The 71,708-nt window shown below is 42.9% G+C and overlaps 3 protein-coding genes across 6 annotated transcripts in view; 1 reads left to right on the top strand and 2 right to left on the bottom strand.

The window, feature by feature from the left end:
• Positions 1-704: 704 nt before the first annotated feature.
• Positions 705-38,193, top strand: NAPB (NSF attachment protein beta). 4 transcript variants are annotated; one of them, XM_084624884.1, is made up of 12 exons: positions 705-915; positions 14,282-14,361; positions 17,803-17,919; positions 21,422-21,468; positions 21,671-21,748; positions 25,644-25,699; positions 26,309-26,393; positions 32,091-32,195; positions 33,619-33,687; positions 34,192-34,242; positions 35,180-35,294; positions 36,193-38,193. In XM_084624884.1, the coding sequence occupies exons 1-11, from the start codon at positions 818-820 to the stop codon at positions 35,282-35,284; spliced, it is 891 nt and encodes a 296-aa protein (XP_084481010.1). In that variant the 5' UTR covers positions 705-817; the 3' UTR covers positions 35,285-35,294; positions 36,193-38,193. The 4 variants fall into 4 exon arrangements, with proteins under 4 accessions (XP_084481010.1, XP_084481009.1, XP_084481011.1 ...); XM_084624883.1 differs by having other exon boundaries at positions 707-915; positions 35,180-38,193; XM_084624885.1 differs by lacking the exon at positions 705-915 and adding an exon at positions 1,833-1,863 and having other exon boundaries at positions 35,180-38,193.
• Positions 38,194-38,767: 574 nt separating this feature from the next.
• GZF1 (GDNF inducible zinc finger protein 1) lies at positions 38,768-54,298 on the bottom strand. Its single transcript, XM_084624882.1, has 6 exons — positions 54,142-54,298; positions 48,513-49,879; positions 45,963-46,057; positions 44,234-44,401; positions 42,372-42,529; positions 38,768-41,653 (listed from the first exon to the last, which is right to left on the bottom strand). The coding sequence occupies exons 2-6, from the start codon at positions 49,856-49,858 to the stop codon at positions 41,297-41,299; spliced, it is 2,124 nt and encodes a 707-aa protein (XP_084481008.1). The 5' UTR covers positions 49,859-49,879; positions 54,142-54,298; the 3' UTR covers positions 38,768-41,296.
• A 3,910-nt stretch (positions 54,299-58,208) lies between these two features.
• Positions 58,209-71,708, bottom strand: part of LOC311518427 (uncharacterized protein) — a 26,224-nt gene continuing 12,724 nt past the window's right edge. Inside the window, exons 4-8 of the mRNA XM_084624247.1 lie at positions 66,887-67,816; positions 64,014-64,108; positions 62,087-62,254; positions 61,101-61,258; positions 58,209-59,081 (exon numbers count right to left, since the gene is read on the bottom strand). Coding sequence (XP_084480373.1) covers positions 58,839-59,081; positions 61,101-61,258; positions 62,087-62,254; positions 64,014-64,108; positions 66,887-67,816 — 1,594 coding nt within the window. The 3' untranslated portion in view covers positions 58,209-58,838. The remainder of the gene's footprint in view (positions 59,082-61,100; positions 61,259-62,086; positions 62,255-64,013; positions 64,109-66,886; positions 67,817-71,708) is intronic.

Raw genomic sequence — 71,708 nt, forward strand, 5'->3', positions numbered from 1 at the left:
AAACACTGAAAAGCTTTGTTTCAGTACTGTCAAATTGTTTCACTTCGATAAGATAAAAACATTTCATTCTGATAGTGTCAAAACATTACATTAAATTATAATATTAAATATCAGACACACAGTGACAGTGTCACACTGACAAAAATCACACACTGACACCATGGTGCGTGCACACACACACTGACATCACCACACACACTCACTCTGACACCATCACATACAGACACAATTACACACACACACGCACACTGACAGTATCATACAGGGACATAATCAGACACATTGACACAATCACACACTGAGACCATCACACACACACACACACACTATCCCTGTGTGATACTGTCAGTGTGTGTGTGTGTGTGTGTGAGATTATATCCCTGTGTGATACTGTCAATCACACACACACTGACAGTATCACACAGGGATATAATCACACACACGCACACACGGAGACAGTCACACACTGACACCATTATACACCCCTCCCCCTAACACCACCGCCACACATAGACCGTCACGTTTGCACGCAGTCATACACACACGCTGGTTGTTACACGCGCACGCACACTCACACTGTCCTCACACACTGACACCCCCACAGCCACAGGCTCAGTGACGGCGTCTCTCTCTCTCTCTCTCACACACACACGCAGCCCAGCCCCCGCCGCAGCCTGCGCCCCCCCCCACCCCGCCTACATCTCCCGACACCGCTCGGCTCGGCTCGGCTCGGCTCTCCCCCGGCGTGAGGCGCGGGGCGGGCGAGCGGCGGCGGCAGGGCCGGGCCGGGCCCGCGCATCCCCTCAGAGCCGGCGCCATGGACAGCAGCGGCAAGGAGCGCGAGGCCGTGCAGCTCATGGCCGAGGCCGAGAAGCGGGTCAAGTCCTCGCACTCCTTCCTCAGGGGGCTCTTCGGGTGAGCGCGGGGCGGGGCGGGGCGGGGGTCGCTCTCTGTCTGTCTGTCTGTGTCCCCGGGGGGGGGGGGCGCTGGGACGTGCGCGGCGGGGACGTGTGGGGACAGGTGTGAGCACTAGGCTCGTGCGCAGACAGCGAGGCATATGACTCGCGCGTGTGTGTGTGTGTGTGAGAGAGAGAGATGTACAATATTTACGTGTTTCCGAGTAGCAGCCGTGTTAGTCTGTATTGGCAAAAAGAAAAAGGAGGACTTGTGGCACCTCAGAGACGAACCCATTTATTTGAGCCTGAGCTTTCCTGAGCTACAGCTCACTTCATCCGATGCATTCAGCTGTAGCTCACGAAAGCTCAGGCTCAAATAAATGGGTTCGTCTCTGAGGTGCCACAAGTCCTCCTTGTCTTTTTGCGACTATTTACGTGCACACCCACACGCCTCCTTCACGATCGGCTGCCTTGGTGCCCTCCTGGAGCTGCCTCTCCAGTAAGTGTGCACCCTGGTGAGTCACACGCGGCGGTATTGGTGCCGCCCTAGAGGTGCCTCTCTTAATTGTGCCCGGTTCCTGCGTGCACCCTGGTAATTCACAGGCGGCTTTATTCCTGCCACCCTACAGGTATTGATCGATAACATAAGGATTGCCCATGGTGTCCTTACACAGACGGTACGCAGGAAAATCCCTCTACTTCCCTCCCAGGCCTGCCATGGGGGAAAAAGCTTCCTTCTCTCTGCTGTGTTGCTACTAGGAGGGAAGGGGACGAGAACAAAACGTTGCCTTTAGCTCGTTGTTCCCTGGCTGTATCTGTATAATTTCCACCCCCCCGTCGCCTATATGTCGTCATGCCTTGTACGGATGCAAAAGTTCCAGTGCTTTGTACATGATGACGGTACGTGTCAAAGCCGGGTGTGGAGTGGGATCACTGAGCCCTCTGCAGTGATGAAAGCTTTTGATGGGTGAGATGGGGTTGTGGGGAAACATCCTGCATTTACCCCTCTTTCTCTTTCTTTCAAAGTTGTTGCTTAGCAGACATCATTTATGTTAAGAAATCACCATAGTGATTAGTTGCTTCGGAAGGAAGTAGCATTTTTAGCCCATAATCCAGGTTTCTGTACAGTGAGGAGGCTTGCTTTTGATAATTCTCTAGTGGCAGTGGAGGTGGCTGCTCTGCGTTATTGGAGCTTTACAATGGAGAATGATGATTTCTCCTCTTCTGCCCCTCTAATATCATCATCTGATATGCCACAGAGCAGCTAATGCATCATTACAGTCATAATAATAACTCCTGACTTTTAACCAGTACTTTAAAAGTATTTTATGTGTGTCTGTCAATTTTCGAATCTCTCTCCTTTCTGGAGAGACATAATCTGATGCTGAAATTGTCATATTTCTAGAATAAAGGTTGGTAAGGTTTGTAAACAGTATTGATCAGAAGATCAGTTAATTACCTAGCGTGTATCTAATCCCATTAGGCTGTTAGTTCAAATATGAATGATTCTGGTATCCTTCCTACAGAAGGCTAAGGGGATTGGAACCACATTGCTGCTACTGCTATGACGGAGGTTTCTTTAATGTTATGAAGTGAGTCTGTTATTTAGGAAACAAGGAATTGAAAGTTAATTTCCCTCTTTCACAGAGGAAAAATGTTCTCTGCTGTGAGCAGTGGGGAAGGCCTGCTAGTCTGTTGGAACAAAAATAATGTTTCACTTGATTATATCCATACGAAAATGTTAATCCCCTAAATTAAATATAATTTCTTCTGCGCTGAGCAAGATTTAACTCTTAATGTGTTTACTCTGAGATCATGGTACAAGGCAAGGCCTTTAGTGAGTTTTTTGCCTGTTTGCTTTAATGAATTATTTTATGGGTAGCATTAGTCAAAGGCAGTAACCTACTTTTAAATTAACATGTACATTGATTCCAACAGCTTGAATCTTGCCTTTGTAAGGGCTAGTTTATATGCAGAGTTAAACTTAAGGTGTGATTTCTATACTGATTTTTATTAACCTGGTGCAAAAAGAGCTTATTTTGATTTAGCTTAATTCCGTTATTAACAGGTTGAAGCTAAACTGAAATAAGTAGCTCTTAAACCAAAATAAGAATGTCCAAACAGGGGTTTGCACCATTTTTACTAAATCAGCTTAACTAAACTGCTGAAAGTTTGTATGTAGACAAGGCCTAAGTATTTGTTCGTTTGGCCTCTCAATAAAACAAATTTCATGTGAGGAATTTTATTCAAGATTTGAAGTTTAAATATTGCATATGTCTATATTTCATCAGACTAACAGAGTATAGTCCAGACCAGTAACATATATACTTGGTGCTTTAAAAGGGCCAGTCTCACAAAGCTTACAATAGTTATGAGCCAAATCAGCTGGGAGGAAGAATTTAATCAGAAAAATGTGAATGATAATTGGGAATTATTCCCAACTAGATGCCCCAAAAGCCACAATTGAGGAAGAAAGTTGTATTGGTTAAAAAAACTGACCTGGTTTAGAGGGTAAGTGAATGCCACAGTATATAGCAAGTGGAAGGAAGGGGAAGTTGATAATAATGAATATAAATCTGAACCTAGGAATTGTAGAATATTGGTAAAGGAAGCAAAGGGATTCGGGAAGAAATCTGTGGCATCAGACTTAAGGACAATAAGGAGGAGGTTTTTCTAAGTCTGTTAGGAACAAAACAAATTCTAACAGTGGTATTGGTCCATTGCTAGTTGGAAATGGTAGAAATATAAGTAATTAAAGCAGAAATGGTAGAAGTTTTCAATAAATATTTCTGTTCTGTATTTGGGGAGTAAAACAAATAATGAAGTCCTATTATATGATGTTGATAACACTTTTTCCATTCCTCTAGTATCTCAGGCGGGTGTTAAACAGCAACTTCTAAACTCCGACATTTTAAAATCAGCAGGTCCAGATAACTTGCATCCAAGAGTTTTAAAAGATCTTGCTGGACCATTAATGTTGATTTTTCAATATGTTTTGAAACACTAAGGAAGTTCTACAAGACCGAAATAAAACTAATACTGCGCTGATATTTTAAAAGGGTGAGTGGGGTGACAGGTAATTATAGTCCTATTAGTCGGACACCGATGCTGGGGAAGATAATAGAGTGGCTGATATGGGATTCAACTAGTAAAAAATTAAATGAAGTGATATAATTAATGCCAATAGACACTGATGTATGGAAAATAGATCCTGTCATGCTAACTTGATATATTTTTTGATGAGATTAAAAATTTGGTTAATAAATGTAATAGCGTTGATGTAATGTACTTAGGCTTCTGTAAGATGTTTGACTTGATATCAAATGACATTTTGATTAAAAAATAAACTAGAATGATATAAAATTAACATGACACACATTAAAGGGATTAAAAGCTGGCTAACTGATAAATCTCAAAATTTAATTATAAGTGGGGAATCATTGAGAGGGTCAGTTTCTAGGAGGGTCCTGCCGGGATCGGTACTTGGCCTTATGCTATTTAACTTTTTTATCAGTGACCTAGAAGAAAACATAAAATCATCATTGATAACGTTTGCAGATGATACACAAATTGGGGGAGTGGTAAATAGTGAAGGGGCCAGGTCACTGATACAGAGCAATCTGGGTTACTTGCTAAACTGGGTGCAAGCAAACAATATGCATTTTAATACAACTACATGTAAATGTATACATCTAGGAACAAAGACTATAGGCCATACATAGAGGATGGGGATTCTATCCTTTATTCCTGGGGGAATTCCGCACCACTGTGTATGCATAATTAATGTGCCATGCATAATTATTTTCCCTGCTGAAAATAACTTCTGTGGGAAAGTTGCTACAGTTATGCTTTTTGGCCACCAGGGGCTGCTGTGGCGCTAGAGCAGAGCGGTGGCTCCAGGGCGAGCCCCAGCTGCGGTTACCTTCTTCACAGCGCTGGTGGGGCCAGGTCAGGAGACAGAAGATATGGGGAGACGGACAGCGTGGGGCATATGGGGCTGCTAGGGGGTCACAGGCTGGGGTTCATAAGGGCTAGTGGGGAGGACAGATGGGCAGGGGCTGAATGGGAGTGGAGGCGCAGGGCGACATTGGGATGGGAGAGGGGGTGCTGGGACATATGATGGAAGGGGGTTGCTGAGTCGGGGCACAGAGACATATGGGGGCAGGGGGAGGAGGTGCAGAGGTGGATGGGGGAGGGGGCTTCCTGAAAGGGTGCAGGGACTCATGGGGACAGGAGGAGGGGGTGCAGGGCCACATGGGGGTGGCTGAGTGGGGGTGTAGGGCCACATGGGGATGAGGGGAGTGGTTGTATGAGTGGGGAAGGAGGGACACATGGGGTGAGGGAGGTGCAAGGACACATGGGGGTACAGGGACACATGGGGACTGGGGTAGATATGCCTGACTGAATGGGAGAGGCTAGGGGTCAGTCAGGGTCTGGATGGGGGAGGCTCCCTAACAATCCCTCCCCACCCACCCACCCAAAAAACCTGTTCCATACTTTTCCTACCCACACCCAAAACCCTCCAAGTTCATACCCAGGCTCCTTCCTAGTAATTACTTCCCTCTCCCTTAGCTCCTCCTTTACTCCTGACTCCCCCAAGCCTTTGTACTTCTTCTGAGGGGGTGCGGAAAGTACTTTTTCTGTATCATAGTTTAAATGAATTATTACTCAGAGTTCTATATTAATATGCCTAGTAAGGAATCTGTCAAAAAACATTTCCTGAATCTTTTTTGTTGTCTGTATTGTTACAGACATACTTGCTGACAGATATTTTTAAATAAATTACCAGAATAATTGAAACTGGTGTGACTATATTGTGTTATTTTGAGAAATAAAATAGCAGATTTTTGCAGAATATTTTTAATTTTTTGGTGCAGAAATCGGCCCAGAGTAATCCGTGGAAGCAGTGATTCTGAAAAAAATTTTGGGGTCATGGTGGATAAACCGCTGACCATGAGCTCCCAGTGCAATGCTGTGGCCAAAAGGGCTAATGTGATTGTTCGGTGCACAAACAGCAAATCTTGAGTGTCGTAAAGAAGCTATTTTGCCTCTGCATTTGGCACTGATGTGACTGCTGCTGGAATACTGTGTCCAGTTCTGGTGCCACAGTTCAAGTAGAAAGTTAATAAATTGGAGAGGATTCAGAGAAGAGCCATGAGAAATGATTAAAAGATTAGAAAACATGCCTTATAGTGATAGACTTAAGGAGCTCAATCTGTTTAGCTTAAGAAAGAGAAGGTTAAGGGATGACTTGATCCCAGTCTATAAATACCTATATGCGGAACGGATATTTGACATTGGCTCTTCAGTCTAGCCGAGAAAGGTACAACATGATCCAATGGTGGGAAGTTGAAACTAGACAAATGCAGAATAGAAATAAGGCATACATTTTTAACAGTGAGAGGAATTAACCATTGGGACAACTGAGCAAGGGTCATGGTGGATTCTCTATCATGAACAATTTTTAAATCGAGACTGGATTTTTTTTTTTCCTAAAAGATCTTCTCTAGGAATTATTCTGGGGAAGTTCGATGGCCTGTGTTATACAGGAGACCAGACTAGATGATCACATTGGTCCCTTCTGGCCTTGTTGAATCTGTGTTTGTTGATCTTACCAGATACTTTGGCTTAAAACTTCGTCTATATTTTAATTTTTTTTAAATGACTCTGTATACTGCGTGCATCCGCAAGTAAGTTTTTTTTTTTTTTTAACTTTTGGGCTCCTTGAGAAGAAAGCATTTTTACCTGTGCCTTATACTGTCTGCAGCAATATCCCTGTTTTTCTACCCTTTCTTCCTCCTTTCCTCTCACTCTTCTTCCCGCTGCCCCAATTGTTTTAATTACATTTCAGTTGTTTATAAACTGCAAGAAAGGGTTTCTAAAAAAATAAAAGTTATTTAAGGGGTAGCCCGGAAAATTTAAAGGAAAATTGGAAGTCTTTGTGGAGTACTATTCTTTCTCCAGTGCAATTGCCTTTTTAGGGCCTGATCCTGCCTTCCCTTACGCACACAAGTACGCCTGCTTAATGGGAACTACATGTATAAGTAAGGGAATCATGGAAATTTAGAGCTGGAAAGGACATTGAGAACTCATCAAGTCCAGCCCTTTGTGCTGAGGTAGGATCAAGTAAGCATAGTCCTGAACCATGCCTGACAGATGTCTGTTCAGCCCGATCTTAAAAATTTCCAGTGATGGGAATTCCACAACCTGCCTTGGAAACCTATTCCAAAACGTAACAGCCTGCATAGTTTGAAAGTTCTTGCTCATATCTGATCTAAATCTCCCTTGCTTTAGATTAAGCACATTACTTCTCGTCCTACCTTCAGTGGACTTGGAGAACAATTGATCCACCATCCTCTTTATTACAGCCCTTAACATATTTGAAGATTTATCAGCTCCCCCTTCAGTTGTCTTTTCTCAAAACTAAACTGTAGGGCCTGATCCAAAGCCCATTGAAGTCAGTGGGGTGGGGTGTGGGGTTGAGTTCAGTAGGGTTTGGGTCAGGCCCAGAGTCCGGAAAACATTTTAATGTACCAAGAACAAACGGTCAAAATAGCAACATTTTTGTATGAAGCCTTGTTCTGTGAAAGGATCAGTTTTTTTCAGCAAGAGATAATATAAGAGGGTCTTATTCATTCAAGATACAAATTGTGCTGAAAAATCTTCTTTTCCAGTTGAGGGGCCCCGGCCCTGTAATTGGATCCTTGAGGGGTTAAAGGTCTCTCTGTGTGGATTCAGTTTCAGGGTCTGAACCCATTTCTTTGGTGGTATGTCACTGGTGACAGTTAAACAAAGGCCTTTCTGAAGAGCATTACTAGTCATAAGAAAAATCTGAATGACTGGATCTTGCTTCATTACATGTCTCTAGTGAACCACAACCGCTTTCCGTGTTGTTTAATTTTCACTTTTAATCCTTCTACAGTAGGTGTTTAAGAAGCAAAAGACTTGATGGTGAAATCCTGGCCCCACTGAAGTCAATGACAGTTTTAAGCCCAGTGTGTTTAAGGTTTATAAAGAGGAAAATACTCCACAGTAGCTTATGGGGCCATAAAAGCACTAATTTATATTTGTATTATTCAAGTCGAGAATCTAGCCAGAGTCAACAAAGAGTAGAAACAGGAATTCGTATTAACTAGTGGCATGACATTTTCATTCAAGATGGTTGCCTTTCATCAACTTTTTTCTTATCGAGCTAGCATGCTAAAAACAACAGTGTAACTGTAACACGGGCAACGGCAAGTGGTGGCCTGGCCTAGCTGCCCCGATTAAAAGCCCATGGAGCCTGGGCGGGTTTGTAATCATGTCAGCTAGTCTGGGCTACCGCTTGCTGCTGCCTGTCCTACTGCAGCTACAATACTGTTTAGTGTGAGCTAGTGTGAGCATGTCAGCTCGAGCTGGGAACCACACCTCCGGTTCCAAGTGCAGATGTAGCCATAGTTACAGTCCTATACGAGTGAAGATGACACAGCTCGCTACACATACAGAGGTGTCGACTCCACGGGGGCTCCGGCCCTGGAGCACCCACGGGGAAAAAAATAGTGGGTGCTCGGTACCCACTGGCAGCCCTGCGGGTCAGCATCGCCCCCCTCCCCCAGCGCCTCCCGCCCGCCGCGGCCCTGCTGATCGGCTCTTCCCCCCAGCCCAGAGCCTCTTGCCTGCCACAATCAGCTGTTCCACAGCATGCAGGAGGCACTGGGAGGAGGGGGCGGAGCAGGGGCAGGAAGAGGCAAGGGGAGGAGGCGGAAAGAGGTGGGGTGGGGCTGGAAAGAGGCAGGGTGGTGGCTTGGGGGAGGGGGAAGGGAAAGTGGAAGGGGTGTGGGCAGGGCCTGGGGCAGAGTGGGGGCGGGGAGAGGCAGGGCGGGGGTGGGGATTGGGGGGAAGGTGTGGGGGTGGAGTGGGGCGGGGCCTGGGGCAGAGCGGGGCTCGAGCACCCCCCGGGATCAGAGTAAATTGGCGCTATGTACACATTTATACATAAAGTTAGCATAAATCAATATAAAACTTTTTTTCTATTAAATAGGTTTCAGAGTAGCAGCCGTGTTAGTCTGTATTCGCAAAAAGAAAAGGAGGACTTGTGGCACCTTAGAGACTAACCAATTTATTAGAGCATAAGCTTTCGTGAGCTACAGCTCAGCTGTAGCTCACGAAAGCTTATGCTCTAATAAATTGGTTAGTCTCTAAGGTGCCACAAGTCCTCCTTTTCTTTTTTCTATTAAATAGTTATTCTTTAAAAAGTGCAGTTATATGTATTTTACATGAAACTTGTACTGCCAATTAAAAACATGGATTTTCTGATATCCCTGAAAGAAAATATTGAGATTCAGAAAATTAAGATTAAAAAAGTCCATGAGTCAGAGTGAATATTGTTGTGATGAAATATGCATTATTTATACTTGATGAGAATAATATGCATGTGTATATTATGTGGGCAGTGTAAGAATTATGATATCTTTATTCATTTCTTTGTTTTTAAGTGCTTAAGTTTCATAAATAATTTAGTAGGTAATTACGGTGTTGTCACTTAGGAACTTAAATGGTGTTTGTTTATTTATTTATTTATTTTTAAGTTTTGGTAATTATTTTCCTGCATCATTTCTACCCCTTCTTGTCAACTGTTGAGAATAGCCCACTTCCACCTTAATTGAATTGGCTTGTTAGCACAGACCCCCCACTTGGTAAGGCAACTCCCATCTTTTCATATGCTGTGTATTTATACCTTTCTACTGTATTTTCCACTCTGTGCATCTGGGTTTTAGCCCATGAAAGCTTATGCCCAAATAAATGTGTTAGTCTCCAAGGTGCCACAAGGGCTCCTCGTTGTTTTTGCTGGTACAGACTAACACAGCTACCACTCTGAAACCTTTCTGCTCATGTTGCTCAATGCCTACAGGTATTTGTCCAAGCAAGGCTAATTTTTTTCCATCACTCTTCTCCTGCAACCCCATTTAGTTAAGGAAGAACTTGGCTCATATTAAATAGGAAAAGTTCTTCTGCAATAGATGTTTTGGTCCAAATTATTTTCTTTATTCCGGATTTACATGTGTTGTATTCACACAATTGCCATTGACTTCACAGGACTTATTATAGAGGGAATGGGTAGCCACCTCTATATTTAGGTTTTCAGGATTTGCACTGGTGCAGTTGAGAAAAGAATATGAGCCTTTGTGTTAAGCCTTTTCAACATATCAGTGTTATCTACACAGAGATGACAATTTATGTTTAGATGCTGCCATTGTAATAAAAATGCCGCAAATTAATCATGGAGTAGAAAAGAGAATGCCAAAGATATGGCTTATCAGAAATTGAGTGTTTGTTAACTAGTTGGACAGGTCTGTTTAATAATAGTATGCACTTACAAAGAGCTTTTATTCTTTGAGATAGTAAGGTTCATATATCTGCTAATGAGGCTTCAGCCTTCCTGTAGCTTTGGGGGAAGAATTCAGACACAAATTTTTCCTTTTCTCCAGCATAGTAAAGTCCTGTAGATAGGTAGGGAGTGAAAACGATTTAGTTTAACATATAACTGAGATTGAAATGGTTATACATATAGACTACTTCCTGATTTAGTAAGTCACTGTAGCTTGCAAAGTTATCCTCCTGAAACAGTGCCCAAAGAGGCTTGCACGTAATTTCAGAAGTATCCTGTGAGGGAATGCATGGAGAACCAGAGGGCCACCTTGAAGATATTTTTCTTCAGTGTATGGTTTAAGGGTAAGCATATGTACGTTTTCCTCTACTTAAGTAACATACGCATTTTACAAATGGGTAAACTGAGACAAAGTCACTTGCGTGACTTCATCCAGGAGGTGACACTGGGTCAATGACATAGCTGGAGATAGAGGTCACGATTCCACAAGGTACATAAGACCATACCTAACTTAAAGCATGTGAGTTGCCCTGTTGAAACTTAATTTGGGACCTGAAGTCTTGGCTCACAGTCCTCTAAACCAATGTCCCTTAAATTGTCCTTAGAGTTTAGAGAACCATAATCTACTTCCAGTCTTTACACAAAGCTCACATTGGTGTTTGACGGGTCTGGCCGTTAGTGTTAGCAAAGTAAAAGATAATATTGAAAACAATTGGTGTAATGATACTGGAAAAACTAACACGTTATTTAATTATAGCTTGTGCTACAATAGCTACACCAGTGAAGTGTACTTCAGACCTCTGTTTATTTTCTGTTTGCTTATTCAGAATTTTTGAGTTCACAGGAGACCAGGTTAAAGGGGCATCTTAAGCATTCAATGTCAGGTAGCTGCATGTAGGTTTCAGAACCAGATCTACATTAATAATTAGCAAGCTTCACAGCATAAAACACTTACCGTGATAAACACTATTAGAACATTGATTCCACGGTTTGGAACGTCAATTTGTACTTTGGCTTGCTTGGATTCTTTCCTTGGGGAGTATCTTGTGTGTTTCACAGTTGCCAATTTGAGTGGGAGTTAGACTGAGTTTCACTTTTGGGGTTTATATTTCAGTGCTTGGTCTTTTGTGCGGGTGCAGAACTTCTTCTTCAGTTTGGGATTTTTTTCTTTCCCTCTTATTCCACACCTAAAGTTAGAACAGGCGAATGTCCTCAACACACTGAGAAAAAGACTAGAATTCTCCTCCATACAATATGTCTGACAAGATTCTCTATAAAATGTAGTGCACCATGACCAGTCAGTTATAAAACATGATTCTAAATGAGGTTGTAGCAGTTCTTGGATGCTTTGGGAAGCTCTTTGTAACTTTAGTGCTTATAAGTAATTACGGGCTCAGTCTTGTAGGGGTATAGAAGAGGGTTGTGAGAGAGTGGTGCTGAGCTGTAGGTAGTGCTGCTGATCAGAGTGCTTTGTTAATCGCTCTCCAGTGAGAGAAAGTAGCTGAGGGGGATCTGCAGTCTGGTGAGCCTACAAGAACATTTGCAGTCACTGGATTGTGCTTTAAACACCGAATCCTGGCTTTACCTCTGACCTTTCTTCCCACCCTCCCAATCCCCTCCAATCACGCCTACTTCCTCTCTTCTCCTATTCAGCAGGGCTGTGTGCAGTGCAAGGCATACTGAAAGCAGCCTTTCTGCACAGGTCCTGTGCAGATGGTGAGTGCTGGGCATTAACACTTCTGGTTTTCTGCGCTTCCTGCAGTGCTCATCAGCCTGCAGGATCAACCTCAGAAAAGCCACTAAAGTTGTGTCTGTCCAGCCCAGGTAGACAGACTTGCATTTGCAGGGCTCGAGTTAGCATGCTTAAAGTAGGAGTGTGGATGTTGTGGCACAGAGCTGGAGCTTGGGCTCTCAAGCTGACAGGGTTGGCTGGGCTTGAGACCCTGAGCTGTGAAGAGAGTAGTCACTTTGGATGGGCTATTACCAGCAGGAGAGTGAGTGTGTGTGTGTGTGTGTTTTTGGGGGGGGGGTAGGCGGAGGGTGAGAAAACCTGGATTTGTGCTGGAAATGGCCCAACTTGATGATCACTTTAGATAAGCTATTACCAGCAGGACAGTGGGGTGGGAGGAGGTATTGTTTCATGGTCTCTGTGTATATATAATGTCTACTGCAGTTTCCACGGTATGCATCCGATGAAGTGAGCTGTAGCTCACTACAGGGTTTATAGTTTGGTTCAATGGCTCTCAGCACCCCCACTATAAAAATTGTTCCAGCGCCCCTGACCAGATGAGATTTATTTCCCCTCTTCTAGGAAAACCTGGGTTAGTTTGCCTCATGCCAGTTTCAGCCTGTGAATCTACCTAACGGGCAAGGTTGGGAAGTCACTTTCATCTGTGCAAAGTAGGTATTAAATACTTTCAGTTTGATCTGATGCCGTCCCTCCTCTCTCCCACACACGCCACGCCTCTTGCGCTGTCCCTGCTGTCCTGAATTACAGAGCATAGGCAAATCTTTATATTTTGGGGGTTCACTCCAAAATTCTTTTATCTTTTCCTTTCTCCCTTGTTTTAAGGCCTTTATCTTAGAAACATCAGGCCTTTCAAGGGTTCCTGGCTTCACCACGTGCAGCAGCTCCCTTCCTAGCCAATGCCCCAAGATGGCAGAGAGCCCTAAAGGAAGGTTAAAACCAGAAGATGCTTCCTCTGTTCAATTTCTCCCCAGTCCTGCTTAGAGAGGAAACTTTGCAGCTTCTGTTCTAAGGATAGTCTCTCTTCCCCTGGACAAAGGCATCCATCCACTTGGCTACTTCAACTCCTCTGACAGTAACATTCAGTACAGCTACAAACAGCACAGCTTCCCCTGTGTTCCTAACAGAGCAGCTCCAGAGGGGAGTAGGCAGAATTCAGTTCCAGTGTGAGACTCCAGCAGGGCCCAGAGGCTGGTTCCAGCCTCCAGCCAGGCCTTTACCACTGGTTCCAGCAATCCCAGCAGCCTTGGTCACACACTCTGGGCCCAGGGTCACCTCTTCAACCAGTCCCTGCGGCTTTTAATTGTTGTCCTTATTCCTTGTACAGTAGAACCTCAGAGTTACGAACTGATCGGTCAACCACATACCGCATTTGGAACCGGAAGTATGTAATCAGGCAGCAGCAGACACCTCAAAAGCAAATACAGTACAGTGTTAAATGTAAACTACTAAAAAAAAAAAGAGAAAGCAGAATTTTTCTTCTGCATCGTAAAGATTCAAAGTTGTATTAAGTCAATGTTCAGGTGTAAACTTTTGAAAGAACCACCAGAACGTTTTGTTCCGAGTTACGAACATTTCAGAGTTACAACCAACCTCCTTTCCTGAGGTGTTTATAAGTCTGAGGTTCTACTGTATATTGTTGATAAACAAGATTGACAAACAGTAGTGAGTTTGACCTCATGCTGTTTTCTCTTTGGAGTGAAAACTTTCAGTATGTTGTTGTCGTTGATTACAACTAGGCCAATGCTGGTGAGGAAAAAAATCTGCAAGCATTTGCTTGAATTTAAACAGACTAAGGCCCAGGAATGGGAGTTAGGTGCCTAAATACTTTCTGAGAACCTGGGCCTGTTTTGGACCTTTCTGGTACTGCTTCATGTTCCCTTGCCAGGAACATCCTAGTAATCCAGATTTTATTCACACCAGTCCTTGAGGAAGGAAAATCGGAAGCTCTTACACTTGAGTGTTTGTGTTGGAAATGGTACTTTTTATAGGGGTTGGAACTTTGCATGACACAACAGGGGAACACGCTTCCCAAAACCCTAACACAGTGGCAATTAATTGAACAAAACAAGGATCTGACTAGACTGTGCGTATAATCAATGGGATGAGCTGCCCATTTAGGTAACAAAGTTTGGAAGGACCAGGTCATCGGAACAAATCAGAACATAAAATTCAAAACTCTGTTCTTGGGTTTTAGCCCACCCCCAAATGACTATATTTCATTGCAGTGCGAATAGTAATTGAGTGACTTGCACTTTTTTTTTCCTCTAGAGGAAATTCAAAGGTAGAAGAAGCCTGTGAAATGTACACCAGGGCTGCAAACTTGTTCAAGATCGCCAAAAACTGGAATGGTAAGTAGTTTGTTTCATCTGTAAGGTTAATTGTAGGAAAGCTTGAGCTTCGTCTTGGAGATAAAGACCATGCACCAGCTATACAGATACATTCCTAACTGTAAGAACAGTAGGACAATGGAACAGGCTGCCTTGGGAGGTTGTGAAAGGCCCTTCACTGGAGGTTTTCAAAAGGAGGCCGGATGGCCATCTGTCTTGGATGATTTAGATGATACAAATCCTGCATCTTGACTGAGGGTTAGATTAGATAACCCTTGTGGTCCCTTTTAACCCAGTGGTTCTATGATTCTACATGCAAGCAAACAAATTAAAGCCTTGGTAGGGGGAAAAAATCTGTGTATCATGGCAAGCGAGGGGCAACCTTTGTTTTTTACACCTCCACTTGTGCTTTTTATCTTGCATATTTTGGGTGGGGAGAGAGAAATGTCATAAGTTACCCAGAGCCAGGAAAATTTAAGAAAGGAAACCTTTATACCCAGCTGCATGCTTGCATAATTGGTTAAGAACATTTCCAACAGCTTAGTGACCTGTGAATGCCCAAGCGTCCTGTTGCAAATTATCAATGTACAGTTCCACTTGGTAGGGTGTTTCCATGGGAATAGTGACTATGGCAATATAATTTCTGTACACCATCAAACCCCCATAGTTTTCTCTGGAATGAATTAAATGTTGGGAGTGGGGAAAGGGAGGTGACCGAAATACTTACAATGTTTTGTTAACTAGCCTGTGTCCACGTTCACATTATGATTTTAAAATAATTAAAGCTAGTTGCCTACAAAGAAGTTGCTCAAGAGGCGCTTCCCTGGGCTATTTGATTTGCTTTTAAGGCTTGTAAAACACACTCTTCCTGAGGCCAGAAACTTGAAAGTTATCTAATATTCTGGATGAGCTATAAATCAGAGGTACACAAGGAGAATAGCTGTTCCCTGCTATGCTGTGGGGAAGTGGTAGCACTGTAAAAGTGGAATAGTTATTGCTAGCTCTGTGTTTGAAATGCTGTGCCATATTTGGTGGCTGTGGGAAACATTGATGCAAATATAAATTTCCCAAGATAAACGTGAACATCCTATGCACGGAATAATCTTGAGATTTGAGACACTGGTATCTCTTCAGCCTTTCACAAAAAAGGAATGAAAACTCTGTTCACAAGGGACAAAATATCACCAGTTTTTCTTTAACAAATGGGAGATGAGGAACTGAAAAAAATGTTTACTTCTTCCCGAACTTTTTATCTGCGTCTCTCTAAATCATGCTTGGATGTGCCATCAACATACAGGTTAAGGGGGAGACTTTCAAAACAAAAACGAGGTGCCCAATTCCCAGTGAAAGTCACTGGGAGTAGTGCGCCTAGCTGTCACTTGTGTTTTTGTCAATCTCCTGCTAAATGCACATACACTACTGAGTAGCACACTCTGAATGTGTGAATTGGTCAGTATTAGGATAGGGTAGAAATAGTAACAGAAACATAGTCCTGGGAGAATTTTGTGCCACTGTACACGTGAAGAATTTATGTTCCCCACAGATTTCTTTACTTCCCCACAGAAAAATGACTTTCTGATGGGGAGGCAAAGGGAAGCCACAAGAGCGGTCATGCGACCCTCCCCAGCTGCATGTTTCGGATGCCCAGGGCAGCTGGCAGAGAGGAAAATCACTGTGAGGCAGGAGGTGGGACTGGGGAAGACCCAGCTGGTGACTCCTACCCTGTGCTGGGCTCAGCTGCTAGTCCCGGCTGGGTTGGGAAGGACAGGACTTCCTCTTCCTTTGGATGGCATCCAGGGCCCACTCAGACCCACCCCCAGATTTCTCCACCAGCTGCAGGAAGCTCTGCGAACTCCAACCCCAGCCCACTGCCGCTTCCTGCACCCATTGATCCTCAGCTTCAGGGGGAGGGATCCCTGTACAGGGAGCTGCTCCCTCCACCTGCCCAACCCCCGTGCATCCAGAGCCCCACTCCAAGCCTTACCCCCTCACACTCAGAACCCCCCCAATGAGTCACACTCCCCCTGCACCTGGACCACCCTGACAAGCCACCCGCACCTGGATCCCCACCCCACTGAGCCCCACTCCCCCAGCATCTGGACCCCCCACTGAGCCCCCCACACCTAGACCCCCCGCCCAGCTTTATTCCCCCACCACGACCCCCCTGCTAAGCTCCAACCACCTTCACCTGGACCCCCCTCTAGAGTCCCATTACCATTGCATCCAGAAACCCCCAACAAGCTCCTGGGCATCCAGATCCCCCCTGCACCCGGATCCCCCACTGAGCCACCCGCACCCAGATTGCCCCACACAGAACCCTCTCAAACCACACCTCGATCCCCCCACACTGAGCCCCTCCACACTTGGATCCTGCCTTGCTGAGCCTGCCTGCTCACACCTGGTGCACCTGGCACGGAGGGACAGGGCCCTGGGGTGTTTCTGGGGCAGACCCAGTCCTTGCACTATGTCAGCATTGGGTGCAGCCTCACCGCTGAGGCCGTGTCCTAAGGGAGGAGCTGCATAGTGATTGCCCACATCTGTGCAGCCAGTGACCTGTGTTCCCCAATGCCATGCTGGAGCCTCCACATTTATTTGACAAAGAAAATTTGCAGAATTTTAAAATATTGCGTGCAGAATTTTTATATTTTTGGTGCAGAATTTTTAACTTTTTTGGCACAGAATGCCTTCAGGAGTAAGAAAGTGATATTATTGCTTCATTTGCCATCAAGTTGCAGGCACTAAAAATTTCAAAAAGAGAGAGGTCTCAGCCTCCCTTTTCTCAGGTGCAGTTTCCAGCTGCAGTTTGACACCCAGAGAATTAATTGCATAACAAGTCAAAGTACATCTATATGATCCACCTCTGACTACCTGATTGCACCTACAAATCTGGTAGAGGTGCAGTATTCAGAGTTGAACCCACCATCCAATTTCAGACATAAAAGTGAGGATGCAGATTTTGCATATGCAAATTGAACCTGCAAAAGGAAAGCTGTCTCTTTGAAAATGTGACCTTAAATTTTCAGTGGGCCTCTTACGCTGCATGTTCCTCTTTCTGTGCATGGAAGAAAACATTTGTTGAGCAAATGGGGTAGTTTTATTGATGATGACCTGATTTTTGCATACAAATACAGAGTTTTGTTTGTGCATCAGGGTGCACAGTCAAAAAATTATAATTTTGTAGGTCCATTGAAATTTGGCCATATGTGTTCTTAACACCATGATTTTGCACACTTAAGGATAGCAGTTCTCCACAAATCACAAGCACATGTATCTAAGAGCATGATTTGGTCACTGGAATTCATGTGCCTTTTCTTCCACTTGCATAGTTGCCATATCTATTAAAGTTCTTCAGGTAGTGGAAAGCAGTACGTGCTCATCTTTTTACTGGAGGCATGTCCATAAATTCATGCTTATTAAATGAGACTGGAAATATTAATCTTTTTTGTTGTATTTCTTTCCTAGCTGCAGGAAATGCATTTTGTCAGGCAGCCAAGCTCCATATGCAACTACAGAGTAAACATGATGCAGCCATCGGTTTTGTGGATGCTGGGAATGCTTACAAAAAGGCAGATCCACAAGGTAAGGCAAATGAAATACTGTACAAGAATATACAAATCCTGTTAGTTGTGTAGTAACTGGCAGACTGGCTTCCTTTTGTAAGACAGGTATTTGATTTAAGATCTTCAGTTAGTGTTCTATAAAGCACTTTAAGTATGGTCTTGGAGTGTGAGCATTTCATAGAGAGGCAAGAAATAGTTTGCTTAAGGCCTGTTTCCTCATTCATGTTCTGCAGCTAATGCTAAATTTATCATGTCTGTTCTGGGTTGAAGCAATCTGATTACATTTTTTCATGAGCCTTTTGAAATAAGATTGGTCATAATAGGTCTGGTTTTACCCATTTGTGTGTTTTGAGATTTACAGGTCTAAAGAAGTAGTTCTTTGTTTCTGTCGATGTCAGTTGTGAACCAGATTGTGTTCTGTTTGTACCTGTATACATCTGGAGTGAATCCAGTAGCTTCAACAGAATTACTCTGGATTTACCCTAGTGTAACTGAGAGCAGAATTTGGACCCTTGTCTGTTTCTCAGCCAGTAGGATTTAGAATTCTGGTAGACAACATGAAGGATGCTTTATATTAAGTAACAGTGACCCCTCTGACTTCCTATGGAAACATCATTGACAGATTCAAGTAAGGAGACTTGTTCAGCTTTCCCACTGAGATGTCTGGACTTTTCAGGGGAGGGAGGGTGAATGAAAAGGGAAAGATAGCAAAACTCTCTTAGGGATAGAAAAGACACCTGCTCATTGGCGAAGCTGTGTTCAAACAACCTGTATGTTGTGTCCTTTGTCTCTCACAGCCTTAAGACTATGGGGAAACCACATGGACACAATTGGATTCCAAATAACTGTATTTATTAACTATGTACAAATATATAAGACCTAGCTACCTACATACACTGCTGCTCTACTGAAATAGAAGATATGGAGCTCCCCTAAAGGGCTCCGGACTTCTTTTTAAAGGGATATTACTCAGGTACTACACACAACATTGGATATTTTAAGAGCAACTACTGATATAATAGATGTCTGTGCCCCCAGTCTGACAGCTTCTATGCTGTTGAGGAGGAAGAAAGTCTTGGGGAAGGAGAACATGAAGCTGGAGCAGAGGGAAACTATCCCATAGTTGGAGCCTCCTTCCAGATGATGTCATGGTGTCCTCTTGCAGTGAGAATACCATTCTGGAATATGAGATCCCTGTTATTAGGAAGAGACAGGTAATAGTAATGGTGGATTCAATTATTAGAAATATGAACAGTTGGGTTTGTGATGATTGGGAGACCCGCATGGTGAATTGCCTGCCAGGTGTGAAGGTTGCAGACCTCTGGAGACATACAGACAGACCTGTGTGCAGAGCTGAAGAGGAGTTGGTGGTTGTGGTACATGTAGGTACCAACAACATAAAGAAAGGTAGGCGAGAGTTCCTGGAGACCAAATTTAGGCTGCTAGTTAAGAAATAAAAGTCCTGGACCTCCATGGTGGCATTCTCTGAAATGCTTCCAGTTCTACATACAGGGCCAGTGAGACAGCCATCACATGAAGGCAGACAACTAAATATTGACAGATTTTGTAAGTGGTTGAGTACAAATGCTAGAAGTCTCAATACTAAGATGGATGAACTTGAGTGCTTGGTTGAGGCTATTAATGTAATGAGGCTATTAATGTAATAGGCATCACAGAAACGTGGTGGAATGATGATAATCAGTGGGACATGGCAATACCAGGGCACAAAATATATAGGAATGACAAAGTAGTACATGCTGGTGGGGGAATGGGACTATATGTGTATGAGAGCATAGAGTGAAATACAGTAAAAAAATATCTTAAATGAATCAAACAGTACCATAGAATCTCTATGGATAGAAATTCCTTGCTTGAATAAGAGTATAACAGAAAGAATATACTGCCAACCAGCTGACCAAGATGGTCACGTTGACTGTGAAATGCTCAAGGAGATCAGAAAGGCTACAAAAAAAAGAAAACTGGGATTAATGTTGTTCAAAATATTCATGAATGATCTGGAAAAGAGGGCAAACAGTGAGGTGGTGAAGTTTGCAGACGATATAAAATTACTCAAGACAGTTAACTCCAAAGGAGACTGTGAAGAGTTACAAAGGGATCTTGCAAAACTGAGTGTCTGAGCGACAAAATGGCAGATGAAATTCAATGTTGATAAATTCAAAGTAATATATATTGGAAAAAATAATCCCAACTATACATACAAAATGATGGGATCTAAAATAGGTGTTATCGCTCAAGAAAGATCTTGGAGCCATTGTGGATAGTTCTCTGAAAACATCCGTTCAATGTACAGCTGCAGTCAAAAAAGCTAACAGAATGTTGGGAACCATCAGGAGAGGGATAAATAATAAGACAATAAATGTCATAATGCCACTATATAAATCCATAGCACGCCCACACCTTGAATACTGCATACAGTTCTGGTCACCCCATCTCTAAAAAGATATACTAGAATTGGAAAAAGTCCAGAAAAGGGCAACAAAAACGAATAGGGGGATGGAACAGCTTCCATCTGATAAGACATTAACAAGACTGGGACTATTCATCTTAAAAAAAAAAAGAGTCAAGAAAGGGGGGGATATGTCAGAGGTCTATAAAATTATGAAGGGTGTGACGATCGTGAATATAAAACTGTTATTTACCCCCTCACATAACACAAGTACCAGGGTCCCCCAATATAATTAATGGGCAGCAGGTTTAAAACAAACATAAGGAAGAACTTCTTCACACAATGTGCAGTCAACCTGCGGAACTCATTGCTAGGGGATGTTGTGAAGGCCAAAACTATAATGGGTTCATAAAAGAATTAGAAAAATTCATGGAGGATAGGTCCATCAATGGCTCTGACTGCCAGAAGCTGGGAGTGGACAATGGGATGGATCACTTGCTAATTGCCCTGTTCTTTTCATTCCCTCAGAAGCATCTGGCCACTGTTGGAAGACTGGATACAGGTCTAGATTGACTGTTGGTCTGATCCAGTATGGCCATGCTTATGTTCTTATGAATATTGATAGGTTTCCTGTGTATTCACTAGGTATTTGAGTACACTAAAAGCTTGCTTCTTCTGGACAAAATTTTCAAAAGCAAACTAAGAGACTGGTGATACAGTTTTTTGCATACGCTACTGTTTGAATGTGTAACTTTTCAAAGTCAAAAATTTGGTCTGGGAAAAATCAGTTTGTTCATAGGATGTGCATGTCTCCATGGAATTCGACATTATATGGTTACTAGATTTGCCAATACAAATGCACTTAAATGTACTTTTAGTTCACACATCTCAGAGGTTTTTGTATGTGTTACATTTGGGGCATTAAAATGAACGTCTGCAGTTTCAGAGCCTGGGTAGCTGGTTGTTTGAGAAGCTGGCCATTTAGGTTTCTGGTCAGAACAGACACACAGCAGAAATACTGCCTTGCCTTGGTGAAAGCTGAACTGTTGAACAATGTCTGGATGTCTCAGCTGATTTTATTTTTAATTGTTTTTCCTGAATGCTTACGCTACAGAGGCTATGAACTGCTTAAATGCAGCCATCGATATTTACACAGACCTGGTAAGAAATTGCATTGCCTTGAGGAGTTGGGGTTGGTATCCCAATGTCTGGCAACTTAGATTGATGCCTCTTTATTTAAACTAGTTAGATTAAATCATTGTTCTATTAAAAGTAATAAATGCTGCATGTACTTGAAGGAGAGAGGGGAAAAAAACTCTGTTTTCCTTTTTTTTTTTTTTTTTTTTTAAATTGTCCATCCTAGGGCCGATTTACTATTGCTGCCAAGCATCACATCACCATTGCAGAGATTTATGAGACGGAGCTGGTAGATATTGAAAAGGTAAGCTGATCAAACTCTTAGAATTTTTCATTGAAACTATATTTGAATGTGCTATCTGAACTGCGTATGATTATGAAACTTCACTCTGCTGGCCTAGGGAACTTCATGAATCAGGCTCTACCAGGAACCTAAAGTCTCTAGGCTTGTTTCCGATACTGCTGTGTGGGTATATGTCAGGAGTAACTTGTGTGAAGTTAGTGTAGTTAAACTTGTAGTTAGTGTGGTTAAACTTGGTGTGAGTGATACCAGGATCAAGCCTCAGAGATGAGTTGTTTGGTCTTTGCCTTTTATGTGCCTCTTTTCCCCCTCTCTTCCATGTTTTTAAGTTACCTCTTCCTTTCCTTATGATCATCAGTGCAAGCTTGACTCTCATATGGAGGCCTGAAGCAGATGGACTGAGCAAGTCACTTTAGATTTACGCGAGTGCTCTTGAAATACCCCAGATCCCATTTCAGACCTGATGAGGATGATGCTGTGTTGGTCAGTTTAAAAGTGTTTGTGAAAGACTGACAGGAAAGTGTGAATTGCACAGAAGTTGTTTATATGGTACAGCTCTTTGGGGGACGGGGGAAGGAGACAATCAAGCTACACCTATTTAGTACGATTTGACAGATCATTGCAGAAGTGTGATGGGATGTCTGCAGTGCCTGCAGCCTTGGATGCTAAGCATGTCAGAGCTAACAGACTTGGATGAAACTCTTTCCCTTTACCCTACAAGGAAAGTCCGGTTTGCCATGGGAAGTGGTATTTTTAATTAATCCAGTCGATATCTCTCTTTCCTCTAAGGCCATGTGTACACTACAAACTTTGGTCGACCCAAGTTATGTTGGCATTAAGCTGCCATTGTTAGTATATTGTGCGTGCATACTTGGCTCCTTGTGTCTGCGGTGCATGTACTCACCAGGAGTGCTTTTGTCAATGCACAATGTTGTGCAACATGGGTAGGAGTCCCAGTGTGCGACCCGCCACTGTCAAACGCACTGTCTTTTGGGAAGTCTTTTGGCAATGCATGATGGGGCCTAAACGAGTCACGCAGGGGTGACTGGGAGCAAGGGGTCAACATCCCAGCATGCAGCTGTCTCCATCCCGTAATGTCATTTATATCCCATAATTTTTACTCCTTTTATCAAAATCCCACAAACCTACATGGCTCTCCTCGCTATCCACCTTCTCTGACTGAAGCATGGAAGCCTGCACAGCTCTGCACTTTGTTGTAAGCATTGCAAGCACAGGACACACAATCCAGAGCTGCAAGAATAACCAAATCAATGGGGAACATGACGATTCCTTGGAGGACAGACTGCTGTGGGACATAACAAGCACCAATTCAAGGTTGTTGGCTTTCATGGAGCAGCTGGAGATGGTGGCGTGCTGCTTCTGGACACGAGTACTTACTGGTGGGATTGCACTGTAATGCAGGCTTAGAATGACAAACAGGGGCTGCAGAACTTTTGAATGCGCAAGGCCACATTCCCAGATCTGTGTGCTGAGCTCGCCCCAGACCTCCAGTGCAGGAAGACCAAAACGAGAGCTGCACTGACTGTGGGGAAGTGAGTGGAAACTTGCAATGCTGGATTGACACCGGTCAGTGGGAAATCAGTGTGGAGTGGGAAAATCCAATGCAGGGGCCATTGTCATGCAAGTGACTGTAATGCAAGCCTCAGTGCAGGTCCATTAATCTCCTCCTGCTGCCCAGGACTGTGACTCTTGGTAATGTGCAGGACATAGTGGATGGATTTGCAACAATGGGGTTCCTGAACTGTGGTGGAGCAATAAACAGCACTCATATCCCTATTTTGGCACCTTGCCATAGAGTGCATCAACAGAAGGGCTGCTTTTGTGTGGTTATGCAAACATTGGTGGATCAGTGGGAACATTTCACTGACATCAGTGTGAGCTGGTCAGGGAAGGTGCATGACACTCACATCTTTAAGAACACAGGACTTTTTAAAAAGCTATAAGGAGGGACTTTTTTTCATGACCGGCAGATAACCACTGGCAATGTTGAAATGCCAATAGTGATCCTGGGGGACCTAGCCTACCCCTTGCTCATGAATAAGGCTACGATTATGTCACAGAGGTCATGGAAGTCACGGAATCCATGACTTCCAGAGACCTCTGTGACATTTTGTGCCCCAGGGCTGGAGCTGTCAGCAGGCAGCCCCGCAGCTCTCAGCCGCTGCTGGCGGCAGGCCCTCAGCAGCAACTAGCACTGGGCATTAAGGGGACCCCTGAGCTCCCAGCCCCCATGGACTGTGGGGGTTCCCTGGAACTCCTGCAGGCCACAGGAGCCCCCCTGCCTCTGCCCAGCCACGGCGGGCCGAGCAGGAACCCCATAGCTCCCAGCCATGGCTGAGGGCAAGGGGACCCCAGAGCCTCCAGCCGCTGGGGGTGCTGGACCCTCCTCTTTCCACATTTTGTCAGGGATATTTTTAGTAAAAGTCATGGACAGGTCACGGGATTTTTTGCCCATGACCCATCCGTGATTTTTACTAAAAATATCTGACAAAATCTGAGCCTTACTCATGAAGCCATACCCCAGCAACCTTGAGAGCAGCAAGGAAAGATTCAGCTACCAGCTCAGCAGGTGCAAAATGAAGTTGAATGTGCTTTTGGCAGATCTGGCATTGTTTATTCACGAGATGGGAACTCAGTAAGAAAAATATCTCAATGGTTATAGCTGCCTGCTGTGTCCTGCATAATATCTTTGAAGCAAAGCGGGGAAGCTTGCTGCTGGGATGGAGGGCAGAGGTGGAGAGGCTGTCTGCTGAGTTCAAACAGCCAGACACAAGGGCTTATCGCAGAAGAGCTTATCGCAGCTGTATGACTCAGGGAGGCTTTGAAGAAGCACTTTTACAGTGAGCGTCAGTAACGCATTGTGGTGTACTGTGCTCTGTGTGGCCCTGCTGTTTTGTGGCCTATCAGGAATTGTGTGGTGCTGGGGGTACATGGTTGACTATAACATTGTCAGTGCACCTATTAATTTCGTAGAGCTCGCTGTACATTTATCATTATGAGACCCTGTAGGTCACTGATCCTGTGAGTTGTCATGCTGTGCAGTAACAGGTAAGTAGGTGATTTCAGAACTGCTGGGTGCACTGCAGCATATGCTGTGAACTAATAAAGATGGATTATTTTCCAAATAATAGAATTTTATTCAGTAACAAAATCAGTGAAAAGAAAGATCTGAGCAATTTAAAAGCAAAGACATTCAAAATTTCATGAATTAATAGAACGGAACTTTTCAAGAGGAAAGAACATTCATGTCCATTTTAGCTACACATACAGCTACTGTGGCTGTCCCAGGTCAGCGTATGTGAAGCTGTGGTTTTCCGTAATGTCTCCTGGGATGGAGCGGTAGAGGGGTAGGGCGGTGGCCCTTGATGCCATGTGGAATGTTGAGGGTGGATGCTGCAATGGAGTTCTGCATAGACTGCAAAGGGAGGTGAGCCCGGGATTGTTGAACATGTAGGTTCACAAGAGTCTGCAGCATCTGTGTTTACTGTTGGAGAAGCCTCATTATGTCCTGGGGCATCTCCCTATCCTTTTCCTGCTGGGACTCCTGGGTCTTTCTCCTCTCTGTTCTTTCCTTCTCCAGGCTGTCTGCAAAGCTTGCCATTTGATTTCAATGGGATTACATGCAGTAGTAAGAGTTATAGTCAGTAGTCCAGTTTTGCAGGATTGAGCTCTTAATCGGAGTTCATTCGGGATGGGTTGCAGTGTGTCAATATTGGTATAATCTTGTGGGACAATAACAGTGGAATGTCATGTTATCCCTCTAAAACCACCTGAGGAATTTTGAAAAATTCTAATCTTTGTAAATACAGTCTTCCCCCCAAAATCTCATCTCAAAAGTAACATGCTGAGAGAAAAAAATGTTGTGTCTGTCTTTTAGGCAATTGCACATTATGAACAAGCTGCAGATTACTACAAAGGAGAAGAATCCAACAGGCAAGTCTTCTTCATAGAATAGTTATTTGAAACAATGAAGATTTACAGTCTGGATTTATCCTTCTTTTTTCTTTCCTATAATAAGATGTGCAAGTATTATTTGCCTCTCCTAATTTGTGAATTCTTTAATAAGATGTCCAAATCCTGCATTAAGATGCTGAGATTGTCACTTAGGTACATGAAATTGGCATTCACTTACCTACCTGTCAGTCTGAGTATTCAAATGGCGATCTTTGGAGACCTATTAAGGTGCTTGCATGTGAAAACTGATTTCTGCCTTTGTTTAGATTTTAATATTTGACTTCCATCCACTGTGGGATGTTTAATGCACACACTTTCTCGTCTCTTTGGGGCTGAATATCATACCATCGGTCACTGGGAAGAGAATTTTCTGTAGATTTGCAGAAAGCTTTCAGATTCAACATTTGACCTTAGTGGTTTAATAGTTTTGGTATTTTTAATATACTCATTTTTCTAACAGGTAACTACTGGGCAATGTTTTCACATACATTAACTAGTGGATGTATCTATTAGAGAAGCAGGGAAATGGACATATTTACCACTAGGTACTGTACCGTTACTTATTTTAACTGAAATTCTTGATTCTAGTTCAGCTAACAGGTGTCTGCTGAAGGTGGCTGCATATGCTGCTCAATTAGAGCAGTACCAGAAGGCAATTGAAATCTACGAGCAGGTTAGTGTATATATACTCTTTTTATAAAATGGAGAGTATAGTTGAAGACACATAACTGCATATTATATGCTGCTCCTGATGTCTGGGTCAGGGCCTGTGGTCACTAAATCTGGAACTCTATGGGCTTGTCTACACTGCCCCGCAGTTTGGACTGTGGGGTTGTGAATAACAGTGAGCACTAAAATGCTGCACTGTAACTCTCCCTCATGAACACTGCAGGCATGAACTAAAGGGTTCCTAGTTCATGTTAACATAGTTCTCTTCAAACAGGACTGCATTAATGCATTAGTGCACTGTTATTGCCAATCCTGTAGTCCAAACTGCGGGACAACGTAGACAAGCCCTAAATCTTGCATTGGTCTTAGGAAGGTGGACTAAAGAGATCATTTCCTGCCCTAATTGTGGAAAGAATCAGCATTCTCTCAGTAGTTGAGGCTGCAACTAGCTTCCCGTTGTAAGATAGATTTTGCCCATTCCGTACAACTGAACTGGATGTGAAATTTCACATGTGGACTTTGTCAAGAGTAGAATTCCTTTTGTCAAACTATGCCATGAATCAGATGAGCCATTACTGGGAGATATATGCAGTGGTGTGTAGCCGTGTTGGTCCCAGGGTATTTGAGAGACAAGGTCGGGGAGGCAATAACGTTTATTGGACCAGCTTCTGTAGGTGAGAGAGAGAGAGACAAGCTTTTGAGTTTACACAGAGCATTTCTTCCTGGTGATAGTTACTGCATCTGTTCTTCTTCCCTGAAGAAGAACTCTGTGTTAGCTCGACAACTTGTCTCTCTCACCAACCAGAAGTTGGTCCAATAAAAGACATTACTTCACCCACCTTGTCTCTCAAATTTCTGAGATGTAATTTATCAAAAATATATTTTACTTTTTGAAAAAGTGAGTGATTTTTTTTTTTTTTTTTGGTCACAGTATCTAGAAATTGGCTTGGCCGATTTAGTCTGTTCCAGACTCTTTTGAGATCTAGTGTAGAGCTTTTTTTCTTAAAAAGGTAGATACTGCTTCTGTGAGTTGTTCCAGGATGAAATTCTAACTTACTTTCTAAGCTTAGTTTTGAAGGCCTATAACTTGGGTTGGGGGTGGGGATTCCCTATCTGGTATAATTTTGGGGAAAACTTTGAGGGTGATTGGACATGTGATTGCAGAGTTAGAAAACTTTTCCAAAAGCTATTTGTGCCTTGTGTTTCCAAGTCTCTTCTTTCTTCCTCCCACCCGCAAAATAGTCTTATGGCTGGAATCTCAAATGTTGTTAATGCTTGAGTCCTAATTGAGATCTAGTGCATAGCACTAATTATCAAGAGAAACTGTGAAATAATTAGGAATCCATGGCTAGAGCTAATCCCTAGCAGACTGGCTGGCAGCCGATGCATTTAAGTGGATCATTTTAATAGAGATTCTGCTGCCACCATATTACCCTTTGTGCTCAGAATTTCCAGATATGAGGGTTGGTAGGTAACTAGAGGATGACCATTGGTGTAAGGTCAGCTAGGGTTGTTTGTGGAACCTAATCTGTGAACTTCCTGGCTTTCAAATTTTTATTTTTACATATTTTTTTTACCTTTTGTAAGACTGTACTGTTTTGTCTTCATTGACACCTACAGTGTTTGCAAACTTAGCTATTGTGTCATAATGAAGATTTTTTTTGGCTGGGAGTATTTTAAATCAGCTCTTTGCCTGTGAACTGTTTAGGGGCCCAGTCCTTGTACAGGATATCACAGAATCAAATCACTGTTCCCTAGTCTGCATCAAATGGCAAATAGAAGGCACTTTGAGAGAGGCTGTACTTGTGAAGCAGTGCACAATAAATAGAGCTCTGTGGGCATCTGATCTGGAATTACTGAGCATCCTCCCCTCCTGCTGACTTCCACAGGAGTTGAGGGCTCCCTGCACCTGGCCGAATCAGGCCTAAAACATTAAGATGTGGGGAAACAAACTATTGTAGTGTAGGGGTAGCTGGAGTCTTATGCTTGCACCATGGAGGAGTGGACATATGCTTCCAGGGATGCTGACTGGTGACGGTTACTGCATCTGCTCTACAGTTTTGCTCTCGCCAGTACTCAGCAGCCGAGAGCTAGTGCGCAGGGGACATGAAGCCACAGCCATGCTCTTCCCATTCCATACATGGCCCTTTTGGGGTCTGGAATATTGCTGGCAGCACAGGACCTCCTGCATTCTAGGACGGCAGCCATCCAAATGGTGTCTGCCTCCTGTATGGGTGTGCAGTGCTGGGAAACCAATTCCTTTCACTCTCCTTCCTCTTCTACTGATCTTGTGCAGGGCAGCCATGACTTGACCTCTATGTGTCTGTATAGTGCTATGTAACATGCTCCAGAACATCAGTTTGTAATGCCAGACAAACCTGGTGGAGGTGCTAGAGTGGATTCCCTTTGCCTGCAACATTCTGCTTTATAAGAGGTGCTAGTTTCCGATTGCTTGCCAGAAAAGCTGAGACGGAGTGCATCCCTGATGACTGGAGTGTACAAAACAGAGTACAAAACACCACTTAGTTAGAGGGAGAGTGTGCGGTTTTCCCCAGAATCAGTGCTCTTTTAAAATCCTACACATGCACACACACGTGCAGTCTCACTCCTCTTCCGTGAGGGCTCAGTCCTGCAAGGTGCTGAGCACTTTGTCCCCAGTCCACCAGCTTCCTTCAGTACATGAGGAGTCCCATTGGCTTTAGGGGGACTGTTTGTGCTTACATAGAATCATAGAATATCAGGGTTGGAAGGGACCCCAGAAGGTCATCTAGTCCAACCCCCTGCTCAAAGCAGGACCAATTCCCAGTTAAATCATCCCAGCCAGGGCTTTGTCAAGCCTGACCTTAAAAACCTCTAAGGAAGGAGATTCTACCACCTCCCTAGGTAACGCATTCCAGTGTTTCACCACCCTCTTAGTGAAAAAGTTTTTCCTAATATCCAATCTAAACCTCCCCCACTGCAACTTGAGACCATTACTCCTCGTTCTGTCATCTGCTACCATTGAGAACAGTCTAGAGCCATCCTCTTTGGAACCCCCTTTCAGGTAGTTGAAAGCAGCTATCAAATCCCCCCTCATTCTTCTCTTCTGCAGGCTAAACAATCCCAGCTCCCTCAGCCTCTCCTCATAACTCATGTGTTCCAGTCCCCTAATCATTTTTGTTGCCCTTCGCTGGACTCTCTCCAATTTATCCACATCCTTCTTGAAGTGTGGGGCCCAAAACTGGACACAGTACTCCAGATGAGGCCTCACCAATGTCGAATAGAGGGGAACGATCACGTCCCTCGATCTGCTCGCTATGCCCCTACTTATACATCCCAAAATGCCATTGGCCTTCTTGGCAACAAGGGCACACTGCTGACTCATATCCAGCTTCTCGTCCACTGTCACCCCTAGGTCCTTTTCTGCAGAACTGCTGCCTAGCCATTCGGTCCCTAGTCTGTAGCTGTGCATTGGGTTCTTCCGTCCTAAGTGCAGGACCCTGCACTTATCCTTATTGAACCTCATCAGATTCCTTTTGGCCCAATCTTCCAATTGGTCTAGGTCCTTCTGTATCCTATCCCTCCCCTCCAGCGTATCTACCACTCCTCCCAGTTTAGTATCATCCGCAAATTTGCTGAGAGTGCAATCCACACCATCCTCCAGATCATTTATGAAGATATTGAATAAAACCGGCCCCAGGACCGACCCTTGGGGCACTCCACTTGATACCGGCTGCCAACTAGACATGGAGCCATTGATCACTACCCGTTGAGCCCGACAATTTAGCCAGCTTTCTACCCACCTTATAGTGCATTCATCCAGCCCATACTTCCTTAACTTGCTGACAAGAATACTATGGGAGACCGTGTCAAAAGCTTTGCTAAAGTCAAGAAACAATACATCCACTGCTTTCCCTTCATCCACAGAACCAGTAATCTCATCATAAAAGGCGATTAGATTAGTCAGGCATGACCTTCCCTTGGTGAATCCATGCTGGCTGTTCCTGATCACTTTCCTCTCATGCAAGCGCTTCAGGATTGATTCTTTGAGGACCTGCTCCATGATTTTTCCAGGGACTGAGGTGAGGCTGACTGGCCTGTAGTTCCCAGGATCTTCCTTCTTCCCTTTTTTAAAGATTGGCACTACATTAGCCTTTTTCCAGTCATCCGGGACTTCCCCGGTTCGCCACGAGTTTTCAAAGATAATGGCCAGTGGCTCTGCAATCACAGCCGCCAATTCCTTCAGCACTCTCGGATGCAACTCGTCCGGCCCCATGGACTTGTGCACGTCCAGCTTTTCTAAATAGTCCCTAACCGCCTCTATCTCCACAGAGGGCTGGCCATCTCTTCCGCATTTTGTGATGCCCAGCGCAGCAGTCTGGGAGCTGACCTTGTTAGTGAAAACAGAGGCAAAAAAAGCATTGAGTACATTAGCTTTTTCCACATCCTCTGTCACTAGGTTGCCTCCCTCATTCAGTAAGGGGCCCACACATTCCTTGGCTTTCTTCTTGTTGCCAACATACCTGAAGAAACCCTTCTTGTTACTCTTGACATCTCTGGCTAGCTGCAGCTCCAGGTGCGATTTGGCCCTCCTGATATCATTCCTACATGCCCGAGCAATATTTTTATACTCTTCCCTGGTCATATGTCCAACCTTCCACTTCTTGTAAGCTTCTTTTTTATGTTTAAGATCCGCTAGGATTTCACCATTAAGCCAAGTTGGTCGCCTGCCATATTTACTATTCTTTCGACTCATCGGGATGGTTTGTCCCTGTAACCTCAACAGGGATTCCTTGAAATACAGCCAGCTCTCCTGGACTCCTTTCCCCTTCAAGTTAGTCCCCCAGGGGATCCTGGCCATCCGTTCCCTGAGGGAGTCGAAGTCTGCTTTCCTGAAGTCCAGGGTCCGTATCCTGCTGCTTACCTTTGTTCCCTGCGTCAGGATCCTGAACTCAACCAACTCATGGTCACTGCCTCCCAGATTCCCATCCACTTTTGCTTCCCCCACTAATTCTACCCGGTTTGTGAGCAGCAGGTCAAGAAAAGCACCCCCCCTAGTTGGCTCCTCTAGCACTTGCGCCAGGAAATTGTCCCCTACGCTTTCCAAAAACTTCCTGGATTGTCTATGCACCGCTGTATTGCTCTCCCAGCAGATATCAGGAAAATTAAAGTCACCCATGAGAATCAGGGCATGCGATCTAGTAGCGATCATGCGATCTTACAGCTAAGTACGTGCTTAAGTGCTTCGCTGGATCAGGGAGAGAGCGCTCAGCAACATGCAGGAGTGATCACTGGAGGAACAGAGAGAACCACCTTTCTGTTCTGGGTGGTGGTTCTCCTAAAAAATATTGTACAGCCTTTAAGTGCTGCATTGACATGTGCTGGATAAACCCTTAAAGAGGGTAGATGGGTGTGTGCGTGCACATACATCTTTACAACCACAGTAGGTGGGGACTTTAATGCCTACGTCACTTTATTATTTTATATATAAGAATATTTGTGACTGATTTGTTTCACTTTGGAATTTTGTTGTACTAGATGAAACCTCTTGAGCTGTTGTTTTTTCTTAGGATGTGGTATTTGTTGCATGTTTTGAATCCAGTCTCTTAAACAAGTGTGAGCTCTTACATGTAATTTTGATCACCTTGGGGGTTTTTAGTTCTTGTCTTACAAAGAAAAGATAGTATACAACCTGACTGTCACTATAACTTTTTATATCTAGGTTGGAACAAATACTATGGATAATCCGTTGCTCAAGTACAGTGCAAAAGAGTATTTCTTTAAAGCTGCTCTCTGCCACTTCATTGTGGATGAGTTGAATGCTAAGGTTAGTGACCTCTAGTGTGTTCTCCTAGGATGTACAGTATCACGTAAATGAAATTTTGCAACATTAAGTAATGCAAATGTGACTGAACTATTTCGCATTTCCACAGTATGGGTGTGAAATATACATTCTCTCTTGATATGCGGTGATTACTATTAAACATTCACCGTAGGATCTGAGCTATGGCAGTGCGTTCGTTTTCGAAAAGAACAGTTGACTTTTATTTTTGCATGGGAATCATTGCTGAGGCGGGGCCTGTTTTTCGAAGCCAGATTTCCTTTTTATGCTTGCCAACAATAGGAGGCGCCCTTAGTTTTGGGTGCAGACAAAGGCATGTAGAGAGATAACTACGAGTCGAACGGAGGCACAGATGACCACATTCATATCCACAAAATAGTGCCAGCAATTATTTGCAAAAGAAAGGGAAGCACTCTCTGTCTAGCGCCATATTGTTCAAAACAAAACAATTTTTATGTGGGCGCAGTCCCATAAAAAGGCCACGATTTAAGTGTCTCCAAAAGGAAGCTGTTTCTGTTACTCCTTTTGATCAGGATTTTCAAATATATAGGAGTCCTTTCAGGGGCTGACTTTCATCCTGCCTGTAATCGAGTTGCTTTTTTTGTTTTGTAGGCACCTAAGTACTGCCCCTGACTTGCAGGCTCAGTCAGGTAATTAACGTTCTGGTGCAGCACCTGCTGAAGTCAGGCGGGATAGTTCTGTTGATTCCAGTGTGTGTTGGATCAGGCCAGGGATGTATGACCTGACTTGCACCTTCATGGCCTGATCCAACACACATTGAAATCAACAGGGCTCTTTAAAGTCACAGCTCAAGCTGAAAAAAATAACAGACCACAGCGTGACTGGCTTCTGCTTAAGAGGCAGCATGTACTTTCTCCTGTGGACTGCAGAAGTCATTCCCTTAGCTCTGCAGTCTCCGTTGTGTCTAGTTTCTCCTAAAATCTGCAGGGAAGAAAGGCAAATGACCTCTTTTTTGGAGTTCTCTCAAGGTAGATCCAAACTCTCCTTTCCTGCATCCTCCTTCAAACAGCGGACAGTTTTTTTTCCCCCAGTAGAAATGTGTGTTAGTTTAGGTGGAAGGGGAACTAGCTGGGGTTAGGAGCATCACCTGTCACAATGACAGGGTTTAAAACTTAAATAAGCCTTCTAGCACATTATTTTCCCTCCACCCTTACAACACCTTAGACACATTCCCAGTTAGGCAAAGACCAAGTCTGGATCTTAAATCTGAATTTCCTTGTGTTCTTGGGATTTTATTGGAATCTGTTATGTTACGCTGTTTGTTGCAGTGTATTAGGGTTAGGTTACATAAAGACAATAACTATGAGAATAACTCTTGTATTTAGATGAAACCTAATGGTTGCTTTTTCTAGTAATTTCAACTGAAGGGCTCGCTTCTCTGTTTCAGCTTGCTCTTGAGAAGTATGAAGAAATGTTCCCAGCATTCACAGATTCGAGAGAGTGCAAGCTAGTGAAAGTAAGTAGAACTGATGTTAAATACAGTTGCCCTGAAAGTTGTTGTTGGTTGGAAAGTAAAAAAATTGCACTTGTACTATCTTTCCCTTACCATATACTATGTTGAGCTGTTCATATGATTTGTATATATTAGAGGACACCCCATGAATTGTACAGAACTTGTGTAACTGGGGAGACAATTAAAATAGAGACAAATTATAATGAAATGAAAGTAGATATTTATGTGTAAGCAAATATTATAACAGTAGATCCAAAGGGCCTGTTGGAGAGTATCAGACACTGTCTGTATATTGTTGGGTTGAACAGGTTCAGGAGTTCATCGTTCTGAGCGATGCGCAAGCATTAGATATTTATCTCTTTTGGTTTCTTAATGGAGAAAAGCGTTAGATGTAATCTGTAGACCACAGGGTAACAGAATACCCAGGCAGTGTGTGCTCAGTCTGCTGTAAATTGAAGTGATAAATTTTCAATACTAATGTATTACCCTTGACTGTAATTCTGTTAGAAACTGCTGGAAGCTCATGAGGACCAAAACTGTGAAGCGTACACTGAGGCAGTAAGTAGTCAAGCTATACACGGATACATTTGCGGCAGACTATTCTGGGACCAAAGTTCAAAGGAGCTCCCCTCTAAGTCTTCATTTCTGCACGCTAATTTTGCATGCTCAATTACTTGCACAAGCGTTCCTGGGCACTGTTATTCTTTGAGCACTGGCAGCATCCTCTGTGCTGTACAGAACACACAGGCAAAGGGGTCTGATTGCCATGTACACTGAAACCACTTCACACCGCTTTGGAAGGGTAAACAGAGCAGTGTAGAGGCCTTAGTGTAAATGAAAATTCAGTCTAAAGTCTCCGTCCTGAGAAACTAATGGAAAGAGTTTACAATCTAAGGGCCTGATTCACGACTATGTAACTCCAGTTTTACAGTGTAACGTCGCTGAAATCAGTCCAGTAGCAGATCAGGTTCCAAAAGTTTTTAAACATCTCTAGGCCATATTCGCCAGTGGGCATGGGGTGCCTCGGGCTGTTGCAGCAGTACTGAGTGGCTGAAAATGTCTAAAGGTCCCTATTCAGCAAACCATCCCTCCTCAGCAAAGCACTGAAGCATAGGCTTAAGTCCCCGTGAAGTATAATGTGTAAAAAAAAAAACCCAAAACTTGGGTGAGGTTCTTCTGAATTACCAGTGCTCACCTACTGGTCATCACTCCATTTCGAGGACTCTTTACTCTCCACTCTAGTTCCTTCCTCTTCCCTTCTTTTCCCAACAATCCTGGCCTCTTTGTGCTTGATCTTTGAAATTCCCACTGACTTTAATGAGCTTTGGATCAGCCCTTTACTACATGTATCGGTGGTTTAAGGAATATTTAACTAACAGAAATTTAAATAAATGACTAGCAAATGAAATGGAGCACACCATTTACTGCTAGGAGTAGTGATAGCAATATTCCCATTTGCCCTCTGTTAAACTGTTTTAAACTTCCTTCCCATTAGGTTAAGGAATTTGATTCCATATCTCGCTTGGATCAGTGGCTTACGACTATGTTGCTTCGCATCAAAAAGTCACTTCAAGGAGATGGTGATGGAGACCTAAAGTGAATTATTTGCGGTATATGTAGCATGTTGCCTAACTCCTAAATAATCTGTTTTTGTGTAATGGCCATGGACCATTATGGGATACTTGACACTACACCTAGCTTAATTTTGTTGTTTATGAACCAAATTACCTGTATTGTTAGTATCCTGGTGTCTTTTTGATGACATGGATGGATAAGAAATGATACTCCTAGGTGTTGCTGACAGATCTTCATATGTGAGAGCAATAGAGGGATTCACAAGACTTTTGAGATCAGTGAAAGAAATGCTTGTGGCAAAAATCTTTATTTTTGGTAGCTGATGAGCCAAAAGTCTTTCATTTTTAACTTATTTCTGCCGCCATTTCTCTACTAGCTCATCGTCTTCAACACTTTCGATCCATGCTTGTAAATATCCATGACATACAGTACACACAATATTTTCTGATCTAATGCTAACATATTGCTAAAGTTCTGTGTTTTTAATGGACCTTAGTCAGACATTAGATTTTTGTTTTTGAAATGATAGAGCTATTTTAATGATGCTAGTGAAATGCTTGTGATTTTTATATACAGTATGCATGTGTGTATGTGTATATACTATACAGATACATGTGTTCATGAACAAATACATAATGACCTGGGTCTAAAAACATTCATCTTCATAGGTGAGGGGTCTGCATATAATATATTAAATCAATTACCTTCTCCCCAAAACATTCTTTAAGTAGGACCTAGCTTATCATGTATTTTCTATTTAAGGACTATATATGAAATGTAAGTTTCTTCTATTTTTTTGGTTGGAAATATTTTTCCACTTACATTATTTTTTGGTGCATACCATCTCTCCTGCCCTAAGATGACTTTAACAGGTAATAATATATTTTTCTAACTTTTCATTTACCTAAGTTCCTGCTATTGTCTTTGCTGCAGGTTTTTTGTATGTGCCAGAACGCTATTTCCTTCCCTTTGTGCTGTTGGCAAAGCTGTGTCAAAGGTATGCTGCCTAGTTATTGTATTAGGCTTGATCTTAGCTAAGATACCCTCCTTCAGCACTGTTGGACAACAGCTTGCCCAGGCTTGTTTTAAAACTGTAGAAATTGAAAATGATCTTGAAGAATCCCAGTTTGTGTTTGTGTGTGCAGATCCTAGTTTCAGTGGAGATAAGTAGACAAGCTACCTACATTAAATATATGTATGACAGTGAGATAGACTCATGACCATATGCAGTTTCAGTGTTATGGCTTAATATTTCAATACAGTTCCAATAAGCTGTAGAAATTATTCCATTCTTAGATCACCAGTGCTGCTTACACAATGAAAGACTACTAGCTTTATTTTGCATAAACGCTGCTTGTCATTTGACCTTTTTAAATATTGGATACTGTAAAGTAGGAAAACACTAGTATTCCATAGTTGGCAATCTCTTTTGGAGGAAAGACCTGCCACAAATATGCACGGACCTACCCACATTCCAGACAGGGTACTAGCTGGCTTTTAAGAATATCTATTTTTTTTTTTGTTTGTGCTTCTAGCTTTCCTTAATAAAATGGGATTGCCAGGTGTATAGTAACCCTAGCAAGCCAGCACCCTTATGGCATTTGTTTACAGAAAATATCAGATAGGAGACCAAATGATATAAAAAATTCCAGGAGAGAAGATGGTTTTTATTGACTCCTATCAACAATCAATTTAAACTTTCTTCTACTTGATTGTTTTCTAAATCAGGAAGGGCTTAGTGTTATGTAGCGAGTGTGGCTTTTCTTGTAACTGGAATGAACACTAGTGAGTTATCATTGAAATTGTACAAAATCGTTTTCTAGAATTTGAAAAGCTTCTTAGAGAAGATGTGCTCGGTTTGTCCGATGGAGATGTGCAGCCAACAGGGGGCCACAGAGGAAATTTTTAAAAATGGGAGGAGCTGGTGCTGATGAGCAACAGACTCAGATATGCTGGGAAACATTAAAAAGTTGCAGCTTGTGTGATTAATGCTTGCTTACAAGGGCTAGTCACATTAGAAATGGCTGACTTGGGTCTCCCTCCAGGGAACTATTCCTGAACAAGTCCAACTTTCCTTTAAACAGATGTATGCCAACATAATCCTACAGTGTGGATGCAGCTTACAGCTATGGAAGGGTTTTTTCTGGGTCTGTAGGAAAAGCATGGCCCTGAGCACTAGCACCTAAGCTGGTAAAAGAATTCTCCTGTTGATCTAACTGCATCTACACTGGAGTTAGATCAGCATAGCTGTTGCACCGGGGGTTGACTTTTCACACCTGAGTGCTGTATCTGTGTTGACTCAGCTGTCTCTCTACACAGGCACCCCAGAGAGGAAAATACATGCATGCTTATGTTTAGAAAAAGAAGAGAGATGTCAAGCTTTGTTTGTAGGGGGGCATTAGTTTTTTTCAGTTTCATAACTTTCCTGATTCAAAAAGGAATATATTTTTGCCATCGTACATATAATTGGAGATCAGATAAAACACAGTTTAGTGAAAATCCTACACAGGCATGTTTTGTTAATACAGAAATTGTGGGAAAGCTTTTTTTTTTTTACAACTTGGCACTGGTTATGAATTTATTTTTCCAGGACCTAAGCAGTATTTTTGCACAATTACAATAGTATACATAAATTGCTGCTGATGTACCAGTCTGTTATCTGTTATTAATGCACTCTATAACGTAGTAGTTCTGTCTAAATGCAAACCTTGGTGATTTTGTATAGCAGCATGTCATCTGTAATGTAATTATTTGTTGTAAGCCGTGATATACCAGTTTTCAAATCATGTAAAACATAGAGCAAAGCTGTCAGGGTGTTATTTTTCCTCCCCCCAGGTCAAGAATCTGTATTATGAAAACTAATAATGAAATGGCCTGAGCAGGAACAGATTGTTTTGTGTGAAGCGGCACAGTAATAAAATAAAAATTAAGTAATTTTGAGGAGCGTTCTTTTCTGGTGAATGGCTTGTGCTATACACTTAAACTCCCTGGTTTGATCAGAGGTACTTTTTACAGCTTTGGGATAGCAGTGACCACTAGCGGTTTTAGCTGTATTTAACAGTAAAGCCCCTTTTCTTCAAAGAGTGCTCTGCAGCAAGTGGTTCCAGATTCTGCATATTTAGTGTGTAACTCTTTGGAATGCTGTGCATTGAATTTCACCTTGCGCATAACAAGTATACTAAATACAAATAGTCTGTACAACTGAAGTTCTTGTAGGGCTTACTATATGACTTGTGAAAATAAGTGATGTCTTGTAGAATTTTCTGATGCATGTTATAACATTAAAATTATTGCAGAAATAATCAGCACTATGGAAGCAAAACGGAGTACTGAACAATTGGAATTATTAGGGCCTAAGTCACCAGGTGATCAGTAGCAACTTATGTAGAGTTACTGTAATTATCTAAAATCATAAGATCTCTGCAATATACAATGCATTGTTCTCAGGGAAGAGGAATGTATGGTACTCCAAGCAAGTCACTTACAAAAAGGGCAGTAACTAGTTCAATATTTTAATAGGATTTAATAGTTCGTACAGGTTACTCACTTCCATACATTCATGGAATACAAAAATTTCCTCTGTCTACAGGTACTAATGCTCAGGATTTAAATATATCTACAAACACTGTACATTGGTCATTAGGAATCATTTGAACTTCAACACTCAAAGGGAACACAATGTTTGAATAAATATGTCAAATATAACCTTCTGGAAAGCTATTTTTTTAAACCCTTTTTCTGGATTAAGCTAGGGTTCAAAGGTAACATCAGAAGCTCCTTTAAGGTTCAAAAATACCCCAAAACTCTGGTCCACAGTTTGGTTATTTTTATTGCTTTGCCTACCAGTAAGTCTTTCAGGAGTGGGCCATAATGATGGATTGTGCTTAACTTTCAGCAAGCTTTTCTCAAACTGGTTCTTAAAAAAAAAATCTACTTTAAGGAACCTTCACCAAAAAATTTAATATCTGCAAAAATCAGAAGGGCAGGTCCTCAGCTGCTATAAACTGACATAGCTGAAGATCTGGCCCAATTTGGAACAGTTAATTGCTTGGTCAAGTTGATTAACAAGTATATTGCTCCTAAAATGTTCACAAAAGCACAAAATTGTACTGATCTAAAATGGTTTGTGCCTTTTCTAGCCCACTGGTTTGCCTCTTTGAGTTGTAAAAAAGGCAAGTGGGATTAAGATGTTTAATTGTTGAAAGCTTCATCTTAAAATGCTGTTAACCATAGGGCTAATTCTGCTCCACTTAAAATCCGTGGGAACAGGCTCAGGCCTTCTTCACAGACCTAATCAGCCTCTGCTCAGTTAAACACACCAAACACATGTCATTTCCTCAAAATAAAGAAAAAACTGAACATTAACGTATACATTTTCTCTCACTAAGAATAAACTAACTTGGAAAGTGAAACCCCTTGCAATGGAAAGAAACTGGTTGTACTGAGCCATCCCACTGGTGTTCCCTTTACTACCTGTAAGATAGTCTCATTGTAAAACAAAGGATTAGGACGAAAACTAACACCCTGAATTTGACCAGATTTTTGTAGATGGTGGGTTCCACAGAAAGGTCTGATCCTGCAATCTCTTACTAGGTTAACCCTCAACACCCTTGAGGAGTGCCACTGACAATCAGATTATTGGGAGCATAGCTTGCAGAATTCAACCCATAAAGCCTGATTTTAGTGGGCTTTTGGAGCAAGCACTACCTTCCTTGACACTTAAAAAAGGCACATTGTCAATATCTTCCTGTTAAATTTCTCAGCTCAGATACTAAATACCATTCTAACCAGGAAAACAAAAGCTTTAAAAATATAAATGTCAGCACTGATGTCATTTATTTTTGGCATTTGCCTCAGCTTGGGCACTTCCGGGCACTAGCCCGTGGTTGCATTTCCAACAATGACTCTTCAAAAAGTTTTTACAGAACTTGTAAAGAAAAACATTTATGTGGTTATTTCAATAAGCCTTTTCTAAAGTAAAATTTGGGGCCTGAAACGACTTGAATGGCCTTAATGTATCCCACTTATCACCTGTACCCCAAGGCCCCTATTCCACAAATGAATCCATCAGGAGAGACCCCTGTGCTCACATTAGTCAATAGGGATCTGCACCACTAGAGCCAGTTGCAAGATCAGAGTTTAAGAGTGCAAATTTAGTGAGTTATTTTAATCACTAGATTAGTGATCCTGCTAATTCACAATTGACACTTCTTATTGGAGCAAGTTCCGTAACAGTGTATGAGCTATTTTAGAACAGCGCAATCTGCTTCCAACACCCAAACCCGCAGGCTACAAGTTCCATATTTTTGCTATGGAAAAACAGGAACTATTGGAATGTAACTCCATACATTTCCCAAGCTTGCTCCCATTAGTTTTTCCAAACACTAAAATAATTCTGCTTGAAGCTTTGGCAAAGCCAAGATTAAAACACTTTCTGAAATGAAATTTAACAGAATTTTATTTTCTACATATGAACTTTTACTAGGAAAGTATATTTAATTCCATTGACTGTTAGGCCAGAAACACCACAATATTTCTGTTTTGTTCACACATGTTGTGGAATCGAATTGGAAACAAAACAAAAAAACCCGCACCCTCCTTTCTAAGGGAGCTGCACTCAAGCCATCCAAACAAAAGGAAGAAGGGCTTACCACACCTTTGCAGGAAGGGTAGCGAAGAGAAGACTGCGTGGACCAATTTCCAGAGATTAAAACAATGGCAGGTCTTCATATGCTCTGCTTGAGGTTAACTGCTCTCTGAAGTGATTGTACTATTTCACACTTTCATAACAAAGGGTACAGAAAAATCAAGAAACGAATGAAGTAGAATAATAGCTATCACCTGGGAAAAGGAGCTACAGCTAGACTATGCAAATTGAAGATTACTGATTGGTGTTTTAAGGGTGAGGAGGAGATAAATGCCGTGAATGTCATCCATGACTAGTCCCTCTTCCTTTTGGGTCTATGCTTTCTCCTAATTACATCACTAGGTTACTGGCAAAGTCAGAAGTTAGGCTGGGTTGGTGAACAATATCAAATTATTCCATATTCACCAGAGCATGGAGCTGCGGCTGAAGAGCATCTGTCTGTGTATGTAGTACTGTAAGCTCACTTAAGGTGGTAGCTATGAGGGCTTCTTGGGGTCCCACAGTCCCATCTGATTTGCAGTCTGTCACTATGGTAGAACTGTTGTCATGCAGTGCAGTCACACTCCCTGGGACAGCAGTCAAGTTTTGATAGTGGCCATTTTCAGAAAAAGACAGCAACTTCTCTGTTATTTTAGGTGACATGTGATACTCTTCGTCAGGAAGCTCTGTCTTGTGACCTTCATCGTTCTTAGACACTCCTTCAACAATAACCAGGAAAGACTTCCAGGGTGTATTCTTATCATGTATCTAAAACCAAACACAACACCGTTTCAGCACTTGCTGTTTAGAATGACAACACTTTGCCTTTCTACAGAATCTGCCAGCCAAGGATCTAAAAATCTGTTTACAAATAATGGGGCAGATTCTCTGCCCTGCTCCTCAGCTTTTATACTGCTCAGGCAGTGTCAAAAGGAGGGGGACTTGCTACATCTTCCTACATGGGGATTCTCAAGCAGGCACACAGTCACCAAAATGGACTCCTATGGCAGCCCTCTGGAGACAGGGAGAAGAGGCCTGAGCTATTATAAGTTGACGCAGAAAACAGCAGCCCCAGTGCTGCTCCAGTCAGGTCCCTGATGGGCCCCCTTGCTCCATTTCATCAAGTGTTAACTTGGCAAAGCAGTGTCTCTCTCCAAATAAGTGAAGTCTCACACAGCCCCCCTGTATTATCACTTCCATTTCGCAGGGAAATGGCAGACCCAAGGTCATATGCTGGGTCAGTGAAAGAGTGAGAAAAATAACTCTCCTTCCTGCTATGTGTGTTTGCTATGCTGCCAGTAGTGAGATTAGTTTGACTGTAACCCAGGAAAGCTGTCGGCCTCAATGGGACAATGCATTTCCTTAGGTGTTCTAAAGCCAACAGGCCCTTTTCTAGAACGGGCCCATTTTACACAGGCGTGTCTGAAATGCGAGATCAGGCCGACGGGAGCTAGCAGTGGAGTATGTAGCAAGACTCCGTCCTTACTGAAGTGTGCCGCCGCAAGGTCGATTTATCCGTGAACGTTCGCCCACATGCATTGCACATGAACGGTTTCTCCCCCGTGTGTATTCGATGATGGCGCTGCAATGCGTTGAGCTGCGTGAACTGCTTACCACACTGATCACAACAATAGGGCCGTTCACCTGAAATCAGAGCACAGGGTTAGACTGACCTCTTAGCCGTACCCAGAGTGCTGCTCCTTTGGTAATCTCATACGTGCCCTCATATCACATATATTTGACTAGGCACATACAGGCATGTTCAGAAAGCCTGCAAATACATTTGCGGGAATTTCAGATTTGCAGAAAATTATACTGACACATCCAAGGTAAACAGACCATTGCTATAGTTTAAAGGCAGATCCTCTGCTAGTGTAAATCGGTTTAGCGCTATTGAAGTCAACAGAGCACTTGCATCAACTGAGCTTCTGGCCTGAAATACATGAGTTTTCATATTTACCTATATCAGTATTTTACTAGGGCAGGAATTCTGGGGTTTATCACACCATCTACCAAAGCAGATCACAATACCATTCAGCAGGTAAAATGCACTTTAGTCTAAAGCATCTTTCACCTGTGATTTATTATTTACCCTAGTAAAGCATTTTGTGATACAGCCACAGGGTTAAATAATAGCACAGGGAAAGAAAGTAGGGGTTTCAGATTATTTGAAAATAGATGCAAATGTGATGAGGCAGAGCGATACAAGGTTGGTATTGCAGATGGCAGGCAATATAGGGGAGAAGGCTTTAGCATCAGTGGCAGGATTGTGTGCAGGGACAGAGAAGAGACCAGTGCTAGACAAGCTGAGGGGAGGAAAGTAGAGAGAGTGTCTAGGGAGAATTTCATAACTGTGGACAATATTAAGCTGGCTCTTGCAGTGGAGAGCAACTAGATGGTTATAGTGTGGGCTTCACTTTGTACATGAGCAAAGCTAGACAGAAACATTCGCACCGTGCTGCAGTGTTGGAAACTAAGGAGCACTCCAACAGACAAAAGAGGAGATAAAGACATGGATGAAGATTTCAGCAGGGGTAGAACTGAGGCTGATAAGATACAGATGAAGTTATGGAGGAAGCCATATAGCTATGGGTGAAGGAGAGCGTAGAGTCAAAGACAATGTCAAGGACCCAATCAGCAAAGGCAGTAGGTAGTGTTTGCTCAGAGATGCTGGCAGCAGCAACCTGACACTGACTAGAGTTGCATGGTTCAGATGGAACCACTAGGGAAGCAAGGCTGCGTCTGAGCAGAGATGCAGTTGTGCCCATGGCCATTTTGCTTCTCATGTCAGAGAACAGGGTACAGGCAGAGAAACACAAATTGGGAAGAGGAAGCAAGCAAGAAAGGTGGGTGGGAGGACAGGTCTGCAAAGACAAAATTGATCTTTGCAGTATTTTGAATGGAGCTAAAATGGATCATAGAATCATAGAATATCAGGGTTGGAAGGGACCTCTGGAGGTCATCTAGTCCAACCCCCTGCTCAAAGCAGGACCAATCCCCAACTAAATCATCCCCGCCAGAGCTTTGTCAAGCCGGATACAGCTCTTTATTTACTAATAAACTTCTCTGCGTGTCTCATGGGGCATCAGCACAGCTCTGTGAAGTGCTTGATAGTTAACTGCTGTTGTATAACCAGCAGGGAGAACACATTTTTGGAGGATGGAGTAAGAGGAAAGGAATGGAGGAAACACCACCATTGGCTGAAAATAGTTTTAAGAGTTCCACAAAGGATTAGTACGTTTAAAAGTAATAAAAGTTCTTGGTTAAAGGAGTCCCTCAACATTAAATAGTCTTAAGATTTAGACCTATAGATCTTGACACTTTACTTTCCAAACAAATGTTTCCTACCTGTGTGAACTTTAATATGCTGGTAAAGCGAATTCCTCTGTGCAAATGTTCTGAAGCAAACTTCACATTTAAACGGCTTGGATCCGGTATGTATTCTATTATGGTGTTTCAAGTACTCCTTCGAGGCAAAGCTCTTCCCACATGTTTCACACATAAAAGGCCTTTCCCCTACAGCCAGGGTGAATCAGAGAAGGAAAAAACAAAGGAGTGTTTTAGAACCATGCAAACACAGAGCTATTATATACAAACTAAACACAGGTCAATGTCAAAAAGGATTTCAATGGGCCTAGCTCAGGGGAGTCAGCGCTGCCTTATCTGGTACGGAATATGCCTGTTTGAGAAGCTGTACAAGGCACCACTCTCAGAAGGCACCAAAATATCCCCAAATGTAGTACCTGAACAAAAGCCCACTGAAGTCGTCAGTTAGTTGGAGTCGTTCCACTAACTTAGCAGCCTTTGGCTTGGGCCCATACTGAACACAGTCCTGCTCACCTTCATTAGAAGGCCACTCCATTAAGTAGCTGACGTTCGGTTGTTGCTTAAGGCAAGTTTCCCTGTATTAACATGTCACTGGTTTTACATTTTCTGCCAGCTCACATTTGTTCAAGGCAGAAGAGTCCACGAGCAGGGGGGATGGAGAGATTTCTGACACGTGTGGGTAAGAAATGCAAAAGGAAAAGAAGAAATTCCCCACACATGACTTAAGTCTGGTGGTAGAATATCAATCCAGCACATGAGATTTAAATCACAAGTGTATGAAGTAGGTAATTACAGGTTAAAATAAGCCACTTTTAAAATTATGTTTCTTAGGTTAATTGCTGCATGTCTGCCCAGGACATGAGTTCATAATTAGCTTTAATAATTAGGATAAAGCCCTACTAACAATGGGACTGAATTTCCAAAGCAGTCTCCAGCTACCCGTATTCCAAAGTCCATTGAAGCCAATGGGAAACTTCCATTCCCTTTAATAGGCTTCGCCCACTTCTACCCACTTCCCGCCCACAAGCAAAGACCACTGATGTGGGTAGCCCATGCAAGGAAGTAAGGGAGCAAAACGCAGACCGAGTAAAGGTGTCTCATAAATGAGCCCTTTGTAAACAAAAATAAAAAAGACCTTTTTACTGACACTCACAGTCATAGCTGGGTTTATCAGAATTCCTTTTTAAACAATTTTGCAGACCAGTATTAGTTTATTAAACTAAATGACACTAAACCTGTATGAAGGAAAGGTGTGGGATGCCGCAATATTTTTGATAAGGACACATTTAAAAACTTGTTTTTACGGTAGTAAATTCCGAAAATGTTAAGGGTGAAGCTTTGAAGATCCCCCCCGTCTCTCTCAAAAATGCTCTAACTCCAATACAGAAAAGCAGAATATGCAACAAAAATTTACTTGTGCTTCATACTGGAGCTCCTGATCGACTCAGGATCCAGATGGCTGCAATTATTTATACAGCTGGTGTTTTACTGAAGTCTTGTGCTGTGTTTTTTTCTTTAGGAAATGCTAATTAAACTTAACTCTTTTTTGTACATTTCCTTAAACCTAGCAACCTGGGTAAAGACACCTATTCACAAAATCATGATCTCCCCCCCACCCACACACACACATTATAAATGTCACAAACATATGTCACAAACACAAGCTGCAACAGCAGTTAGGTTCTAAATAACGTAAGTTTTGCATCTAACATCCCTTTACATGGCGAGGGTGACAAAAGAAGAAACTTGCCTGTGTGACACCTTTTATGATATATAAGCATGTGATTCTGTGTGAATCTTGCACCACATTCATCACAGACAAATGGTTTTTCACCAGTGTGGATTCTGAAATGAAAAAATACCATTAAGCTAAAAGGTTCTCTCTCCTCTACAGTACATTACTAGTCACTGTTACTGTATGGCTATCCTCTGAAATGTGACTAAAAAAATTTGGCATTGTGGAGTTCAGTGCTAATGGTCTTTCTAAGATTTCCTAATCAAGCCGAGATTCTGAGCTGTGATCCACACAAGCAGAGTGCTGTGCCTGACTATCACATTCCATGATTTGGAATCAGGATCCAGAAATATTTGAGCCAAAGAAGTTTTTGGTAAGCTTAAAAATCTATACTGAATTTTTACACACTTCAAATACAAAAATGGAGAGGGAAAGATATAGAGGGTTAAATTATATTTAATTGTAATAAAAATATAAACTGTTCTTTTAAATTGCACCTGGAATCTGAAAGTCAAGCAGTAATCTTTAAGGCTCGGATATCATCAATAACATTTTCTGCAATCAGAATTTGGCTAACAGTTCTTTTTAAATGATTACTGAGCCAGAACATAGTTTGGTTCGCTATTCCCTAGCTGTGCTGGCTCTGCAGGGTTGTCAGACCTACAAAGTAAAGTAAGTGGCTATGGCTCAGACTGAAGACACAGAGCGAGCAGAACAGGAAAATGCCATTTTTATATAAGCTTAACTCTCTCACCAACAGAAGTTGGTCCAATAAAGGATATTACCTCACCCACCTTGTCTCTCTATATCCTGGGACCAACACGGCTACAACTACACTGCATTTTTATACAGTCATTTTCCTTATTATAGCTTCAGTCCTGCAATGAGATCTGCATGGGTGAAGTCCAGGGTCCATGCAGAGCAGCTTGCAGGATCAGGGTCTATAACTGCACTTCAGTTGCATCTACCTTTAACTTCCTGCCTACACATGAACTTCACACTTGATTTACTTGACTCCTTTGAATAGTTCTGCAGGAACAAAAATACCAGATGATCAGTTCTCACAGTTAAATATTAGCAGGGGAGATTATATGTAAAAATTAAAATGAAAAAATTAGGTAATTATCTGAAGTGGGTTCTTCCTCTGGGTCTCCCAAGCATCTTGTCTTTCTAGGTCTGTCTTCTAGAGTATAAGCTCTCGGGACAGGGACTGTCTTGATATGCATGACACATACAATGCTGAGCACCTTCTCAATACTTAAACAATAAAATCATCATAGATAGCATTGTCCATTCATATTGGTACCAGTTAGAGGGGGAATCTCATTCATTTTCCTGACCAGTGAATGATTTTCAGTGTCAAATGGTCCCAACACTTTAGAGGGTGATGCTGAAAAAATTCGATATCTGTGTTGGTAACAACATTTTAGGACCTAATCCTGCAAATGCTTACTACGGGGCATAGTGTTTACTATCATGTGAAATCTCATTGATTTCAATGGAACTATGATGACAGAAAGCACCCTGTCTGTCTGTAGTACGTTTAGATTAAGAGACTGAACTCGAATGGACTTCATACCTCAGAGGAGAGAGTGGCCTAGCGATGGCAGAACCTTCCAGAGTTCTAGTTCCAGCTCGGAAAGCGACATTTTGGGGAATGCACCATCTACCTCCCTTTTCCCCCACTTACCCTGTCTCAGAGTGTGCTCTGTGGGCTAGCGAGGGGTTGATTCTGCAAGGCAGTGGCCCCAATCCTACAAAACACTTACACAGCTATTCAACTTTAAGAACAAGTAATTCCCTTTACTTTAAACACATGCTTAAGTGCTTTTGCAGCGTCAGGGCCAGAGTAGCTCATCACCTTGCAGTCTCAAGCCCCAAGTGAGCCAAATTTGCCCTCACAGACACGCAGCTCACATGGACTTCATGAGTCCCATGTGCAAAGGCACAATATTCTCATTTTCTAAGTGCTATATAAATATTAAGCTTTATTACCCTGCTACAGTCCTCATCATTCCTGCTGTCTGTCTACTTTCTGCACTTAATTCGCTGACAGTGACACCAGATTGGTCTGTTTCTAGTCAATTTCACTTCTTGGGGTTTTTTTGCAGCATCCTGGTGCTGTTTTATTTGGGTTACACACACCACTGAGGATTTTTACATTTTTAAAAACATTTTTCATTCCCACTGCATAACATTTTACTATTAATTTTAGTGTTTCCTAAATCAGTTAAAAAAAAACCTAAGGCCCCAAACCTTCAAACATTCTAGCATATGTGTAGTTTTACTTATGAGAGCAGTCCCACTGATTTCAATGAAACTACTCACATGAATAAATTTATGTGCTTAAGTGCTTGCTGGATCGGGGCCTAACCCTATACTCTGGGCTTAAATTAAATGACAGTGCTCCCCTAATTAGAAAGAAAACACTCTGAAAAGGGATATATTGAAACCCTCCAGTCAGTCTCCTTTTAAATCCTCACTCTACTTGAGGTTCAGGATGTCTTTCAGTGGATTTTACCTTTCCCACCAGAATCTAACAAGGCCAGTTAAGTCTGTTCGTACCTCATGTGTGTTTTAAGTGCAGAAGGCTGAGAAAATTTAGCCTCACACTCTGTGCACCCATAAGGCTTGTCGCCTGTATGCGTCCTTTCATGAAGCCTCAAGGCAGTTTTGGAGCTCAAACCCTTTCCACACTGTTGGCACTGATGACGCTCCCCACCACCCTCATGAACCTGAAGAATGTGCCTCTTGACGTCCTTCTTCCTCTTGAACTTCTTACCACAGAGTTCACAAGGGAAGTGGCGCTCACTGGTGTGGACATGGCGCTGGTGGCTTTTTAAATTGCACCGGTTGGCAAAGGTCTGACTGCAGGTTTCACACCGGTAAATGATTTCAGCTGCAATGCCGTGACTGTGCTTTATGTGCTTGAGGAAGCTCTTCTCATACAGGAATTCCTTCTTGCAGGTGCTGCATTTGAAGTTGCTGCCTCGTTTCTTCTTATCCTCCTCTGATTTTTTAAAGTTGTCTTCTAATTCAAAGTTGCCATTGCACTCTTCATTCTCAGGCTTCATGCTGTTCTCCACTTGCCCCTCTTCCTTCTCCACATCATGCATGATTTGGTCTTTCGGGAACTTGTTCTCTTCAGTAGCATCCTCTGCATTCTTCTGTTGCTCTCTCAACCGCCTTGTGTACTTCTTCTTGGGGATTTCTACAAATACTTTCCTCCCAGCCAGTCTCCCACTGGCTCTTCTTATTTTGGCATAGGGAGGCTTCATGGTTTCTTTTTTCTTGTCGACCTTCTCCTTTGATTTGGCAGTTGGCCTCTCGGGAGAAACTCCATTGCTGGGTCTTTCCATGCGGGAACTGGGAGAATCAGGAGGACAGTCTGCATGGTCACCTTCTGACACAACAGTTGTCTTCAATTCAAGTAAAGCATTTGATTGGATACCACTGTTCTCCTCAGCATCCTGTGATTCAGAGAAATTTTGCAACTCCAGCAACACTGATTCAAGCATTTGCTTCTTCAGCTGAAAACAGGTTTCAGACAGGTCCAAACACTTAAGCTTTTCAGCTATTTCCAGCATACGTTGCACACGGTCTTCCTCCACTTCTACCTTCGCAGTATACACAAACTCAAGAAATGAAGCAAAATCAGCTACCTGGACCTCATTCAAGAACACGTTTGACCTTGGGCTATCCATGCTCTTCTCATTAAGAAACACCTCCTTGAAGAACTTGCTTGTTGCTGCCAATACAGCTTTGTGAGCAACAAACTCTCCCCTGACACCTTGATACTCCACACTAACGGTCACATCACAAAGATGGCCCAGAAGACGCAGCTGATGCATTTCGTTAAGAAGGTTTATCGGCGAGGACTTTGATTCTAGCAACACTGCATTACTTTCCATCTTTCTTCTTTCTGCAAATTGCTGTTAACAACATCACATGTTAGTTGCCTATCATGAAGAAACCAAAACTTAAAAGCCCAACTCCCATTCCGACACCTTAATAAAGTGGCCAGATTTTCAGAAAAGCACTTTTGAAAAATCTGGCCCGAAGCACAGACTAGATTAGCTGTGTCTCATTTCTATTAGAAATAAGCTAGCAGCCATTCATAGAAAGTAATTAGATTTTTCAGAAGTTAACTTCTATTTCAAGTCACAGTCATCATTATGGCAGATTCACTCCTTAAGAAATCAGAAGTAAGATGCTAAAAAAGTGCAGAGTTCAATCTAATAGGATTCTAAAATGTAATAAAGACTAAGTGAACAAAAGAAGGATCAAAAGAAATGCTTTCATTAAGGTGCATAATAAAAGCATACTTACAATCCCAAATAGAATAATTCCTGAGAATAGGCTTTTGGGGTAAACAAAAAGATATTTTAAACAAAAGTTGGATGAAGTGAAAATATGAGTTCTCAAAACACAGAAGTCAAGGAGACTATAAAACAGTGGGGCTAATTATTTATCTCCACAAGTTGGGAAAACTGTTCTAAAATAACAGGGTTATGGACCATGGTCTGACCCAGTATGACAGCTCTTACGTTCTTATGATTGGTCTGCCTCTTGCAAGGCCTACTGTAGATTGACATCTTTTACCAAGCATGGACGATGGAGCTTGGATGGCTAAACACAACTTCCATTTCTTTTAATTTATCCCAGAGACATTTTCTCTTCCCTCTCATCTCAGACTATATATTTTGGGGTTAACTAAGCAAAGATCTGTTAATTGATAAAGCATTTGATATCAGCACAGTTTGGAAGTGAGTTTTTCAGTAGAGGTACAAGCCTTTAACTACTTTACATGTTACAATACTTCCTGTATCACTTTGTAATTAGCTACTTGTTTACTGATTGAACAAATGACCAAAAGTTGAAAAAGCTATTATTACGAACTGTCCCGAGTACAGACACCAATGGTCATCACCAGAGAGTGAGCACAGAATCTTCAGCTTCAAAGTCACCAGCCTCTTCCACTTGAGCTAGAGAATTCCTTAAACTGTATACCCTATCTATTAGTTTCTAAGAGTCAGGCCCAAGAGAGACTATCCGAATCATTAAACCAGTGTATTATATGAACATTAATAACCCACACTCTCCATAAAGCTGTGATAATAGAACTAAGAACTACCATCAAGGTAAAGAATGCACTCGTCCTTAACATTGGTCTTCCATTCTATTGGAATTTGTTCAAACAGGAAACACTAATTTAACATATTCAATAAGGTATATAGTGCAATGGAAGGCTTTCACTTCCAGTGGGTGACAAACTCTCGTTCAAACTGCTAACAGCATTCTCTGCTTCAAGCACGTATCTGTGCCAAGAGAAACATCCATATCCATTTCTCCTAAAAAAGATGCTCTGTCACTGAAGCCTGCAAACTGCTGTGTGGGCACAGGGAGTCTGCCCACAGGGAACAGCTTGTAGAACTGGGGACCATGTGCTCATGTATGGCCAGCTATCTGTTATCCAAGTCACATGCCATACTAAAGTGCCACCGTCTAGAGTAGTGGTTGTCAAACCTATTTGATCGTGCTCTCCTTCTTTGTGTCTGTAGTAGTTTATGCCCTGCCCCATCACACAAGTACATATACCAATATGTGCAGTGGCAGTGCTTCACTTCAATCAGGTTCGGCTTCTGTTTTTCACTTGCGTTGGTTATTTTTTGAGCCAACGATCCATTGTAATAAAAGCAACATTGTGATTGTGGTCCATGTGTGCAATTAAATGTGCACACAGTGTCGTAGCAAACAGATTAGCATACAGATGGCAACGACTATGTAGAATGCTATGCAAGCTTAAACAGAAATCCGACAAAAAGGACAGTGCCATCTGAGGGCCTGATATGTCTGTAGGAATCCGTTTTGCTAGTTAGGCATTGCTGTGGGTAAAATGTGCACAACAAGTTCCTCCCCCCCACAAAAAAAAGCTTCTCGTGCCCCACCCCCAAATACATTCCACACTCCCCAGTTTGAGAACCTCTGGTCTAGAGGCAGAACTGCCTGACAAAACAAAAGACAGAAAGCCAGTTTTGTCAGGCATAATCCAGTATGGCTAAAGTGACAATTATAATCTGTGAGGCACAGTAGAATGGCCACTGGAACAGAAGAGTGGCATCAAGTTTAGGTGGCAGATAAAGTGAGCATGTGAAGCCCAGCTAACAGTGCTGTAGGGATGGGATCAGGAAACACGGAAGTTATCAGGCTGACACTCATGGAAGCTTGGCCAACAGGGCAGACTCCTGCATGACACTGTGATGGTGTGTTGCCACAGGACCTCATCAAACTGGATCAAAACATCACAATGGACTTCACACCCTTTCCTAGCCGGGTATTTACACTAATCTCATCCCATGCACCACACAACACCTAGCAATTCCCCTTACACTCCACCTGCAGCATCTGTGGTACAATAACCACGTTAAACACGGTGACACCAACAACCCCAAGAGATACTGGGCATGAGGGGATGTGCAGGGCAATGTCCCCGTCACAACAGTTGGAGAGATTCCACTCGCCCCCATCATCACACCTCTTATAGAATCATAGAACTAGAAGGGACCTCGAGAGGTCATCTAGTCCAGTCCCCTGCACTCAAAGCAGGACTAAGTATTATCTAGACCACCCCTGACAGGTGTTTGTCCAACCTGCTCTTAAAAATCCCCAATGATGGCGATTCCACAACCTCCCTAGGCAATTTATTCAAGTATTTAACCACTCTGACAGGAAGTTTTTCCTAATGTCCAACCTAAACTGCCCTTGCTGCAATTTAAGCCCATTGCTTCTTGTCCTATTCTCAGAGGTTAAGAACAACAATTTTTCTCCCTCCTCCTTGTAACAACCTTTTATGTACTTGAAAACTGTTATGTCCCCTCTTAGTCTTCTCCAGACTAAACAAACCCAATTTTTTCAATCTTCCCTCATAGCTCATGTTTTCTAGACCTTTAATAATTTTTGTTGCTCTTCTCTGGACTTTCTCCAGTTTGTCCACATCTTTCCTGAAATGTGGCGCCCAGAACTGGACACAATACTCCAAATGAGGCCTAATCAGCGCGGAGTGGAGCAGAAGAATTACTTCTCATGTCTTGCTTACAGCACTCCTGCTCATACATCCCAGAATGAGGTTTGCTTTTTTTCCCAACAGCGGGCTGCATATTTAGCTTGTGATCTACTATGACCCCCAGATCCCTTTCCGTACTCCTTACGCAGTACTCCTTCCTGGGCAGTCATTTCCCATTTCGTAGGTATGCAACTGATTGTTCCTTCCTGAGTGGAGTACTTTGCCCCTCTGTAAAGGGGTGTGTCTGGGATCCAACGCCTCTACCCTCACACTGTGTTCAGAGTGTCTGTGGGGTTAACCCTCAGCCCCACTCCCTTGGGAGGAAATGTCTGTGGGCCTCACAATCTCAGGGGGAGTTGTCCATAGGTAAACACCTCATCCCCACACCCCTGGGGAAGGAAACGCTTGGGAGGGCCACGGGGTGTGTGTGTGTGTGTGGGGGGGGAGGTTCTATGGGGGAAGGGGGTGTGTGGGGCTCCCCCTGTGCCCAGGGGGTGGGGATCTATGGGGGAAGAGGGTCTGTGGGACTCCCCCTGTGCCCAGGGGGTGGGGATCTATGGGGGAAGGGGGTCTGTGGGGCTCCCCCTGTGCCCAGGGGGTGGGGATCTATGGGGGAAGGGGGTCTGTGGGGCTCCCCCTGTGCCCAGGGGGTGGGGATCTATGGGGGAAGGGGGTCTGTGGGGCTCCCCCTGTGCCCAGGGGGTGGGGATCTATGGGGGAAGGGGGTCTGTGGGGCTCCCCCTGTGCCCAGGGGGTGGGGATCTATGGGGGAAGGGGGTGTGTGGGGCTCCCCCTGTGCCCAGGGGGTGGGGATCTATGGGGGAAGGGAGGTGTGTGGGGCTCCCCCTGTGCCCAGGGGGTGGGGATCTATGGGGGAAGGGGGGTGTGTGGGGCTCCCCCTGTGCCCAGGGGGTGGGGATCTATGGGGGAAGAGGGTCTGTGGGGCTCCCCCTGTGCCCAGGGGGCGGAAGGGTCTGTGGGGGGAGGGGCTCTGTGGGCGCCCAGGGGGCAGAGGGGTCTGGGGGGGGTCCCTCATCCCCACACCCGGGGCACATGTCCGGGGGCTTCCCCCGCCCCGGGAGGGGGGGCGGTCTGCAGGGCTCACACCCCAGCCGGGCCGCGCTCACTCACCGGGCAGCCCCGGGCTCCGCGCGGCGGCCGGAAGCGCTGGGCGCTCACGAGCGCTCCCCCCGCCCAGCCAGTTCCGGCAACTGCCACGGGCGGAGCCGCAGCGCTGCCGCCGCCATGGGCGTCACTAGACCAAGCGTCGCCGCCCTCCCGGCTCGAGCCACAGGGCGGCGGCGCAGAGATATGACGCAAACGGACAGCGAGCCGGGCGGAAGTAGCGTCAGACTCCTCCTCCTCGCGTCGCGGGGTTGCCTGGCAACGTTTCCCCCTTTCGGGGATGGGGCCGCTGGCTGGGAGTGAGACCCCACTCCGGGGCCGCGTCCCATCCCTACCAGTCCTGTGCCCCCCACGCGCCTCAGTCTGGGCTCACCCTGCGCCTCCTCCCACCAGGCCTTCAAACGGGCTTCGTCCCCTTTCCAGATGGCCCCGTCTTGTCATTCCATTTAACATGGGGGGGGGGGGGGTAGAAACCCCACAGGACCTCTCCTCCCCCCCAGTAACAAGGGATCTGAGGAAGCTAATTCAAGGGAAATTAAAAGACAGAGTCACAAGAGTGAAATGCCTGCAAGCTGCAGGGAAACTTTTTAAAAACACCATCATAGAGGCTCAAACTATATGTATTACACCCCCACAACTCCCCCCCCCCCAAAGGATAACAAATCTACTGTGGCTAACTAAATAACCGAGTAAAAGAAGGGGTTAGAGAGAAAAAGGCAATTTTTAAAACCCAGAAGTCTAACCATACTGAGGAAAATAGAAAGGAGCATAAACTCTGGCAAGTCGCATGTAAAAGTAGAATTAGGCAGGACAAAAACAAATGTGAAGAGCAACTAGCAATAGACACAAAAACCGACAGCGATTAAAAAAAATAGTACATCAGAAACAGGCAGCCTGCCAAACAATCAGTGGGGCCACTGGGCAATCGAGGTGCTAACGGAACACTCAAGGAAGACGAGGCTGTTGCAGAGAAACTAAATGAATTCTTTGCATCAGTCTTCACCGCAGAGGATGTGACGGAGATTCCCACACCTGAGCCGTTCTTTTTGGGTGACAAATCTGAGGAACTTTCCCAGATTGAGATGTCAATAGAGGGGGTTTTGGAACAAACTGAAAATTCAGTGTTGGTAAATGTACAGTAATGCACACTGGAAAACAAACTCAACTATACATACAAAATGACAAGGTCTAAATTAGCTGTTACCACTCAAGAAAGATCTTGTCAAGTCCCTGCTCCAAAGCATAAAGATGCTAGAGCTTCACAACAAAAAAGATCTTTTTTAACATGGGCAAAAGTAACATTTTCCCCTAATCTCGTTCTGAGAAATGGCTGAACCATTTTTGCTGAAGTTTACCAAAAAATCATGCGAGAGGCAGACATTCATCAAGGAAAATTTCAGCTCAAATTATTATACACAACTGAAAACAGTATCTTAAGTGTAGGGATTGCTACGTGTATCACCTATAATTTAGGGATCTAAATAAAATTGGCCTCATTTTTTCCAGAGCTAATAAGTGCTTAAAGCCCCCATTAACTCCAGTGGAAGTTATGGGTACTCAGTACCCCTGATTCTCAGGCTACTTTTATTTAGGAGCCTTACTTCACAAAACATTAGCCGTTTTGTAGGCAACCATCAGTCATGACCAGGACTTTGCATAGCATTTCTCTCAAATTTAAGAACACAGCTGCCAACTCACCCACAAATTAAGTTATTCACGCCTCAGCTAGCAGAAAACGTTTAATCATCAGAGTACACTGAGACCAGCACTTATTGCTATGCTGCCATTCAGACAACGGAGCATCCTCTGCAAGAGCATGGGGAAGAGACTCCCATCTGCAGAAGAGGTGGGTGCTCCCTGCATTCACACAACGGGTACTTGCTCATGTCAGAGCTGCAGATACAGAACAAAAAGATCACAGGAGCTAGGGTGACCAGATAGCAAATGTGAAAAATCGGGATGGGGGTGGGGGGTAATAGGCACCTATATAAGAAAAAGCCCTGAATATCAGGACTGTCTCTATAAAATCGGGACATCTGGTCACCCTAACAGGAGCAGGCTGATACCTCCCCCAGGAAGTCCCCTCACTTACCAGGTAGATGACTCCACTGAACAGCAGAAGTTGAAAGGGTCATATCAGTCCATCCTATTTATTCAGTGGGCTCTTGGGGAAGATCATGGTAGATCCAGGAGCTATCCTAGGGCACAGAGAGAGCTGTACCATTACACTTTCTGCAGCTCATCTTAGACCAAGAGAAAGGGGGTACATCTCTCCTCAGAAGACAATGTATGTGTGAGTCAGGGGACAGAAGGCAGAGAAGCAGGGATAGGGCTGTTCTGCAGCACAGGAGCTGGAAGGCTCACATTTTAAGTTCTTTACTGGGTATTTTCTCATACCATTGCTCACCTCTTGTGCAGTATTTTCAGGGGGCAGGAACAATCAAAGGAGCATTGCTATTTTCATCTTCCCTGGAGCCTAAAAGTATTTCTATTTTTTTGTCTTTTTTTATGTAGGCAACACAGATCTGTATTCTCAGAAGCTTTCAAAACCTCTGAGTACTAACACAATTGCTTTGTCGCCTAGTTTAAACTGCACAAAACACGCCACACAAACAACCCTCCTTTCACAAGTATGAGAGCTCCCCTCACTGATTAAAAGCATGGAATTTTCCATGGAGCAGAGCACTCATTCTAAATAGATTCGGATGCTGTGATTTTTTTCCACATACGATGTTCTGAATAGTGTTCTCTACATTAAAGAGGCAAGATGCTCCTGCAAAGTTTCCTAACCTATCGTTGTCATTGGTGATCCCTCGAGGTCAAGGATGATCTCTTTCACAGGTTTTATTTTTTATGGGTTCTTTGGTGACTGAGGAATCCAATCCTGGAGCTGCAGGCTCATTGGCAGATGTTGCATGTGGTGTTGGAAGTCAGGGTTGGGCCACAACTGCTGCATGACCGTCATCTTTCCTTTCTTTTCTGGCATTTTTCTGTGACCAAGGCAAAGCGATTTTCCTCAAAAGTGGACGTTCCTTCTCTGACAAATCTTTGCCAGTTATCCCTAGCCTGGGCTGCTATCTCCCAGTGCGTGGTGTCAATGCCACATCTCTTGATGTTTATCTTGAGGGTATCTTTAAAGCGTTTCGTTTGGCCTCCCCGTCCTTTGGTGAGTTGGGCGTACAGCAATTGTTTTGGTACGCGTACATCAGGCATGCACACACAGTGCCCGCTCCACCTCAGCTGGTGCTGGACAATCACTGAAGATGTTGACCTCTGTGAGGACACTGACTCTGATGTTCCCAACCAAGGCCCCAGACGGAATGATGACCAAGCCCTGTAAGGCATTAGCTACTGACATTAATGAGACCTAAGTGCTTTGCTGAATCAGGGCTGTCAGTCATTATTTACCCAGTTTGACCAATCAAGTTGCTCCTATCCCAAAATCAAGAAAATTCAATAATCCCCTGCCCCCAACTACACAAACATTTTCTAAAAAATCATATTAATGCAACATGAGATTTTAGAACATATGACCAATTTAATCCCTGGTGCAATTCCATTGGTTTTGGAATTACATCAACAATAAATCTGGCCCATAATCAGGCAATTCAAAAGTATTGTTTCCAGCACAATTGTTTCAATCCCCCACACTGAACTCACCGTGTAGTAAGACATGCATTTAACACCATTCTCAATAATACAAAATACTAAAGATGTGCAATGGTGCTCTGTGTTACAATTGGTCTCAGAAACAAAGCTCTGAATGTCCCGACTTTGGCGCATTTAAGATCTCAATAATATTATATGCAGTTTTTTGAATAATAAAAGGATTGTAATCTTCAGAGGTGTTTAGAATCTACAACTCTTATGAAAACCATCGGGGATTTGAATGCTCAACCTCTCAGAAGGCCAATAAAACTACACCCCATGCAAAAGACCATTTCTTTTAATCTGAGGTTGTTCAGTCAACCTTTGAATTATAAAACTGAGCCCATAATTCACAGCTTCTTATTATTTATTATACATATGGACCTAAGAGATGTCCTATCACCTTTTAAGAAATAATTTTGAAGTTTATTTTACAGTATACAAAGAAATTATATTTAAGAGTTAAAAGCAAATATCACAGTGTCAAGACAAAATGAACCATCGAAAGCTGGGAAACAGCATATACCACCGACTTGTATCATTAAACAGCTACATTCTAGTTGGTTTATAACATTACACAGCAAATATTTGAACATTTTTGTATTGATCAAGAAAGTTAAAAATATTTTACAATAAAATATGTACAAATAAATTAGATACAGCATAGGTTATCATTTTATGTGGATTGTTCTAAACATAATATCTTTATTATAAAGACAATTTACAATAACACTATTATGCATGTGCATGTATATATAGATACACACACAAAAACAAACATATATACTTTAATTAAATGGGTATTTTACTGTGTGATATATTCAAGATACTTTTTAAAAATAAAATTCTGTACATAGGTCTAACACCTAATTGGCATAAATAGTTTACCATAACAAGATAAAAAACTGCAATGTAACATCTCGTATCAATTGCAAAAAGATAAGAGTATCTCACATAGCTTAAAAATGAAGCAGCTATATTGAAAAAAGATTTGAAATGTTTTCATTCATAGTGTATCAAGAGATTTTATAGTTTTCTGGTTAGAGCAATAAGAGTTACAAGTATAAAAGGGAGTGATCAGCGTCTCGCATGTTAACACTAGATTGCCTCTGTTCTGCTTTTTTTATGCTAATGCTTTCTGGTTTATAAAGTTTACCTTGGTCAACGGACCAAATTTCAGGTGCCGAGTCCTCACCCATACAGACATCTGATAAGGTTTCTATTTTGGACCAATTATGGTCTTTTTTGGTAGTAAGATCTATTAAGAAACTTCTCCAGTGAGCATTCCGGTCATGGATCTAGGGGGGGAAAAAACGAAGATTGTAGAGGAAAGAAATGTTTCTGAATAGTAATTTTAAACAATTGAAGATTTTACTTTCATTAACCATGTTCAAAATGGAATAGGGTTGATTTTAACATTCCAATGCTGCACTGGGATGGGTGAAGGGGTTAGCTGGGCTCTAAAATGTGAGAATGATTCAACATTACTAATTCTGACCTATTTACTGTTCCAGGTCCACTGCCATGACACAGTTTTGGCAGAAATGTGACTCTGAGCACACAGGTGAATGCTAGACTTGACCAATGGAAATTGGGACAGTCCTGATTTTCCTCCCCAAAGAGGTCACTTCAAGGACCCAAATGGTGTCCTAGCGATCTTGCTCGCAGTCCAGTTTATCACCTGGAGCTGTGTGTCCTGTCAGAACTCTGAGAATGCATCTGAAGTTTCAAGAAATGGTAAGACACTGTATCTCGTATCTATAGTATGAGGGTGAAACCACTTTCCACAGCATTTGTGATCAGAGCCCTGCAACCTGACCCAATCCCAGCAGAACCTGATTACAAGGGCTGCATCTGGATCAGGTGGGAAAACAACCGGACTGTCTGTGGCTGGGGTGGGTTCTCCTACTCCTGCCTGTGGCAGGAGCGTGCCCTGCTCCTGCCAGCCACTGCCACCTCGCTGCTCTGCATGTGTTGCAATCACGGAGTGAGTGTGCCAAAAAGTGGCCGTGACTCTCATTCCATAGTGCACACAGCACAGTGGGGAGCAGCAGCCAGCAGGCTATGCAGCAGTCAGCACATTCATCTGCCACCATGCCAGCCCCACAGGCAGGAGGTGACAGTGATGCTGACTCAGGTTCGCAGGAAGGATTGGGGTCAGTTTGGGTCTCAGGCTCAGGTTGGGTGGGCTTAGGTCTGGTTCAGGTCCAGGTTGGGCCTAAAAATTAGGCTCGAGGAGACCTCTAATTGTGATTTTAAAAAAACCCAGCTATAGCAGCATCCGCTTTACATTAGCTAGGTTCTTGTCTTTCCTCGTGTTTCATTTCCTGTATGATCAGATTTTGCTGTTTAAAAATAACTGGATTTTAAGACCAGTTTGGCTGTCAGGCCTGAGAATTGGTACGTCATCTGGTCCATGACTAGGGCACCTAGGTGCTACAACAGTATAAATAATAGGTCTGTCAATTAATAGCAGTTAACTCAAGCAATTAACGCAAATCATGTCCTCTGGAATGGTGGTTGAAGCATTGAGGGGCATACAAATGTTTAGCATATCTGGCACGTAATTACCTTTCAATGCCAGCTGCAGCAGTGCCATGCAAACATCTGTTCTCACTTTCAGGTGCCATTGTAAATAAGAAGCAGGCAGCATTATCTCCCATAAACGTAAACAAACTTGTTTGTCTTAGCAACTGGCTGAACAAGAAGTAGGACTGAGTGGACTTGTAGGTGCTAAAACTTTACATTGTTTTGTTTCTGAGTGCAGCTATGTAACAAAAAATTTTTCTACATTTGTAAATTACAAGAAATACGATTTCTTTTATCTTTTTTACAGTGCAAATATTTGTAATAAAAATAATAATATAAACTGAGCACTGTGCACATTATATTCTGTGTTGTAGTTGAAATCAATATATTTGAAAATGTAGAACATCCAAAAATATTTATAACACATTTAAATTGGTATTCAATTATTGTTTAACAATGTGATTAAACCTGTGATTAATCGCCACTATTTTTTAAAATCTCACCATTAATTGTGATTATTTCTTGTAATCATTTGACAACCCTAATAAATAATATTAAAAGCCTGATGTAATTGTAAATTAGCACCCTAATCCTCCCCCTCATCCTAACAGGATTTATTTTTCATAAGGAATCAAAACTGAAGCATCAACTCTAATCCCTAGTAAATTAAAAAAAAATAAAATAAAAAAAAAACAGCTGCAGAAATGTAGCTCCCTGCCCCTTTCATCCCTAATTAAACTTCTGTACTGCAGTTTAACTGCTACAAAGGCAGCAGAGAGGCAACGTACCGATACGTGTCTCCGTAAGGTGGACATGTCTGTGAAGGTTCTCTCACAAGCCCTGCACTTGTATGGTTTTTCACCGGTGTGAATACGCTGGTGACGCCTGAGAGCTCCTTGCTGAGTAAATGTTTTTCCACACTGTTCACAGAAATATGGACGTGTCTCTGCAAATGAACAAAACCCACAACCGCTGAAGATCAGTCCCTTTGGGCCTGATCCTGCAGATGCTTCGGTACATGCTTAAGTTTACTTATGTGAGTAACAGGACTATTTATGTGAGCAATGCTGGATTAAAGCACTTGCACAACACCCCTGGCTCCCACAATCATGTGATGAATATTTCTAGCCCCCCTGGTTGTAAAGAAAAGCTTGAAAATGTGACCCAAGTGAAACTGATCCAGCAGGGCCTGCCTGAGTTTCCAAACGGAGGTGCAACAGCCAATAGAACCAGGGAGGTAGCTACCTGGCCCCTTCCTCTCTACTAAAGCAGATCAGGCCCCTCTTCTGGGGAATGCTACCCTGCTACTGGCTCCTGCCACCAGTCCACCCTCTGCTAGGGTGATGGCCATGGAGGATGGGCATTTGGGGGAGCGTACAGGGCTCTGGATTGCTTTAATCAAGCTCTGCAAATAATTAAAGTTAGGAATGTGCGTAAGCGTTTGCAGGATAAAGGTCTCGGAGAAAGAATTTCCGAACAAAGAGTCAAACTGCACTTGGCCCAATGTAACCAACTACCGTACATTGTATCTCGGAGGCAATGCAGGGTATATTAGTTATTTTTTAAATAGTGTATGAATTTTTTTTCCTTTACAAAAAATATGAGTAAGTGTGAACTCTGGCTCCAAATCACTCCCCCCCACTATACTTATGTAGCCCATCAAAAAGATTGTTGAGTTAAAGGCTAACGCTCCTTTTGCAAACAATTTCAGATCCAAACTTCCACCAGTATCTACTCATTTATTGCCAAAAACAACATCTGTTTGCTTTGTTACCTGCATGAACGTTACTGTGTTGGGCTAGCGAGGCTCTCAGTCCAAACGTTTTCCCACAAACACCACATTTATAGGGCTTAGCTCCCATGTGGCATCGCTTATGGCATTTTAAGTACTCATTGGTGGCAAAATGTTTTCCACACACATCACATTTAAAGAGACGCTCTCCTGTAAGAAAAACAAAAGACAATCTGAATTCTCTTACCAGTTACCTCCATAACCTCTTCCTGGCCAAGTCTGATGTTCTGTTGTATTTTGCCCGTGCTAATCCTCCTGCTCTCTTTGACACATTTGATCAGTCCTTTCTCCTGGACGATCAGTAACCTTTCGATTTCCATGAGTCTCTGCTCTCTTGGTCTTCAACTGGCTTCCCCTCCACCATGCTTTGTTGGCAACTCTCAGGAGTCTGACCCCTTTTTCCCCTCTTCACCCTATCCCTGCGTGACCTCATTAAGAACAGAACAACAGCCATACTGGGTCAGACCAACATCCATCTAGCTCAGCATCCTGTCTTCCAACAGTGGCCAATGCCAGGTGCTTCAGAGGGAATGAACAGAACAGGTCATCATCGAGTGGTCCATCCCCTGTCATCCATGCCCAGCTTCTGGCAAACAGAGGCTAGGGACACCATCCCTGACCATTCTGTCTAATAGCCCTTGATGGACCTATCTTCCATGAATTTATCTAGTTCTTTTTTGAACCCTGTTATCATTTTGGCCTTCATAACATCCCTTGGCAACAAGTTCCACAGGTTGACTGAGCACTGTGTGAAGAAATACTTCCTTTTGTTTTAAACCTGCTGCCTATTAATTTCATTGGGTGACCCCTAGTTCTTGTGTTATGCAAAGGAGAAAGTAACACTTCAAGTATTCAAGAAGTGGGCATACCATGGATTTATATAGAGGCATTATGATATTTTCTGTCTTGTTATCTATCGCTTTCCTAATGGTTCCTAACATTCTGTTAGCTTTTTTGGCTGCTATTGCACACTGTGCGAATATTTTCAGAGAACTATCCACAATGACTCCAAGGTCTCTTTCTTGAATGGTACCAGCTAATTTAGATCCCATAATTTTGTATGTACAGTAGAACCTCAGAGTTACGAACACCTCAGGAATGGAGTTTGTTTGTAACGCTGAACAAAACGTTATGGTTCTTTCAAAAGTTTACAACTGAACATTGACTTAATGCAGCTTTGAGACTTTGTTATGCAGAAGAAAAATGCTTTTAACCATCTTAATTTAAATGAAAAAAGCACAGAAAGTCTCCTTATTTTGCCAAATCTTTTTTTTTAGACTTTCCCTTTTTATTAGTAGTTTACATTTATCATAGTACTATATTGTATTTGTTTTTTTAATCTGCGTCTGCTGCTGCTGACTGTATACTTCTGGTTCCAAATGAGGGCGGTGGTTGACTGGTCAGTTTGTAACTCTGGTGTTCATAACTCTGAGGCTCTACTGTATAGTTGGCATTATGTTTTCTAGTGTGCATTATTTGGAAGAAGAAATTCAATGTTGATAAATGCAATTTTGTTGCCCAGTCACCCAGTTTTGTGAGGTCCCTTTGCAACTCTTCGCAATGTGGACTTAACTATTTACTCACTCGGCCTCAGCTGCCGTTTCTATGCAGATGACTCCCAAAATCCCTCTCTCTATCCCAATCTCTTTCTTCAGTCTTGCATCTCAGACAGGCTTTCTGATGTCTACCTATCCAGGTACCCACATGACCCTCATCATCTAGGTACCTCCTGTGAGTTAAAAATAGAAAGTGCACTTCCCTGCCCCTACATATTCCCTGCTGTCAAGAGGCTTAGGAATTTGGATGATTTCTGTTCTACCGGGATGTCCTGCAGACAACTTGTATTCAACCTGACCAAATAAAGGGCTGAGAATGATAGAGGGAGGGGCCCAGAGTGTTTAATTCCTACCTGTATGTGTCCTCTTGTGACCATTTAGTTTGCCTTTGTCAGCAAAGCAAGCTCCGCAGTCCTCACAAATATATGGCTTTTCTCCTGTATGAGACCTACAGGCAGTGAAACACAGAGAGATATTGAGAAAACACAGCTAGATAGGCAGTGCTTAATTTGTAATGAAAGAAGTGCCAGGGTTCAAGCAATTTTTTTCCTTTCATAACTGAGGTGGCAAGCCCGGAGGTGCCGGGGCTATGAACTGCCAAGCTTAGACGTTCCAGGGCTCAGCCCTGGCAAGCCCCAGCACAAATTAAGCATAGTAGACAGGGGGGATTTTAAATAGCATTTCCTCTTGAAATTAATTTCCTGTTCTGTGGACGTTACGGTCCCGGAGAGTTTGCCTAGATTTTCTATGCGGGAGTTGGCATAAATGTGTTCAGCTCAGCAAGGAAATTGAAGGTTTGCATGCATATTACATCAAAGATGCATGCAGCCCCTAAGGTGTACTGTTGCAATGAATGACCCTATCTGATGCTTGGGATTTTGCATGAATATTGTGCAGGGGGGGAAGGGGGAGCCTAGAAAATCCTTGGTAAAGACATTTATACTCCTCAGATCGAGTAAGTCCGTGTAGCTTCATTAATCTGAAGGAGCTCGGCTGACTCACACCAGCTCAGGATCATTCCCTTACAATGCCTTACAGGGGAGCATGCAAGATTTTCCTCTGGCTGTTCCTTTCTTTTTCTTCCTTCGTGCCTCAAAAGCAGCATCAGCCCTAAGACTCTGTGGCCTAAAGCACGGACAGCCCAACTATACTATTGTCCTATATTGGCTGCTAGATGATACAGCAGAGCATAGGCGCCGACTTCCCCTCTGCCGGATGGGTGCTTGACCCCCCCCCACCTCTGGCCCCGCCCCTGCACCACCCTCGTCCCACCCCCATTCCACCCCTTCCCAAAAGTCCCCTCCCCACCCTGCGAGGAGGGGGGAGCTTGGCTGCTGGTGGATGCAGAGCACCCACTCATTTTTCCCCGTGGGTGCTCCACCCCTGGAGCACCCACAGAGTTGGCACCTATGTACCAGAGTGATGAAGCGAATATCCTACTCCTCTGAGAAGCTCCCGATACTGATAAACTCCTTGTGAGAGTATATGTATGCTCTTGCTGTGATCAGCCAGGAACTGATAAAGCCAGGGGTTATTTCAAATAAAAGGGCTGCTTGCCTATCTTAGCAGGTGAATGAGGCAAAGGAGAGAAAACAACAGTGAGTGCAGACAGACAAGACCAGGTGACCTGAAGAAGAGCTCTGTGTGGCTTGAAAGCTTGTCTCTCACCCCCACAGAAGTTGGTCCAATAAAATATGGTCTCATCCACCTGACTCTCTAATATCCTGGGGCCAACCTGGCTACAACTGCACTACATACAACATGTGGTTCCTAGACATTTACACAAGTATATTACTTTAGTTTATCATCAAGACTGTATTTGTCTTTGGAAGAAAAAAAAACCTCACATATAGCAAATATCAATGACCTCACTATTTATAAGTGTGATGAACGTACTGGGGCAGATACTCCGCTGGTGTTAATTGGCACAGCAGAAAGATTTAGTCCCATTGATCTCAATTTAAATACTGGCTTTTCAAAAATTCTACTTTAGTTTTAGTTATCTTGGGCCTCATTGATGGGTCTGCTTTTTCCTCTCTGGCTCCAGAAAGACTAGCCTCTGAAGGTTATTTCTTATGACACAAACAGCAGAGAAGAGCCAGAACTTACAAAAGACTGGCGGCTGCTGCTTTGGTAGTGGTGACAGCAATGTGGATGTTTTCTTTCCTTACGCTAGCAGCAGATCTCTCCAGGCACCTACAGTGCGTTCTGGGCTATTATTCTCAACATGTGTAAATCACACAAACTGATTTGCACCAGCTGAGAGTCAGGCCCTTGGTCTTTAACTCAGGAGGACAGTCCCACTTTTAAAGAGCAAGGTTGCTAAGGAAAATCTTGCACGTTATGTTTAAGACTATCCACATGGAATCTGATTTTAAACGAGCTAAAACAAGGACATTCTGAAGTCAAACGTCCCGCATCTGCAACTTTCTGTGCTGTTTTCACATTCCAGCTCATACTATACGATATGCAAGATCATGCATGGTTTTGAGACGTCAGTCAAAATGCTGCACATTGTACAAGAGGTGGCATGCAAACAAACCCTGAACTTCCTTGATTTGTTGGTGTAATTCTGACTTTCTGGGTTAGATCTTATACCAATGTAAATCAGCAGAGCGCAACAGGACTTTCATGGCATTTTCTATGTATATATCTGAGGCACTTAACACTGAAGTATCTAAGCACCTCCACAATCTTTTTAATGTATTTCTACTCAACACTCCTGTGAGGTAGGGCAGTGCTATTGTCCCCATTTTACAGGTGGGGAACTGAGGCACGGAGAGACTACATGACATGCCCAAGGTCACATACAAAGTCTGTGACAGACAACGGGATTGAACCTGGGCCTCCTAAATCTGAGACTAGTGCCCTAACCACTTGGCAATCCTTCCCCTCTTGCCATTTTTTACACTACCTGAGGATCTGGCTCAATCTTATTTAGAAGTAATCCCTATATGTTTGCCCATGTGTGAATGGTACTGCTATGTTTTAAGTCTTTCCCAAGGGTGAGGTAATGACCCTGGAGTAGACAAACAACTTTACATAAATAAAAGAACTACACTTTGTTAATCATTGATATTACAGGCCAACATAAATCCCAGCATTCCTCTATTACATGGATACTGCAGAAAAATGACTGGGGGACAGTGGGTCGCCCAAGGGAAGGTGTGCTGAAACAGAGTGCATGCAGGGTTCAGTAATGGGAGAAGCGGTACTGTAGGCTGACCTGGTGTGGATCTTAAGCTGTGATGGCTGTGCAAATTTGGAATGACAAATGCTACATTCGTAGGGTTTTTCCCCTGTATGTGTCCGCATGTGAAACACCAATGCAGTTCGAGAGCTCAGAATCTTCCCACAGACCGAACACAGTGGTCGCTTCACTCTCCCTTCGTGCTTCCGCATATAATGTGTCCTCACGTCTCTCTTTCTTTTAAATGTAGCATTGCAGAGAGTGCAGGCAAATTGCCTTTCTTCAGTATGGACACACGCTCTGTGCTCTTTCCAGCTGTTGTAGCTAGCAAATGACTTGCTACAGATATCACACTGATAGACTTTACCGGGCAAGGACTGATGGACATCTTTGCAGTGATCCACATATTTTTTCCGAGAGACAAACTGCTCATCACATTTATCACATGTTATAACATAGGCAGACTTCTTAGTTACCCGGGCCTTAGTTACCTTCTTTATTTTAAAGTTTTCACCTGATTCATTTTCTTCAGCATCTTTATCATTAGAGGAGTCATCGTCATCATCTGTACTAACATCCTCGTTATCTTTACCACCATCTGCTTCAGAATAAACTGCATCGTAATCTCCCTCCTCTTCCCCCTTCACATTAGTTCCTTCTTCATCCTCATCCCCATCTTCATTTTCATCTTCTCTGTTAGCTTCAGCTTCATCATATTGCCCCTTCCTTTCTTCCCCTTCATTGCTGCAATCCACTTGTGCATTAGATGAGCTCTCTGGTTCTTCCTCGTAGTCCATGGCTTCTTTGCTCCTGGTAGCTTTTCGCAACCCAGTATCTGATGCTCCAACCCATCTTTCTTTGCTAATATTGGTTTCACAGCATGTTGCATCTGGTCTATCTGCAGGTGGAACTACCATCCAGTAGACTGGCATAAGCTTCCTGTCTTGCCCAGATTCATGTATTTTTCTGTTAAAAACAGAACACAACCATAGTAGGTTAAACACCTGGTTTTATATGCACGCACACCGAAGGAATCGGGTTTCTCATATTCATTTTAATGTTGCCTTTCACAAACTAGTAGAACATCTAGAACAAGAGAGCAAGGAAATATTGTAGAAAGGTGAGACCAGATAATTAACGATAACTGAAGTGTCTTATGCAAGTTATTCTGTGAAAGCATTACTGAAACCATTGGGTATCCTTGCTTTCACAGTTAGCAATGTATACTACACTGAGGGACTGGCAGAAGTTTAAAACCAGAAGGTCATCAGGAAAAGACTCTCTCTAAAGCAAATTTGTGTGTTACCTGATTAATATCATGATTTTCATGATTAATATCATGACTATAAATTCAGTCTAACAAATGGGTTCTTACAAATACAACTTGACATCCTCTTGCTTTACTTTTAATTAAATTAAGAGCAATTAAATACTAAATGGCATACTTTTAAATATCTACTGCATTTGACCCTTAGTACTTCCTTAAAGAAGCACATTATATTTGCCACATTTGACCCTGAAACACTTTGTGTGTGATTCTCAAACAACAAAACCGATGTTTCACTTTAATTGAAAGGTTAAGAATTTCATTGTAGGCCATTTGTGATTTCTCCACAATGCAAAGGCACTATTCAGCTCTAAGATACATGGAAAAAATTCCCATTGTTTTCACACAGGACGTGTGCATGGGAAGGTGGATAAGAAAACAGAACTGGGATTCATCACTTCAGCATAATCTTGAGTTCACTGTTACAATACAGTGACTATGGAAAGATATGCAGTGTTTGGTTTTTAAACAAATTAGAAATGTCATTGAAGGTGTAAACTTCATGCAATGACATGCCTACTTTGTGCATGCAATTATACAAAGCAAATCTGCGTACTGTTTGTGCAGATAGTCAATTATGGTAATCTGTCTTTCTAACAGTGTTACTACAGTACTTAGCGCAACAGAATCCCAATACTTAACTAGAACCCTTAGGCACCATCATAATACCAATAAACAAGAACATAACACAAACATTTTCTTATAAAAATACTGGCAGGTGGCAACATCTCTATTTGTGTAAATTGCAGCACCAACAGGTTTCTTATTAATTTAGGACCAGAAACAGAAACCCTTATGAACACTGAGATAAGGGTATCAAAACCTGTCTCAAAGAAATTGGTAATCCTGCATAGTCTAAATTTGAACGCTTAACAACCACAAATTTAAAACAAATTATTTGGGAGATTTCTGCATGAGATCGATCTGCTTTCCCTCTGCAGGTGATAAGATAACACAGAACATGAGACAGAGTGCCACACTGCATTCTTTTGAAAGATTACAGTTTGTGTGCTGGGCACACCAAAGACTGATACTGTGTAACTGCAACTGCTTTAAAAGTCTGGAATTATCTGCTCATCCTGCTATTGTGGATTTCACTCCTACTCTACTACTTCATTTATTTTTCTACTCCTATGTGTTCAGTTTGCATTTTCCTACAATTTAGCCTCACTGAACCCTCTTTTTTGAGCTCACTGTTTATACTATATAGAACCTAATTCTTTCTGTCAATCACACTTCTCTCCCTTAGTATCCTTGTTTCTTTCTCACTACACACATCATTGTCACACAAAAGTCTCTGCATGCAGATTTTCTTCAGAAACAGATGGATGGTATCTTTTTACATATGCAATCTCATGAGGGGATTCTTTAAAGTATCAACGTTATTGATTTATTAAATGCATTAATAAAATTTAAGAAAGAATTATATATATATATAGGGATAAAATTATTCTCTGTAGTTGCATTAACTAGGATAAAGCTACAGGGGCAAATAATCCTCATGCTTGAGTGGAAGTATGGTCTCATGGTGAAGGTGCGGGACTGGACTCAGAAGATCTGGGTTCAATTCCTAGATCTGCTACAGGCTTCCTATGTCATCATGAGCAATTTTTCTGTGTCCTAGTTCCCTGCTGGGAAAATAATACAGCAGGGTGGATTTGATTTAAATCACTAGTCAGGAAGACTTGATTTAATCATGGTTTTTTACATAAAAGTGAATTCTTGTTGGTTGTTATAACCTTAATACATATTCTTCACAACTCAGAAATAGATGTAGGTTTCATTTTTAGAAGGTACGCACTATACATTTTTAAAGTGATTTATTTCAAAAAAATGTCAGATTAGTTTTACAGCTATATCAGAAAATGAATGACTGTCTGGTTATTTCATTTACCAAAGGTAACTGAAGCATAGAATCATAGAATATCAGGGTTGGAAGGGACCCCTGAAGGTCATCTAGTCCAACCCCCTGCTCGAAGCAGGACCAATTCCCAGTTAAATCATCCCAGCCAGGGCTTTGTCAAGCCTGACCTTAAAAACCTCTAAGGAAGGAGATTCCACCACCTCCCTAGGTAACGCATTCCAGTGTTTCACCACCCTCTTAGTGAAAAAGTTTTTCCTAATATCCAATCTAAACCTCCCCCACTGCAACTTGAGACCATTACTCCTCGTTCTGTCATCTGCTACCATTGAGAACAGTCTAGAGCCATCCTCTTTGGAACCCCCTTTCAGGTAGTTGAAAGCAGCTATCAAATCCCCCCTCATTCTTCTCTTCTGCAGGCTAAACAATCCCAGCTCCCTCAACCTCTCCTCATAAGTCATGTGTTCTAGACCCCTAATCATTTTTGTTGCCCTTCGCTGGACTCTCTCCAATTTATCCACATCCTTCTTGTAGTGTGGGGCCCAAAACTGGACACAGTACTCCAGATGAGGCCTCACCAATGTCGAATAGAGGGGAACGATCACGTCCCTCGATCTGCTGGCAATGCCCCTACTTATACATCCCAAAATGCCACTGGCCTTCTTGGCAACAAGGGCACACTGCTGACTCATATCCAGCTTCTCGTCCACTGTCACCCCTAGGTCCTTTTCCGCAGAACTGCTGCCTAGCCATTCGGTCCCTAGTCTGTAGCGGTGCATTGGATTCTTCCATCCTAAGTGCAGGACCCTGCACTTATCCTTATTGAACCTCATCAGATTTCTTTTGGCCCAATACTCCAATTTGTCTAGGTCCTTCTGTATCCTATCCCTCCCCTCCAGCGTAGCTACCACTCCTCCCAGTTTAGTATCATCCGCAAATTTGCTGAGAGTGCAATCCACACCATCCTCCAGATCATTTATGAAGATATTGAATAAAACTGGCCCCAGGACCGACCCTTGGGGCACTCCACTTGATACCGGCTGCCAACTAGACACGGAGCCATTGATCACTACCTGTTGAGCCCGACAATCTAGCCAGCTTTCTACCCACCTTATAGTGCATTCATCCAGCCCATACTTCCTTAACTTGCTGACAAGAATACTGTGGGAGACCGTGTCAAAAGCTTTGCTAAAGTCAAGCAGATATTTATGAAGTCATTGGGAGGTGAACTATCTCCAATTCAACAGGCTAATCATCAGACCAGTTTCCTACCTGGTGGCTGCTCTAATTTATGCCAGCTGCCTATGGCTCCAACATGGGTTATGGCAGTCAGATAATGAGAGTATAGGGATATACCCCCTATACATCCACAGGGGGCGCGGTGAAGTAGGAGCATTTTGGTGGCATGGTCTCAACAAAGGATTCCTCCATACTGGAGCCATCCTCTTATTGGCAACTATTACAGTTTTAGGGCTGCTTTGAGTTGACTCCAACACAGCAGATCTGGGTCCAGGATTTCAACTGTACAAGACTCCGGAGAAGAGAACAATAAAAACGTATATATTTAAATACCTGTCATATAACCTAACATTTCTTTTCCATATTTAATAGTGCCAATACCTCAGGACCTCCCAAAACATGTACATCACTTATTTGACTTGGCCTTTTCC

This window comes from Lepidochelys olivacea (assembly GCF_965140295.1).
Source record: "Lepidochelys olivacea isolate rLepOli2 genome assembly, chromosome: 3".
In the NCBI taxonomy this organism is placed as follows: Eukaryota; Metazoa; Chordata; order Testudines; family Cheloniidae; genus Lepidochelys; species Lepidochelys olivacea.

Coding starts and splice junctions, on each gene's coding strand:
- NAPB (XM_084624884.1), top strand. CDS start 818: ATGGACAGCAGCGGCAAGGAGCGCGAGGCCGTGCAGCTCATGGCCGAG. Junction 916..14,281: donor TTCCTCAGGGGGCTCTTCGG/GTGAGCGCGGGG, acceptor TTTTTCCTCTAG/AGGAAATTCAAAGGTAGAAG. Junction 26,394..32,090: donor CAATTGAAATCTACGAGCAG/GTTAGTGTATAT, acceptor TTTTATATCTAG/GTTGGAACAAATACTATGGA.
- GZF1 (XM_084624882.1), bottom strand. CDS start 49,858: ATGGAAAGTAATGCAGTGTTGCTAGAATCAAAGTCCTCGCCGATAAAC. Junction 46,058..48,512: donor GCACTTAAAACACACATGAG/GTACGAACAGAC, acceptor TTTTCATTTCAG/AATCCACACTGGTGAAAAAC. Junction 42,530..44,233: donor GCATATTAAAGTTCACACAG/GTAGGAAACATT, acceptor CTCTGATTTCAG/GTGAACGGCCCTATTGTTGT.